General features: G+C 38.8%; 3 protein-coding genes across 4 annotated transcripts; all 3 read right to left on the bottom strand.

Annotated features, from left to right (window-relative positions):
* Positions 1–18,079: 18,079 nt before the first annotated feature.
* On the bottom strand, positions 18,080–22,791 carry LOC130742931 (solanesyl diphosphate synthase 1, chloroplastic). Its single transcript, XM_057595034.1, has 6 exons — positions 22,288–22,791; positions 22,064–22,200; positions 21,108–21,235; positions 20,884–20,987; positions 19,516–19,643; positions 18,080–18,961 (listed from the first exon to the last, which is right to left on the bottom strand). Exons 1-6 carry the CDS (start codon positions 22,499–22,501, stop codon positions 18,413–18,415), a joined length of 1,260 nt encoding a protein of 419 aa, XP_057451017.1. The 5' UTR covers positions 22,502–22,791; the 3' UTR covers positions 18,080–18,412.
* Positions 22,792–60,869: 38,078 nt separating this feature from the next.
* LOC130742932 (glucan endo-1,3-beta-glucosidase) lies at positions 60,870–62,456 on the bottom strand. Of its 2 annotated transcripts, none has more exons than XM_057595036.1 (4): positions 62,277–62,456; positions 61,705–61,730; positions 61,372–61,606; positions 60,870–61,250 (listed from the first exon to the last, which is right to left on the bottom strand). In XM_057595036.1, the coding sequence occupies exons 1-4, from the start codon at positions 62,326–62,328 to the stop codon at positions 61,225–61,227; spliced, it is 339 nt and encodes a 112-aa protein (XP_057451019.1). In that variant the 5' UTR covers positions 62,329–62,456; the 3' UTR covers positions 60,870–61,224. The 2 variants fall into 2 exon arrangements, with proteins under 2 accessions (XP_057451019.1, XP_057451018.1); XM_057595035.1 differs by having other exon boundaries at positions 61,705–61,733; positions 62,277–62,450.
* Positions 62,457–65,572: 3,116 nt separating this feature from the next.
* On the bottom strand, positions 65,573–66,791 carry LOC130744205 (glycine-rich RNA-binding protein 10-like). The gene is made up of 2 exons (XM_057596397.1): positions 66,699–66,791; positions 65,573–65,827 (listed from the first exon to the last, which is right to left on the bottom strand). The coding sequence occupies exons 1-2, from the start codon at positions 66,789–66,791 to the stop codon at positions 65,573–65,575; spliced, it is 348 nt and encodes a 115-aa protein (XP_057452380.1).
* Between the last annotated feature and the right edge of the window lie 5,298 nt (positions 66,792–72,089).

Here is a 72,089-nt window from a genome sequence, read left to right on the forward strand (position 1 = left end):
AATTTGGATTATTCTTTTGGCCTAGAGTATTTAGCTTTTATCTCTTTAATGTGATGATTAATGAACATTTGCAAGAAGTTGTATTTTCTTTTTCCAAAAAAAATGTTTTGCAACGTCTGGATTCCCCAATTTTCTGCAATCATAATGTTTATGACTGTATTTTTTTTAATCATGATGCTCAGAAGAACTCTCTTCTTTAGAGCAAAGGAAAATGAAGAGCATTTGCACCTTGAACGAATCAAGGATAAGTCAAAACTTTTTCTTTTGGAGGATGGTGCTAGCAAAGATAGAAAACACAATGTAATGTTAAAAGCTATTGAAGCTATTGCTGGAGTCAGAGAAGAGGTGGCAAACTGTTTGAGATGATGAAACATTCTTCCCATTTTATTGTTGGTAAAAAGATTGGAGAACATGTAAGGTTTTCTGCCCCTTTCATACTTTCTGATATACTTTGCACCTAAATTTTTGGTTTCAAGTGTGAAAATGAAGAGCATTCTAATGTTTCTCTCTTTTCAGAATCCTAAGTTTTGTTGTTAATCCTATTTAGAAATCCATTTACTCCATCTTGGTCTAATGCCCATGGCTGTCGTAGCCAAGCCTCAGTATTAAGATACCTTTGGTGGATGTATGAGTATTTAATTGTTGCAAATTTGAACATTGACCTACTTATCTTACCTCTTTCATACAACTCTTTACATATCTATTTGCTACTTTGATTGTTAGGAGAGATTTTTAACATCCGAACAATTTTGACAATTGGTATCTAAAGAAAGCTCTATTAGTATGACCTTTTTATCTTCTTTTTGTCTTCTTCACAAGTTAACCAGATAGAGAGGATGATGCAGAAACAATATTACACAAACAAAAAACAGTGACTTAGATAGATAAGTGGCTTAGTTAGTTTAACTTTAGTCCCTCTGTAATTAAGTGATTAGGTTAGTTATCATTTATGCTCACTATCTATCTGATTCATTTATGAGGTAGTTAGTATTATAAAAACCTGTAGCATTTCAGCAATTGAGAACCTGTGTTTTGGTTTTCTTTCATTTTTTAATCTTATTGTTTTGAAGAGTGAAACACCGAAATGGTATGGCAGTGATACTGTTAATGTGCTTAGGGAACGGCATTGAGAAAAAGTTTTATGATTCTGACTTCCATAAGCTTAGGGGATGGCAGTGGTCACTATAGATTAAATTAGCTATTGGTTATTAGCCATCATTGATTTTATTCCCTGATTATGTCTCTGATAGTAATTGAAAAGTCAAATTACTATAAATGTTTTATGACCTACATTACTCCATACTTACACCACCCCCTGATTTCTCCTTTTGGTCCTTCTCATGATCTATCCCTCTGATTTCTCCTTCTCATAATTGCACATAACCTAAGTTAACTCCTTAATACAATTTAAAAATGGCAAGGTAGATGTCCAGATAGGTTTCTCTTGGTGAACTTCTATGCCACAAGATGATGGTTTCAAGGAACTGTGATAATCTTGCTTCTGTTTTTTATAAATACTTATCTACATGTATTTGGTCAAGTCATTGGACAATGCAGAGTGTGTAAAATTGCAGCATGGTTTGTTTTTTTTGTTAGGGCAAGTGCATAATGGTTGGTGAAAGTCATGTAGAGATTACCATTTCTGTTCCGAAAACCCAAAGCTGTCGGAGCAACTTTTTATGGTTGGAGGAGCTTACTAAGGTGACTTATACTGAACAAACATGGGAGGAGAAGGATGTTTATGGTATTCCTTGAGAGAGCTTGAACATAAAAGAGGTATGAGAAGCAAGCCATTGAGAGCATGGTCCCTGCAAATTCCCACTTTTTTTGTATTTATTTGTCTGCAGACTGCTATTAATGCAAGGCAGGCCTTCCTCTTTTTACTAACCTGAATGATCTCAGTCATAGATGCTTGCAGATACTCCACCATTCCTTCTGTTTCATTCTCATTTATTTTGATCTCTAATTTGTTGTGTTTGGTCATTGAAAAGAAGTAAGAATTTTTAATTTCTTTAGTTTGTCTTTCATGAAATTACTATACATCATATCAATGACTATATTAGTTAAATTTTCTCTTTTAGAATGTTAACTCCATATGCCTTATTGCTTGATTAGTTTATATAGTTAAAGGAGCTATATAATAAAATAGGTTAAAGAAATTATAAGGTTATTTAATTTCTTAAACTTATGCTCCTCTGTTATTGATACTATGCCTTTTTACTTAATTTATTGATTGATAATTATAAGGTTAAAGGTAACATCTACGTGTTGTGGTATGATTTTTTCTTCTAAATAATGCTAATTATGTACACTGGAGTTTAGTTTCTCTTTGTTTTGCCATTTAGACTGCATTTTTGTTTATTTTTTGCTGTTGTTTTTTGTTTATTTTTTAATTTGCTTTTCTCTTTCTCTAACAATGTGGTTTAAGGCAGCAGAGCTTCATTTTTTACTTCTTTATGTCCTTTGTTTATGTAGCTATGTGTCAAGATTTTCACTTTGAGGCCAACCTTTTAACTGCAACAGTGAAGCATTTCACTTTGAGGCTAACCTTTTAGTTGCTGTTTATGTCCTGTAATAACTTTTAGAAGAATAAAATCAAATCATTGAAGCATATATTTTATGCCAATAAAATACACAGATGATTTAAACTGATTGATTATTTCTATTCCCTTTGGACTTGGGAGCAAAGCTCCAACTATATAAGTAGGGTTCAAGAATTTGACTATTGAAGTTGCGGCAAAGCTTTGCCAACCCTACCAAGTTCTTCATTGAACATTGTAGAATCAGTCCTTGGTGCATGTCGGATTAGTACTTTAAAGAGAACAAATCTCATAATTGTGAATAATGTCTCTGACATTGTTAAAGCAGGATGGTACTACAAACAGGTTATCCATAGACTGGATGGAATGAAACAACATTTAGCAATAGTTTTTTATAGGTATTTGACTATTCTATGCAGCTTTTCATTTCATAGCCCTTTTGGTTTTGGGCAGGATGACCCTTTAGGGTGGTACATAAACTTCAACTAGATATCGTGTAAATTAATGTCAATGGATGCTACAGGGGTGCTGCTCATGTTGGATGGAATGGAACAACATTTAGCAATAGTTTTTTATAGGTTATTTGAGTATTCTATGCAGCTTTTCATTTTATAGCCCTTTTGGTTTTGTGCAGGATGGCCCTTTAGGGTGGTACATATTTTTATATAGGACGAATAACATAAAGTTCAGCTAGATATCGTGTAAATTAATGTCAATGGATGCTACAGGGGTGCTGCTCATGTGTTTCATGTTCACAACAATTACTGCTTTGGAGCTTGCTTAAAATATGATTGGCCTAAAATAATCATTTTATGTTTCCCTTCCTCTTCATTTTTGCTAAGAAAAGTCCCTCTCAAGTCACAATAAAAGTGAGTGAAATTCATCAATTTTAGACTGCCTTTCATTTGCTCTTTTTGTTTCAGGGGATTTGACAGCTTATGGTAATTGATTGGAATAATTGCTCTCTCGGACTATTACTAAAAGAGAAAGGTACCATGCTCTAGCTCTTTCTGTCTGGCATCTTTTACTATATATTAATCATTCATTATCTTACCTGATATATAATGTTAACAGCGCGTCCTCTTTCAATTCTTAATTTGTTTAATAACTTCTTTTGTTCAATCCATGGAGTATGTAGACGTGTTCCCTTGCTATGTTGAATATGTATTTATATAGTGACATGCCAATCTATTGATTTATTTCAAAAACTGTCCATAGAGGTGGATGCTGAGTTAGTTTCTTTATTGCAAGAAATCAGGATTAGAATGTGCTACCAGCAGGTTACCTATTTAATCAGGATTTAGAGATCCTATATTTTCTGTTTTCTTCAAAATATCTGAATTTTTTACATATGCCTAAGTTTTGGCTTCTTTACACTATTCGTTGATATTCTGTGGTGATTTTTCAGCAAAAGTATATTCTGATTGGTTTTAAATAATCATTTTATGTTTCCCTTTCTCTTCATTTTAGATCAAATATGTAAGCGGCTCATATGATTCTGGGAATGTCTTCCTCTTATTGAATAAAGAGATTTCAGAGCATGAATATTTGAAAATAGTATAGAGTTCATCGCTGAGACTTTTCTATTGGTAACTTTGGTAACTCTTGCTTTTAAGTTTTGGTAAATTTGCCCACACTTCATATTTTCAAAATTGGATTTGTGAATATTGTTGGATTTGTCACTTATTACAGATTTCAAATTTATTTATAAATCCCGATAAATGCAGTATTTTATATGCTTTGTGTTGTACCCTTTTAAGTTTTTGTGTAAATGACGGGTTGCTTGATCTAAATCTGGTGCCAAAAGATGTCAAACTAGAAATTCTATCGAATTATATTTTTATGTCTTTAAAACCTTTTGTTTGTGCTACATCTTTTTATGCTATATGTTTTTGGTTTTTCTTGCACTGATAAAACTAAGGTTATAAAAATAGTAATTACTAATCAGGTGTGAATATTTGATTCAAGCTTTGATTGAGATTTAAGGCTTTGTTTTATAACAGCTTTTGAGAAATGATTTAATTGAGGCCATGCCCTGTGAAATGTGATATTTTACTTTTTTCAAATATCAAACTCTAGGTTTGCTTTTGGGTGATATTTAAGCTTAACTAACCACCTTATTTCAAACTCTAGGAGGTATGGCTCAATCTTTGTAGCATTGGGGAAAATTGGTCTGACAATAAGTGTTTGGTGGATTTTTCACCCAAGAGGAAGCTTTGCCAGTTTTCAAGATTGACCAAGGGAGCTTCTTTAAACGGTCTTGAAGGTCTCCTCCTTGAGCCACCAAGAGAGGCTCTTAACAATTCAAACAAGAACTTGAAGATCAAGTACCTGCAGGTACTACTGAGCGCGACATGCATATGTTGGCTTAAAAGGGCTCTTACCATAAGAGTAGTTGAGATAAACATGACTCATTTCTTTTAGATATGGCCAAGAACTTAGGATTGAGCAAGCATATATGAATATTACAATTTGAGATTTGTAGGACGAGATGTTTGAAGGTTCTATATTTTATTATATTGTTACCTGAAATCACATTAGAAGGTTTGACTTGCGTTGGGTTTCACTCGAAGTAAAGCATAGAAAAAAGAATGTCAGGTAAGCATACAGAGTAAAATGCTAGATACGAAGAGCATACTCTATGTTGTTGAATTTCGTAGTTCTTGGACATGGTGTTGGAAGGAGTAAACGTCTTCCACGAAGGGATATTTTATATGAAAATGATTGTGTTAAAATTAATAGAAAAAAAATTAATATAATTAATTTTAGTATTTTTAAAAAAATTTAAGAGGGTATATTTATATATGTATATAACTATAATAGTTTGATAGTTAAAATAGTATGAGGAATAAAAAATATGAATACATGTGTACTATAGATTTATGACCTAAATTTATTAGTGCTAACATATTCGAGTTATGAGATCTCACGGGAAGGAACATTTTACATGATAAATGAAAAATGTGTACACATAGTTTAAAAAAACATTTTTATATAACTTAAGTGTATTTTTAATAATGTAAACAATAATTATATATTTATGTATTGTTACATATCTAAAACACAAAAGCAATACCCTTTATGCAACACAAGTATACATCTTCGCAACCAAAATTCAGTTTTTTATTTATTGTAAATCATGTCAAACAAAGCATCAAAGGTTGTTGGCATCACTTCCTTGCGGATAAACTGGGGATCATGGCTTACATGAGCACAGAGCACACCAAAGTGGATTGGACACCACATTTGTCACTCAAAACCTTAAGGCAAGCAAAATTCAGTTATACCTCATATATGCAAAACTTAAATATTTTGGCCTAATAACTTTTGTGTTTTTCAAAATCTTTATATTAGTCTATTCAGTGTATGCTTACAAAATAATAGAATTGAGTGTCTAAATTTGTGCTCTTTAAATATCTACATCTTTATTATGATTGTTCTTACATTCTTAGCATTTTAAATATTTTATAATTTAAAATATTAATCGATGTATCAAATAGTATAGACAAATTTCTCGTGCAACGCGCGGGTAAAAACACTAGTGCCTAGCTTATTTAGGCACATGTCATGTCAAATAAATCAAATCGGGTAAATAGTCAATTTGGTCCCTAAATGTGTTAGCCGCCTTCAAGTTAGTCCCTAAACTTCTAAAATGCATCCCGCGGTCCTTGAATGTGGCAAAACCCCTTCACATTAGTCCCTCCGTTAAAAAGAGTTGACGGACGTTAGTAAAATTAGTTATGTGGATTTTTTTTTCTATATGGGAGAGCTGACGTGAAAATTATTTATTTTCAACCATAAAATGAAACTTCTTAAGCACGTGTCAGAGGGAGGCTGATAAGCTGAAATAGTGGTCAAATTGGTTCCTACAACCTTAATTAACTTAAAACAAAATTAAACAACCCAACCTTTATCTTCTTCTGCTTAACAAAAAAGAAAAAAAAATCTCCATCTTCTTCCTCTCAATCCAACCTTCAAAATCAAAAACCCACCATTGAAGCCCACCAAGCACCACCACCACCACCAAATCCCCCTCTCTCATACCACCACCACCACCGAATCTGACGATATGGAGCTGGACCACGCCATCTCCATCTTCTACGGTGAGGGTGAAATCATTTTCCTTTGCATGTTCCTGGGTTTGATTTCATCCTCTTCCAGGTTTCATCGAACCTCACTTAAAAACCCAAATCGAATCGCATCCCCTCTACCCTCACTGCACCATATTACCAGATCGTACGGAACCAGATCGTACGAACCCAGATCTTGAGAAACCCAAATCGTGCGAACCCAAATTGATCCAAGAGGGAGGGAGAGGAAGGAGAAGGGCGAGATTGAAGAAAATAAAAGGCAGAATGTGCGTGCGTGGGTTTGGGTACACGGATGGCGTGTGCGTGTGTGTACCTTTCTGGGCTGGCAGTGAGTGAGAAGAGTGGGAGAGTGAGTGGGTTTGGTTTTCTGTTTTCTGAAAGAATCAATGGAAGGGAATTGTGAAAGAGGGAATGGAACTCTCACTCTGTTTGTTCTGTTTCTGTTCTTGTTGGCAAAAATGGCATCTCAATGTTGTGTATGTCACCTAGCCAAATTCCGAGATGCATTAGTGTGCTCTGAGCGCTTTGTTTGCATCATGGGTCTAGAAGGGATTTGGCTTGGAGTTGCTTACATCTGGGTAGATTTCATTTGAATGTGTTTCTGGGTTTTGCTTCTCCCTCTTTTGAGTTGAAAAAAATTATGGGTTTGATTTTCAATAGAAGAAGATGAACAAAGATGAATTTAACATTAGGAAAAACTAGGGGTTCATTTAGTGTACACAAGAAAATCTTTGTGTAAGGTTGCACAAACCTAGTTTTACCTATTATAATAGGTTTCTTTGCAGGTAAATCTTTTTTAATTTTTTTAACTAATTATTACTTAATCCATTGTTATTGTTTAATCCACCACCATCTTAATTTCCTCTGTAACCCAAAAAAAAAAACCACCACCATCTGTACCAAAAAAAACCACCACCACCACCTTGGAGATTGTGGCTTCGGGGGAGACAATTGCAGGTGAAACGGCTGGCCTCGCATTTGCTTGTGAAATGAGAAGGTGGAAATCGATGTTAGAGATGAATTTCGAGGTCAAGTTCCATGGATTGTATTCTATGGTTTGAAGATTCAACAATGGAGATTGGAGACACTTTCTTCCCTAATTGTTGCGACTGTGTAGCACCCAAAATCGACATGCTCTACAACTCTACTCCCTGCTCCATCGTCAACGACATAGGTGAAGAAAACACTGGTCCTAGGTTTCAATGGGTTTAGATTTGGGGGTTTAGAGGTTTTCTTTCATCTTTCCATTTCCTGGATGTGAAATTTCTGGAATTAAGGTTTGTAGTTCTAATAACAACCAATTTTCTGTTACAGGTTACTCTTTTAACACACAGGATATGTTTCAGAAATATAGTTGGCCTCTATTCTCCACTTATTGGGACCCACTTCATATTCAGCAACAACAAATGATTAAGCCGTGTTTGCCTCATGGTTTCTACAACCAAAATCACTTATTCAGTTACGCGACATCTTCGACAACTTTGCCAGCTTCTGAAACAGAATGTGTAGTGCGCACTTCACGTGAAACATTCATTCGGACTTCTCCTCATCAAATTGTACGGCAAACCACTCCAAGCATAATCACCATTCCTCTGGTGCGTGATTGTCAGGAGAACCAGACGCCTCAGACGTCTGTGCCCCAAGCTGCGTCCGACCCAAGTGCTCCAACGCCACTCAATTCTCCGAATACAAACTCCTCAAAGAAAAGCTCGCAGCGGGGGCGTCCAAAAGGTAGTAAGAACAAACCCTTACCTCTACCTGAGGATTACTTGGAACCAGTGACAGGAGAAGACGGGGTATCTACATGAGCTCAACGTGCCTGGTTGATTGGAAAACAGTTAGGCCTGAAACCTCGCGGATCGGAAGCGTTGGTGCTGAGAGGCTTGGAAGCTCAAATCCGAGAAAACCACCCTCACCTTAATTGACATGTCGGGGAAAAAAAACCAATTCAACTGTCTTTCCCAGTTGTAAGTAGCATAGCACTATTCTGATCCTGAATTATCTTACTCGTGTGACGCTCTAATGGTCATGCCATTGTTACTGTTATGAGGATTAGTAAATTAGTTGAAGGTGGAGTATGCATATATGCCCCTGCTGATTAATTCTGGGCTACGAGATTACTGTTTTTGTTTGGTCAAAGGGATCGTGTAGGGTGCTGGTGGTTCCTAGTCTCATATGGCAGATGTGCTATGTGATTAGAGGGGAATAACATAAACTCTTAAGGACCCATAAACTGGTATATACATGTTATGTGGTTTATAGGATTTTGGTTTTTGCTGGTTGATATGATTGTGGAAGCTAATTTGCTATCTAATGAGGAATGGAGGCCTATTAAAGGGCAACCGTAATGGATACTTGGGGATGAACCTGTTCGTGCTTGGGCTTCTAGTGGACGCCTTAGTTCTTGAGTATTTGTTTTAATGCATTCAGCTAAAGGATGTAATATCATTGAACTCAGGTACAGAATGGCTATCTCAAGGTTGTAGTACTCTTTTTCCTTGCTAGGCTTTTCCCCATTGGGTTTTGCCTAGCAAGGTTTTAATGAGGCTCTATCTTAGGATTTCGTTTATGTTAGAAATTAGGGTATGATAATCATGGATAACTTCGAAGAATCGTGTTGAACACTTTCCGAACAAAGTATTTCGACCCTATTCTTGCCTGGGTTCACGAAATCCTTGTTGGAATAATTCTGAAGATCAATCTGTTTCAGGCAAATGAAGAACAGATCAAGAATGTAGAGAGTATTTTTGGTTTCTGTTTTCTCTATATCAACTGAGGGCCAAATAACTCCTTTATAAGGAATTTGTTTCAGGAATTGGAAAAACGGTTAATAAAACCGAATTCCTTTTCAAAAAATTTCGAACGGGGCGTTGGCTGAAGCCAGGGGCTCCGCCCCTTGGAACCCCGCAATCTAATCGCGGTCAATTAGGCGTTGGCTCAACAAGCGTGCACTCCGCACTACCCTAACTCGTTTCCGAGCTTAACGCATAATTGCATCGGCCTTCAATAAATCACATTACTACTAAAATCCATTGATGATACTAAAATCACCAACAGTTTATGCCATTTTGTGGGATGGTGGTGGGTTTATTTTTGTTCGGCCAACTTGTTCATAGGTCGTTCGAGTTTTCAGTTCAGATTGTACTTGGTTCTCGCTTGGTTTGCTATTGGCTCAAGCGCTTCTATTAATAATATCCATTTCGTTTTCAAAAAAAAATTTAATTAATAAAAACTCATAAAATCCTTAATTAAATAAAAATCCAAAAATTCAATAAAAAAATTAATTAATACTCTAAAAATAAACTTTTTCTTCACCTAAAATTTATTTTCATAACAAATCTTGAAACAGATTTTTAAAATAAAAGATTTGCCTTAATTTGTAGTTCTCCCCATTATTTTTACGCTAAAATTAGCCTTCTTCCTAAACCCTAATTGCTTCTTTGTAGAAGTTGCCTTGCTCTCTCCTTGATCCATTATTATATTTCTACTTTTTTTTTGTTCACTGGTGTTTTCTTTTACTTGCAAGAATAATTTCCTATAAATGGATTGGACCGGTCCTTATAAGTATTTCTTATAGCTCTACCTGCAGGAATGATTTCCTATCATCATTATGGTATGGAGAGATTACTATTGTGTTTATTTATAAATTAGTTGCAATTTTGGTATGCAAAACGTTTTGATTGTACAAATTGTGTTATGCAACGTAAAGCTTTTTGATAACCTTTTTTTGAGTCAATTGCAAAGGCTCTTTGTCCAGTAGAAGTTGTTTGTACACAGGCAGAAAGTATGTCTTTACATGGATATCATTGAGGACATTGTGGCGAAATATCATCAGATATTTAAAGGCTCTGACAACTATGTTTTTACCCAAGGTATGTTATGTCAAATTGATTTTTTGTGCTTTATGTGAAGGGATGGCACGAAATTATGATCGTCCAAGTTGATTTTGGTTTTTTTGTTCATTTTAGTGGGATGATTGGTTTTATGCTTGGATATAATTCTGATTTTACAGGGTAACAACAAGAACAATAAGGTGATGCAAATTCACCTTCTCTGAATTGGTCCATTTTCTTCCTGTTGTCAGGGCGAATGAAATAATGTTTGATTAACGTAGTTTCCTGTGATAACATAATCTATTGAATTCTGGATTTCCTTGCAGATAGATTAACGCATTTCATAAATTGTGTCTTTTAAGTTTAAAGCAAAAGATTTTGTTAACCACACAGATCTTTGCTGCAGGTTCCCTCTTCCACAATGTCCTGCAACTGGCCTTATCTGTACTTCCCATGAACTATTCTCGCAACAATATTCTATTCTGAGAGCTTCAATTACCGTTTGTGAGTATGTAGACAAGGCAAATCTTTAAACTTATGATTTAAAGCAAATGTTTTGATTCTTTATTTGTATCTAAAGATATTGCTGGTGGTTGTTGTAGGAGACATTAGCCAGGTGCTTTGATATGATACGAAAGATGGTGAGAATGGAAGTATTAATGATCCAGCCATATAGTTCTGCTCCACCTGTGATACAGAGTAGCCAAAATTAAGGATTTCTCATCACTCCAAATTCCATTCAATACTGTGCGAGGTGACTCATATATTTCTCATAATTAATTGTCTCACACAAAGTTAATCCAATGAGTACCAGCAAGTTACTAATTTTTTCCCTTTTCTTTCAGCAGTTTTAAACCCCTTTTTTATATGCAGAGCAAAAAATGTCTATAGGTTCACAAAGCAATGAAAGTCTAATTAATGTGATTCACTTTATCTTCGGACTAATTCATCACAAGGAGGATAAATAATGATTACTTTAATGATTTCCTTAGGAGGAGGTCAAGAAGAAGTTTTACTATGCTGCCACTCATACATTTTCAAAGTTTCATTGCCCTCATACTATTGGATATTGACTTGACTATACCTAATCTATATCTGCTGTTATTGGTCTTACAATTTCATATTTTTCTGTTTCTATTTGGATTGTGTACTGGCTTAAATGTTTCTCTTTCAGTTTTCAACTTTTCATCTTTATAGTTAAGAGTTCCTAATGGAGAACCTATTACTGGTGTGGAGAGGTAAGCTTTTAGGTATTTTTCTTATTTTTGGACGTTATCTTAATTAGTAAATGTTTGGAACTATTACTTGAATTCTTTTGGGAATTTTAATTCTGCTATCCCTTTTGCCCAATAGTTTTAGGATTTTATCTGGTGAGTTCTAAAACTTAAAAGGGAGGGTTCAATAATTTTTCTTATGTTTCCATGGGGGTTTTGAGATTTTGCACTAAGCATATATTTTCCAGTTGCCTTCCTTTTGATAATGCTTATTTCTTCCAGATCCTTTGACACCTTTTGATCCGTTTTGCTTGAGCCGATGCAGGTATTTATGCTGATGTTGTGGTCGAATGCAATGTGGAAATAATTACGAGTTTGAGAGAGAACAAAGCATACTTCCTTTTTCTGTTGACAACTTCTAGATGCTTTTAAAGGGGTTAGACTCTAGAGTGAATATGCTTTTGTAGCTTTTGGAGGATTAATTGCAAGTCAAGGGTTAGTGATAAATAAGGAAAATGTTCTTGATGTGTATAAGATGTGTAGTTTGGTGCATTTTACAGGGGCTGAGTGAGTGGTGGGGGGTATAGATCATACATGTTAACAACACTTGGAAACTTGAACATTCATGAGTTATTTGCTTTTTTCTATCAAAGGCCTTTTGTAGTTTTTTCTATATGTGTTTTTAAAGCGGATTCTTATTGGCTCTTTACCCGTTGGAAACTTATCCAGGATTCCTGATGGGTCCCTGATAAGTGCTGATTTTACATATATTTGAATGTCATTTTAAGCACTTATTTGACTTGTATGCTTGCATTTTTTTTATCATTTTATCCCCAAAGTAATGGATTTAGTAAGTACTTAGTTTTAACTTGGAAATAGTATAAATACTATATATTTCATGAGCTTAACTTGGACTTTTGATGCAGGGAAGAAATTCATGAAGAATCCAAGTTTAAAGTGAAAATTTGATTTTTTAGAGTTGCAGAGCGCTGAGCACCCAAAAAGGGGCGCTGAGCGCCCAAGTAGCTGAAGAAACCCAATGCTGAAGGAAGCAGGGCGCCCGACGGCCTCTGATGAGCGCCCAACACCCTGTGGCCGCCTCAAACACATATAAAAAGCCAGAAATCAGATTTTTGAAGTATCTCTCCCATTCTCTTCGATTTTCTCCCAACTTTGGCACCATAACAGAGCAAGGGAGCTGGGCTTCATGGAGGAGGGGTCCTTGGGCTAGGATTGGATGGATTGGAGCTTCAAGATGGTGATGGCAGCCATGGGAGGACGGTGACAACCTCTCGGAAGCCATGGAAAGCTTGGGAAAGCTTCCATGGTCGTGGTTACGTCGTCTTCTCTTGGGTTTCAGTTCTTTCTTCCCTTTCCCTTGTAGTTTTTGTTTTCTATTTGTGTATTTAGATTGTATAACTTGACTCTTTGATTGTTCTAAGTTTGTTCATTGATGTAAGTGGAAATCTTTCATGTATGGTGTTTCTCTTTGTACTTCATGCTTCTAACCAATCAATTGATAATCAAAAGAGCTTCACTAATTCATAAATAGATCGAGAGGTTGATATGAATTACTGCATGCTTAGTTAAGTGAAGGTAGACCGCCTATGTCTTAGGTCACAATTTGTGTGTTAAAGTTTTACTTTCTTCGCTTCAAGTATTGATTGTTTGTGTTAGATTTCTATGGACTAGCATGAGATCGGGAGATAATTGTGGGTCCGGTTTAAGAGAGAAACCACTCAGTGAACTAGTTGTCCTAAAATGAGAAAATCTTGGGGAGGAGCAATAGTGGATTTCCACGTGACAGGTGGGGTTCTGAGTTCTAACAGGAGTTTCCGGAGTGACAACGGAGATTTGCAAACCTAGGGTACCTTGTCTTAGGATGAATTGGTCATTGGGAATATCTTTGAGAGATAACTCGAGCTATATTATTCCTTTTGGATTTTCTAGATGGTAATGGATTACGTCTAGGAATTTCAACTGATAGATTCACTTAGGCTAGGGATAGGTGGATAGCTCTTGGCATCATAAATGAAATGAATCATTACAAAAGTGTTTGAGTTGAAAGCAATTAGAGGATTAGGTGACTGCATTCTAAATATGTTTTCTTCTTCGTTACCTCTGTAAACTTTCTTTTACTGTTTTCTTTTATATTGAAAATCACAAAAACAATTAATCAAACATCTTTTTATCCGCTCAGATCGATATTTAACTGGTGGAACTGATGTTCACACAATCCCTGAGGACGATAAACCCGTATCTGCTTTGCTATGATTGAATCTTAAAGGTTTAAGCCAAAAGCAGTACAAACAACGAGGAAAAAACCTTTATCAGTCCCTAGGTCCAATAATTGAATGATGACTGTGCTGATTTGGTGTACATTTCTTCGTAGTCTACTAGAGCGTTAATGGGGCACTTCCGATGGGGGACTGACAAACAAGGTTTCAATTTAAGACTTTTGACCACTTTGCTTAGCATTTCAGACGCTTTTATTTCATATGTTGTTTAACATCTTTTTAATAATCAAGTGATGGATTGACGTATCAAATACAATAGACATATTCCCCGTGCAACGCACCCGTGCAACGCACGGGTAAAAAAACACTAATTTTATTACATATAACACAAACTATTCAAAGAATAATATTTAATAATATTATTTAATTCATATGAGTGTCGTCATTGATAATTTTCTTGCTAAAGTTCCTATCAAGAAGCGCTAAATACGCCATTGGTAATGTTTTTTTATTTTAGGAAGAAAAGTCGTACCAACGTATAAGCTGTTAGTAAATCTATTATTCCTAACGATTTGGAGGTCTTCGAAAATATTTGTCGGTAAATTAATGTTTTCCTGTAGTGACTTTACTTATACATAGAAACTCAATGCATGCAAATGATACAATATTGAATCTGAAATAAAATTTGAGTTTTCTCCAATTATGCGAGCTTGCATTTGTTTCCGGGTTAAGAACTATGGAAAAATTTAACCTACACAAGTAAAAACTTGTGTATGGTTGCACATAGGCTTTTTGACCCACAATTGTGGGTTTTTTAATTTTTTTAAAAATAAAATAAAAAACATAATATATCTTAATCATTTTTAATTAATCCTTAATCTTATCATCTTCCACTCAACCACCCCAGCACCATCACCACTCCCTTCTTCTCACCACCGCACCACCACCACCACTCAACCACCCCACCACCACCTCCACACCCATCTTAACCCAGAACCACTCCCACCAGTAAACCACAACCCATCCCCACCGCAGCTGTAGCACCACCACAACAACATTCAAGATCTGACCCAAATCAACAGAGAACCTAGAAAAATCGAACAAAATTCAGAACAATTGAACAACACCCCCAACGGAACCCAGAACAATTGAACAATACCACTCCAATAACAACCTAGAACTATCGAAAGGGATTTGAGAGAGGGAGGGATTCAGAGGAGCAAAGAGAGATTAGAACGAGAACGAAAGAAAGAACGATGTTGGAGCGTTAGGCACACGGTGGTGGTTGCCGGAGATGGTCGCGCCACGGCGACGGCGGTGCTGAAGTAGTGACGTATACCCATTACTCTTCTTGGTTTCTCCTCCATGTTGGTCATGATCAGCCACCACACCTCCAATGTATTCACAGTTTTGACAGAGGCCACCACCAGATCTGGGTTAATTCGTTTCAGATCTGGTGGCAATTTTGACAGAGGAAGGAAGTGGTATAGAAGTTGAAGGATAAAGATGAAGAGATTCAGAGGGACGTGCTTCTTCCATGGGTTTTGGGGGTTGTGACAGGGATGAAGGGAGTGGGTTCTGGGTTTGAAAGTTTTTGGGTTGAGGCTTGGATGAGGGTGGGTTCTGGGTTTATGGGTGAGGGTGGGGTGGGTTGCGATTGGGTTTCTGGGGAGGGGGTGGGGGTGGGTTGCGATGGTGGTTGGAGGAGGTGAGTGGTTGCCGGAGACAGGAGGAGAAGGTGGACGGTGGCTGGGTGGGAGGGGTGGAGAAGGAGGACCTGAGGAATTGGGGAAGATGAACAACCAATTTTAATTTAACATTAATTTCCCTAATTATACCATAATATATTAAATATTTATATTTTTGAAAAATAGGAATTACCTGCAAAACCTGCTACTGCAGGTCAAAAGGCCCTTGTGCAACCTTACACAAGCATTCATATGTGTATGCTAAATTTCTCCAAGAACTATAGTATTGATCCTACTCGTAGGTCATGATTGAGGTTGCGCTTCTTTTAGTTATATTGACATGTTGTTAGGGTGGCGTTCCTTTATCTCTTTTACTGGTTTTCAATGCGTCCCAATTTTCATTACTATTATCACATGATCATGTTAGGTGGGTTTAGACAAAAAAGCTCGTCCCTTCAAGATTATGAGCTCTATTACCTGCTTAGATGGACGAATTTGGATACCCTCATGTGTTAGTTCTTTGTCATGTGAAAATCTGAGCCTTTAATTCTTTTTTAATGAAATTTGGGCCCTTAATGGATATATGGAGAGAGAAAATTAAAATTGTGCGGGAATGAATACCGACCATTAGATTTCACTTAAGAAGTAATTAAAGGTCCGGATCTTTCACATGATCATGTCACATGAGATTAACACATGAAGAGATTCAAATCCGGGAAAGAATCTCGTAACTAACTGTTAACACCAAAATTTCTAGCTTTAAAAATTTATCAGTGAGATATGGTGTAGAGATATGGTGTAAATGAATGCATGGCTTGTTGATGCAGTTTTCTACCATGTTATCTAATTAGTCGAAATATGGTGTTAGTAGAGCCAGTCAAAATATACATATATGGTGTTGGACTTGAGTCCAGATTGGTTATATATTAGAAAGTTTAGCTTCAGCCAACCTTCTCATATATACGTGTCTTGCAAGGAGTCTAGCATAATGTCAAAAAAGACTCAATTGGTATCATAAAGAAGCCATATTATTAATATGACAGTGGCTTGTAATTTGAAAGCCAAATGTTATTCGAGGCCTAAGATATCATTCGAGTTGATGATACATGCATTGTTCGAAGGTAATATAAAATTGACATGGATACTTGAGTTTTGGCTTGTTCGACTGGCATCTCTTAAAGCAGTCAATTTCGACAGAGAAAAATGTTGCAGTGTTACTCGAAGAAAATACATGAAGCAAAGTGGAGGTTATCACATGCAGCGGTTACAAGAAGTCACCGGAAGAAACAGAAGTTAGTGGGAATACTTAGTGCTTAGTGGAAGTTATTAGTGGCTATTGAAGTGGAGTAGTGAAAAATGTGGCAGTAACTTACTGAAGATGCAACATGAACGTGGCTTGGAAAGTGGAAGTGGCTGCAAGTTATTATATTAATATTTATGCCAAGTGTATGGCTCTAGTGTAGGGAGTTATTTTCTAGGATTTAATCTCTACCGTAGGATCTAGTTGCAGTTTCATTCCAAGTTCTATAAGTAGCAAATCTGATTGTAAAATTAGGCAGACTCACACAATTACTCAAAACTCTCAATGGATGCCTCCAAGTCTCATGTGACATATGGCTACAAAGAGACTAAGAGTGTGCTGCGATTCTCACCTTTAATTTTCAATGCAATGTTATTTCCTTTGCCATTTTGATTTCCTTTTACTTTTTGTTCTACTTTTTTTCCTTTCAATTTTCTACTCTTTTTTCCCTTTTGTTCATGCTGTTTTTCACAAAAACTCAACCTTGACATTTAAAACGTCTTCACTAAAGAACCCGAAGAGGACTCCGAATCCGGTCCTTAAATTGCTTTTATATTCTGTTTGTTTACCAAAAATCAGCGTAAACACTAACTGTTATATGTACTTAGTAACAAGCACTAATTTATAGAGAGGTACGAGAAATAAAATAGGAAATAAATTCATCCTAAAAATAGTACAAGATCAACACAATTTACAATACCCAAAAAATGTAAAACATATCCTAAAGTAATACAAGTATTTTATTGAATACAAAAGTTCCATCAAAAGATAGTATTCACCACATGGTATTATCATGAAGACATGAACCAATATATATAAACGTTTTTATGCTACATTTTTATATGCCCCCTCACAAAAAAGCTCATTGAGCTTGAAGTGTGGATAGTATAAAGAGTTCTTGAACCTTGTATTGAAATTCGAGTTTTTAATTTGAATAATGAGCAACAATGATCAAACTCCAAACACCTTGGTCATAGAGGTTTTGGTATCATATCATGAACCAATTATTGCTATTGAGTAAAGAGAACACTTTTATATTACATTTCTATCATACATAGTATATTTGTATTATTTTTTTAATTTTGAATATCGAAATATGAAAATTGTTCCTCGTGATAGCACACCAGCGTATGATAAGTTTACAAGCTCAATGGTTTTCTTCAGAAAATACAGAAGGAAAAAATTGACAAGTTTTATTTTCCATTCCCTTACCGTTTTCATGATTCCTGGAAAGAAAAATGGGGTAAAGAATATACTAAAAAAGTGTATAAATACAACAATCTTTGATTTGCAGGAAGCTGCAAATATATTAAATGATGAGACTCTGCACTTTCTTGATTCTTCAATATCTATATTATCACCCTGATCTAGAACAGGGAGGCAGGCAGGCATTTGATGGAAATTCTTGAAATGAAAGAAGTTCAAATGTCAAGTTTCCCCTCCTTATATTAGGACCTAAGAATGTATGTTTCTGATTTTCTTAATAATATGTCCTCAGCATGCACAAGTTTATGCAATTCGTTGAAGGTTGTATGTCACCATATCCTCAAGAGCTAAACGAAACACACTCTGAGGAAGGCATTGGAGACTCTGAATAGCAAGATCAGCTTTCTCTTTTGCCAACTCTTGTGCTCTTTCAATGCCTCCACAACTCTTGACCAAGGTGATGGCCTCATCAAGGGAACCAGTCTCACTAAACTCAGACTCAATGATATCCCTCAATTTTGGTTCTTTTTCCAATGCGAAAATTACAGGTGCAGTGAGGTTACCTTTGGCAAGGTCAGTGCCAGCAGGCTTTCCCAGTTGCTCCGCCGATTGAGTGAAATCCAAAATGTCATCCACAACTTGGAAGGAAAGACCAAGGTTCTTTCCATATTCATACATTTTCTCAGTGATGCTGTGGTCAGCACCGCTAAAAATTGCAGCCCCTTTGGTACTGGCAGCAATCAAGGAGGCTGTCTTGTAATAGCTCTTGATTAGATACTCCTCTAGTTGAACATCACAATCAAATAAGCTAGAAGCCTGCTTTATTTCCCCACTTGCAAAATCTTTAATCACCTGTCATAGCAGCACCAAATAGATATGCAAGAAATCTTTAGAAAATAGAATTACATGTCTCTTCGTATCTCCTATTAAATAACTGGCTTTGAGCGCGTCAAGCACTTTGGGCTTTGTTTGGGAGTTTTTAGGGAAGGCGACATTAAGGTTTTGAGGGGAATGAGAGGAGAGGGGATGGGGGAAGGGAGGATAAGCCCTCCTTGTTTGGAAGTTAAGAATTCCACTAAAAAAGACCCCAATTTGGGGGAACTCAGCCAGTATTGTTAATGGTGGAAAGCAGAGAGCCAAAAACCCGCCATGAGATTCTGCCATAGTGGTACACTGAACTCAAAAAAAAAAATTAAAGGAGGCTCTTATAGGGTTTTCAGAAATTCCCCAAAAACATTTCCCCATTTTAAGAAACTCTCAAGCAAGGGGAGGGCTTCTAATAGGCCTTCATTTTCCCTTCCCTCCCCTCCAAAATTTAACTCACAAATAGAGCCAAAGGAATGATAGTTTTAAGTGTGCAAGTGAAAGAAGAAGATATTTCAAACAAGTATGATGATGGAACTCACCTGGCTGATAAGTTTAATGACTTCAATATTTTCAAGGTTGGCTAGGTACCATGATGACTGTGCAAACATGAAGTCTCCAGCCAGTACTGCCACCCTTGTTCCAAACAGTTGATGAACCGTTTCTTTCCCTATTAATAAATAGGAATCACATTTAGTTCAAATAGAGGTAAACTGAAACCAGCAGAGGAGTTAGAATAGAAGAAAACCAGGAAATCAAATGTCAAGGCACGGAACTCAAAGAGGCCTTTCACAACTGTATATACAAAAACGTTTCGACACTCTTTAAGAAGGACATAAGTAGAATCATGGAAGGTGTAGCCTTGACCTATACTAAGCATGGATATGCGGTGATTCATACAAAGAGCAATCATGTTCCATTCGAAATAATGCAATCATAAGGGAGGGTCTACTTCTAGTATAGACAACAATGTTATAAAGCACAAGATGCCTATCTTCAACATGAATGTATTGGAGCCAGAGCCGAAAAGTTCAACTTCAGCACAAGAAAGATATTCTAAAATCTATTCAATTTTGGATTTTCGCTTGAATTTGATTAAAAGGCACTCTAACAATTTCATAAGCACACAAGTGTATTGAGAAACCTCTACTCATGCAGTCCTCAATTTTATTCTATAGAATGGTAGTAGTAGCAAACAGAAAGGGGCTTTCTACCAGAACTTGCACTGTACTATGTTATTTAGTCTGCTGTAATTGCTAAAGAGATACACTCCAAGCTACGAATAATGATGAATCACCAACACTCACTTTTGGTACTCATAGTGCAGTTTTATTCTTTTAATCACTTTATTTAACTTCTCTTAGGTGGTGGATTGACTCTAGCAGGTATTAGCTCATCAGATGACAGAATACTAAACTGAAAAAGACTAAATCTTTTATTCTTCATTAGCATGTATAGCTAGCAAATCCTGTCCAAGACATCACAAAAGAATTGAAGCAGCTTCTAATAGTACAATATTTCCTCTTTCCAGTATCAGACTCTAGTTTATTTCTCTCTCTTATTCTTACTTTTTCACTGTCTCTCCTTTAAAGAGATATTTGGTGAGTTTAAATGCATGCATGCTCTTATCACATGCATAACAAATCATAACAGAGTTCTGGACCAGTTCAATGACTTTCCTGAACCAAATTCCAAATACAACATAAAACCCAAGTATCATCACTGCGTTGACACAAATGTGAGGAGTAAAGGAAATGTTTGATCAGATAAATGGTAACATGATTATCCAAGGATACTAAAACAGCCTTACTGTATGAGCAAAAATGCTTTAAGATCTCTCCAAATAAAACAAATAATCAGAAATTTCAAGTGATGTTAGAAAATTAAATGGGTAAGGATCACATGGCTACCTCTTCTTAGGTCGCTCTCATCCAATACGTCATCATGTATCAAACTTGCAGTATGAATCATTTCAATTATTTCTGCCAAACGTCGATGCTTTAGAGTAAGTTCCCTGGAGTCATCCATTTCAAGATGAAACTTTCTACAGTTATTCTCATACAAATAAGCATTTCAACAGGCAAAACACTTGTGTGCATGTCTTTGTGTGAGAGTGAGGCAGAACTACACTTACTTCAATCCAAGTAGCTCCGCTGTCGCCCTAGACACCAAGAACACTAGAGCTGGCCTCATCCTCTTCCCACCAGCACTAAAGATTTGCTCAGCTGCAGACATTAAGACTGGATTTTCTGCACCTACAATCTACCAGCGCATCTTCATCAGATATATTAGAATTTCGGCAAAAGAAATCTAATAATGACTGTTTGCAAAGTAAAAGAAGCAACGAGGAAAGAATGCACAGCATGCAGTAAGAGTGATAAGGAGTCGGCACCAATCGCCTGGATCAAATTTCTATACAAAAATTGGTTTACAGTACCAAACTAGAAACGGAGGGTACAAACAAGCATACAAAGCAATGAGGCCTAATAAGTGGGTAGTGACTTCAGACTTCAGTCTTTAGTTACAATAAGAACAAACTGAAATGACAGTCAAAAAATTATCCAATCTCAGTAAAAATCAAAGTAAATATTATTTGATGCAGAAACTTTGAAATTCGTAAATATGCATCAAGAGACAAAGAATCATAATTTTATCAAACAGTTAATAACAAATACCAGCAAAGAAAATCATCAGACTAGTCACTGAATATAACTAATTATCCCAAAAGCTTAAGTACTTGGGGCCACATGGATGCTTTTTTATTATTATTTCTAACACGTCCCCTCACGCAAGAGCCAGTTTGGACCTGAAGCGTGGAGCCGTGGACAATGCACAGACCCACCTACCATGAGCTAATATTCAACTTTTTATTGAAAGAATTATGGGCAGCAAGTATCGAACTCTAGACCGTCGTATAACCAATTATCCCAAAAGCTTAAGCTGCTGGATAAGGGCTACATGAATGGTTTTAATATATTATTATTTGTAACACTTCTAAAGGCAATATCAATCATGGAAGAAAAGCACAAGAATTCAATCACATTAGATAGTAGAACAGGACACTGCATGCATCTCAAAAGTACTGCTTACCGATTGAAGATTTTTATTGAGCGTTAACAAATCATCAGCAACAACTTCAAACAACCTAGCTGGTGAAATGGGGGTTTCTGAAGAAGAACTCTTCAAGTCCAATCTTCCTGTAAGGCCTTTAATTGCTTGAGTTCCCCCTAAACAAAAAAAACCAGAACTCTTAGTACCTATAGTTCCACAGCTATAACAATTACACATTCATTCAAATTAGTAACATTCTATACCATTCAACGCAGGCTCTGCAGTCTTCATAGAAGAAACTTTACATTGGGTGCTCTTTCTCTTACAGCAAATCGATTTACGAGCTCCACAGCCTTTAGAATTCAGCTTCTGATAGTTCCTCACAGTGTACCTGTCAAACGATGCATTGGAAGAACAGCCACAATAAACCAAGTTTTTCCCAGCAAAATCAATGCTGCTACTTGTCACAGTCATCATTCGGAAGAACCAGTAATTGCCAATCAGAATTTACAAAATCTAGATGGAAAACCAGCTCAATTTCTCCTTAAGCAGCAAGTTGTAGACATTGGAGGAACAATGGGTAGAAAAGAAAAGAAGAAGAAGAGGAGAATAGAGAGAAGAAAGAAAAGGTGAGTTTTCTTTTCTGGGTCACAAGTAAGAAGAGAAAAAGGAAGGAACCAACACAAGTTAAGAGAGTTGAGTGAGTGGATCCTAGGAACCCACATAGGACTGGTTTATCAGTTGGAGAGAGAAAGTGATGGGAATGAAATATGTGATTCGTGCTTCTTGCTCCGGACAGCTGATTAGGATTTATGATGGGTAATTCTTATACTTTTAAAACACAAACGGTGGGATTTATGATGCCACTTTCATAGTAAGGTCCGTGTTTTTCTTTTATTTGTTTAATTAAATATAGGGTAAAACATTTTTAGTGATACCTAAATTAATTCTTATACTTTTAAAACTTTTTTTTGGGCTTGGCTTTGGTCATCAATATGGATCAACATATCTTCAAGATCATATGTCACTTATGGAGATACTTACTGATCGATCGGCTGTTAACTCATTTAGGGCTAGTTTGGGTGAGTGTTGGGGAGACTCCGACGCGCAATTTGGCACAAACATTGCACTTGGCCATTGAGAAAAAAAAACGCGCGATGTGGGTGGTGTAAAGCTAATACAAACGAGCACTTAATCATTAAGGTCACGGTCAGGGTGGTTGTCAGTTTTTAGTTTTTAGTTTTTACCTTTCAAATGTAAATTTGATAACAAAACATGTTCACTAAAAATAAAACCGAAATGGTTTTTATTCAATTTCAAAACGGATTTAGACTAATTTTCAACACCCCAAAACATATTTTTGTAATTATGGTTTTTTGTTTTAATAACATGTAACACAATCACCACCACACCCCTCGCACCTACCCTCCACCATCTTCATTGTCGTTGCCTCCACCGCTATCGCCACCACCGCTGCCGCCACCCCACCACTGCCACCACCCTCCTCCAATATCACTATCACCACCACTGTCAATGACACTGGTATGAGGTTACCCTCTTACCTGGCATGAAAGCAGAAAAAAAAACTAAAGAGAAGAAGGAGAAGACAAAATCAATATTCTTGTTGTTATTCTCAGCAGCTATAACGTGCTACTTATAAGGTCTAGTCAATAAAATAAATAAGGAAACCCTAAGTAAATAAGGAGGCTGCGCCTCTATAGTGTGTTGGTGCACCAATTAACCTAATTATAAAATACTTGGCAAAACTTGGGCTAATAGAATTAATGGCCCATTTATTTAGGAATAACAGAAATAAAAATACTACTAGTCCCTGAACCTTATTGGCTTAATGATGGTTCTCTTGGGCCTTGTGGAGGTGGGCTCCGTACCAATCCCTTTCCCCTTGAGAACGGGCTTGTCCGCAAGACCGGATAGAGCAGCTGTCGGGTCGGTAGAGCGGGTCGGGCACGGGGCGGTGCAGGACGAACCGGGCGTGCCACTGCTGTCAGGATAGAGAACCGGTGGTGCGTTGGCAGGAACAGAAAACGCGTGGGTACTCAGTGGGGGAGAGGACAAAGGCTTTGATGAACCAGTATGCTGCTTGATGGCAGAGAAATCAACATTAGTAGCCTTCTTGGGAGTGACCATAGCATTGTGATGCTGAGGAAAAGAGCCAAACACCAAACCAGGGGTATGAGCGTGTTCCTCATCCGCTGTTGCATGCGTGGAGAGCACCATCGTAGGGGAGATGGCAGAGGCAGCTGGTGACGGCGGTAACGCCGCTGGTGCAGGTGAAGTGTTGCCATCCGAGGGTGTGGCGCCGGCGCTAGTAGGGACCGATGGCGGTGCGTGAGGCGACGGAGCGGTCGTAGACGACGGCGGAGGAGACGGGAGCACGGCGGCTGGCGTGGGGTAAATGAGATCGTGAGCCAGAACTGGAAGGGGAACAAATTCCAATGCAGGGTCACCATGGAATCGGCGCAACAGTGAGACATGGAACACCGGATGAAGGCGGCTTTCTGGTGGCAGAGCCAGCTCGTAGGCGACGGCGCCGACGCGGCGGACGATTTTGAACGGGCCAAAGAAGCGTCGAGCCAGTTTCTGAGAAGAGCGGCGGACCAGCGTCTGCTGGCGAAACGGCTGTAGTTTCAACAAAACCCATTCGTCGACGTCGAACGTAACACCCAGACGACCTTTGTCTTTGGAATTCTTCATGCGCTGCTGAGCCTTTTGGGGATTAGCCTTCAAGGAGCGCATAATCTGGGTTCTGTTTTGCAGGGAGGAGTCCAGAGACGCCTCAGACGCACTACCGGTGACATAATCGAGGAAGCAAGGGGGATCTCGACCATAGAAGGCTTGGAAAGGGGACATTCCGGCAGATGAATGGAAGGACGTATTATACCATAATTCAGCTAAGTGCAGAAATCGGAACCAAGACTTTGGTTGCTCACTGGAGAAACACCGCAAGTAAGTTTCCAAACTTTTATTAACCACCTCAGTCTGGCCATCGCTCTCCGGATGGTAGGCAGTGCTAAAATGAAGTTTGGTGCCTTGCACGCGGAACAGCTCACGCCAAAAATGGCTCAAAAATAGTTTGTCCCGATCGGAAATAATTGACCGAGGAAGCCCGTGGAGGCGGAAAATCTCTGTGGAGAACCGGGCAGCCAGGGACTCAGCCGTGAACTTGGCTGGCAATCCAATAAAATGACTGTATTTGGAAAGGCGATCCACCACCACCCAAATTACCGAATGGCCTTGAGATGGGGGAAGACCTGTGATAAAATCCATAGAAATATCCTCCCAAACCTGTGAAGGGGTGGGGAGGGGTTGCAACAGCCCTTGTTTTTTTGTTGTTCTATGTTTGTTGAACTGGCAAGTGGGGCAATGTCTGATAAAGTCCTTGATATCTGTATACATTCCAGGCCAATTGAAGGAGGCGGCGAGCCGGGACAGCGATGGGTGAATACCAGAATGACCGGTTGTGGGCGAGGAGTGATACTCAGACATGAGAGATTTGCGCAGATTTGGAATGTCAGGTACAAACAAGCTCCCTTTATAGTGCAACAAGTTATTATGGTGTGTAAAATCCCTTTCAGTAAGGGACTTAGCCCAAAGTTCTGTTCCTGCAGAAGAAGAATAAAATTGGCGTAACTGATCCAGCAAGGTGGGGACAACAGAAGTCAGGACAACCAACAATGGAGTGTCAGAATGGCAGCGGGACAACGCATTAGCTACTGTATTTGTATTGCCAGGTTTGTAATGTATCTCAAAATCGAAACCAAGTAGTTTAGAAGCCCACTTTTGCTGCTCCGGGGTTTGAATTTGCTGTGTCAAAAGATGACGTAAACTCTGCTGATCAGTATAAATGTGAAATTTTGACCCCAAAAGATATTGGCGCCATTTTTTAACAGCATCAGTGATTGCATACATTTCGCGGACATAGGTAGATTGGTTCCGCATTTGCTGGCACATTTTCTTACTAAAATATGCGATAGGATGCTTTTGTTGTGCTAGAACCGCACCAATGGCCACACCGGAGGCATCAGTTTCAATATCAAAAGGAATGGTGAAATTGGCCAACGCCAGGACCGGGGCGGAAGACAAAATGGATTTCATTTTGGAGAATGCTTGTTCAGCTGTAGCAGTCCATTTAAAGTTATCTGTCTGTAGTAGATCCGTGAGTGGAGCGGCGTGAGTGGCGTAATGTTGCACAAAGCGACGATAAAGCCAATAAGACCCAGAAAACCGCAGAGAGCAGTGAGTGAGCGCGGTGTGGGCCAATCCAGGATGGCCTGCACCTTTGAGGCGTTAGGTTTGATGCCGGTAGGAGTGATGACATGGCCCAAGTAGTCGATAGTATCAACGCCAAATGCACACTTAGACAACTTAGCATAAAAATGATGAGCTAGGAGGCTGTCTAACACAATGCGTAAGTGCTCCAAGTGGGAAAGCAAATCAGGACTATAAATGAGAATATCATCGAAGAAAACTAAAACGAACTTACGCAAATGAGGGCGCAGTAGGTCATTCATCGCGGCCTGAAAGGTGGATGGCACATTAGTTAATCCGAACGGCATAACTAGGAATTCATAATGGCCATCAACTGTGCGAAAAGCTGTTTTATGAGTATCCTCCGGTACCACCCGAATTTGATGAAAACCGGAACGCAAATCTATTTTAGAATAGATAGTAGATCCGCCGAGTTCATCAATAAGCTCATCAATAGTAGGCATAGGGAAGCGATCCTTTACTGTCATAGAGTTCAAACTGCGATAATCCACACAGAAACGCCAAGAACCATCTTTTTTTTAATCAACAAAACCGGGGAGCTGAATGGACTAGTACTAGGCACAACAATACCGTCCTGAACCATATCGCTTAAGAGAGTGGACATGGCTTCTTTCTGGGAGTGGGGGTACCTGTACGGGCGAACATTGACGGGTGCAGATCCCGGCAAGAGAGTGATATGGTGATCCTGGGGTCGGACCGGAGGTGTAACACCCCGATTTCGGTGGCGTCACTTCAGTAACAAAAAATCAAGTAAAGCGGAAAAACAGGTATTTTTTTCGTTTTCTTTTTAAATAAAAAAGGCTTGGCGAATTAAAGACTCAACCCAATCGCGATTAACAGCGACTAACATACAATATAAGTACAGCCCTCGCTGCAACTAAAAACATCGTCACGAGTGTCCTCAAGTGACAGAAAGTAACTGAAAGTCGTGCCCGCAGGCAAATAAGTGCGACCCATAGTCAGAGTCATAACCTTTATAAATACAGTCCTCCAAGAAAGTAAGTCAGCCTAGAACGGCCTCCAAAAGACTTCCTACGTCCGACAAACTCCCTGTGATCCTCATGGAAGGGAATCACACAAAAAAGCTAATAGTCGGGGACCTACCCTGCCCCAAAATAAGAAATGAAAATCAGAGCTATGACAACGAAACCCGATATACTACACCCCTAACATCGACCCTCATCCGATCCTGCATGAAGTCCGGGTCCACGTCGAAGGCTTAGTAATAATCATTTCGCTCCGGGTCTTCCCCGAACGACGAAGCATCACGAAACAATCCGTCAACGACATCTGACAAAAAGGGCATACATAGCCCCCCAAACACAGGTAGCACGCGCAAGGGTCAACTTACGGAATATAGTATAGAGAATACAAGCAACATGTGAAGTATAAGGGGTATATATATTAATATATATATGTTGTATATATACATATAAGTTATGCATTGTCTTCCCTAAGGTTTATACATAGCATGTTATCAAATCTCTAATACAGTTCAATCATCAAAACACATAACGATGTTTATCAACATCAAATCATCAAAACACATAACGATGTTTATCTACATCAAATCATCAAGATCTCAACAAATATAGTTAGAGTGCATGATATGTCAATGCAACGTCAATTCAAAAGGTTCCTGAAGAAGTAGGCTGGGCACGATCGAGTCGGTCCTAACACAGGCATTGTGTCGACCATAACCCTCGGGTGTCACTTACAACCTTGACATAGCCGGATCAGTCCAAACCCTGTGGGTCGACTTTTCCCTCCGCTATGCCTGACATCAACAGGTCAATCCTAACCATACGGTCGATCATATCCCCCATCGAATGCCCGAGTTACCCGAAGGTATATACTGTACCCGAAGGCATATACTGTACCCGAAGGTATATACTGTACCCAAAGGCATATACTCTACCCGAAGACATATACTATACCCGAAGGCATATACTGTACCCGAAGGTATATATCGATTCTGCGACAAAAGGCAGATAACTATAAAAAGAGTGCAATCACTCATGATAACTTCTCGAGTCATCCGACTCATCTAATTCGATGGTCAAAACTGCTCAGCGAGCGAAGAGTAACAATGTACTTGGAAACTTATAGTTCCCTGACTTATCCTTTAGATAGGCAAATAAATAAACTGCTCATCGAGCGGAAAAGTATAAGCATACTCAGAAACTTTTGAGCTTCCCCAAAACTTCGATTCGGCGACACTTCTCATTTTCCAAAACTAATATCCAAATCCTAGAAGTTCATTTGAGATCCTTAACATTTAATTAAAAGAGTTTGAATGTTGTTTAAAGCATTATGGAATTTCTCATGAAAATATTTTCTTTCCAAAACTATAAGTTCAAAAGATCCCAATATCCCCAAAATTCCATGAGAAGGTCTTGAAACCACAAAAGAAGACAAGAGTCTGAACCTCAGTTCGTCTTGTCGAGATAAACCCTTAAGAATTCGCCACCAACGGGGCATAACTAACCGTTATTCCTCACATTTTGGTAGTCCACGAATAAACGATATAAATTGCACCATATGGTCAGCAGATTCCAATAATAATTGCATGTTCCAAAATAATGCGCACAAGTATTCACATAGCCGAAGATTAACCATTTAGCACATAGCAAGTATGGCATGTGAATCAAGTAATTGCGGTAAAACATAACCCTGTCCTATCCACTAGGAAGCAGTAAGACGGAAACCAGTAAACGGCCGAAGTCTCTCAGAAAACGGAGACACACGTCTCATATTAGTTTCACACGGCCGAAGCCTCAAAACATTTTCTCCAGTCAAAGCGATAAAGAAACATAAATAAGCAAGTCGAAGTTATCGACGCCTAAAGCATTAGCTAGCAGTGTAAGTTGCCCTTACTTGTAGCTCTTCCAGCGTGTTCCTCAAACTTTCCTTCACAATCTTCGTCCTCGTTTCCACAGAATTCCTCAAACGAACCTTAGAGCAAAATCACAGAATTCAATCACAGTGAGTCAGAAACTCAGCAAACAATAAGTACTAGGGTTACACGAAGCATTATAAACTCTGAAGTACGATAATCTAACGAGTTAAGACAAGTTTTCGAAAAACGAATTTTCTCCCCCCCTTGGAGGTGCTCTCGGCCACACACACTAATTGTGTGCGCCGATTTTTCTTCGATTAAACTTGGTTCCTAGGCTATCATTAGTCGTAACTAAGGCGAATCAAAGCTCGGAAAAATTATCGGATCGAAAACTGTCGCAGGGGTATTTTGGTCAATATTTTTAGCTCAGAATTTCAAAATTGGAATTTCAAAAAACAAATTTGATGGGGACATCCCCAACGACGTTTATGACAACTAATCCTACTGACACTAAGCTAAGTCGAGAGTTTTAAACCGAAAGAACGAAACTTTGGCTAAAAATGGGTTTTTCAAGCAGAATTGGAATTCGGCGGCATTTCGGCGACATTCGGCAAAATGTAATCCGCTAAACATGCTCTTGGGCACGCAGGGAATAAGTTTAGACAGAGAAATCGAGTTATTTGGACAGTTTTACAAAAAGCTCAAAACTTTGAGCACAGAAAGACATAGATAAAAGCGACAGAATTGACGATCAGAAGTAAGGAATAGCATCTATACCTCGAGGTCTACGCGTAGCAACGAACGGTGCAACGATCAGGCAAGAAACGGTGAAAAATTTTTCTTCCTCTTCCTCCTATGGTGCTCGCGGGTTTGGGTTGAAATGGGTGAAGGGTTTTGAAAATTTTTCATTTTCTTACTATTTATAGGTTTTGGAAAATGCGGAAAAATGAAAATTTCGTGATTCAGATTTTTCCTGCGCATTCCTCTGTGAATTCTAAGAAAGGTTCTGGCGACAGAATTCCAGAACTCAAAACATGTTTCTTGGAATTAAAGCAAACGATCCAAAGTCGGTGTAAATCGATTTTACCCGAAAAACTACTTTTTGCAGTTGATGTCGGATGAGAAAACTTCGTTCTGAAGAAAGATTCAAAGCATCGACAGAATTAGGTGTAGGCGTGTGGAATCTTCGTTTAAAGCTCCGAATAGAAAAAGTCTTCATCGTCCGTTGATTTTAGGTTTCTTGAACTATCAGTGATTTAGTTTCGGCAAACTTCCGAGTATTGGAATTTGACCTTCGTACATTCCAGGGTTTCGTATCGAAACGCTTGCCATGGAAGAATTTAAGAGAAGTTCTAACATTTCTGTGAAGATTTTTGGAATTAGTTCCTATAGTGCTTTAGGAGTAAATTAATCGTTTACTAACGCTTTTTCCCTGGGCGTAAGCGAATAAGACTCGCGTTATAACTTATATCGATTTTAATACTATTCTTAGTTTTTTCCTGAACTTTCTCCTTCATAAATTTAGTCCATTTGGTAAACACTTGTTCAGGTTTCCTTCACGATACATCGAAACCTAATCGTGAATATGAATCTAATTAATTTATTCTAAGCTTAAAAACTTGGGTCTCACATTACTACCCTCCAAAAAGAAAGTTTCGTCCTCGAAACTTAGGGCTCTGTAAAAAGCTCCGGATATTATTCCTTGATCTTTTCCTCGAACTCCCATATAGCATCGTCCGTGTCTTTGTTCCAAATAACTTTCACTAAAGCACTCTGCTTTCTCCTCGATTGTTTCACTCTTCTAGCCCTAGTGCTGACCGACGGCGTCTCAAAAGACATATCCTCTTTCAGCTCTAAATTGTCCGGTTCGACCACTTGCGTCGGGTCTCCGCTTGAAATAATACTAGTTGGCATTCTGTGCAATCGCACAACCTTAACCACTTGTTCCTTTACTTTCGTTCGTCCGAAATTCTGCTTAAACTCGGTATACCTCTGCCATTCCAGAGTGAATGTTCAACTTGTCCTCGTATTCTTCACTCATGATCCAAAACTCAACTCGATCGCTTGATAACCCCTAGACGAACTATTCCCTTGGAATCTACTATTCCATTAACGTCACTTCCAACTTCGTAACTATCCTCATTCGCACCATGAAATCAATCTTCTACTTAGTCACCATTCGAATTAAAACCCGACTTGAGTCTTTATACCTTGTGCATCACTAGACTCATTCTCTTTAACATCAATTCATAAACAACCGATAAGCTAATCATCATCTTAATATCTAACAATCCATTATTGTCATTTCCTTCCTTAAAACTTTCCTCACTCAAACCAATTTACACTTACTGAAATCCTTAACACTTCACACAAATAAGGAATCATCCCCTAGAAGATCAAATCATAACTATACCTCAAGGGACTTAACTAGTCATTTTATCATCCGATCCTCCAACCTTCTGAGATTTAACTGTTATCGTAACCGCTAACACCACTAAATCTCTTAAGTGTACATGAATCTCAGCTCACTAGGTCAACCTTAGCCCTAGGATTCTTATTCAACTTAGTAAAATTCACTAGCTAACCCTAGCATGCATCATCGAAATCCATAACAAAGTTCCATTCACTCTTAGACTCTAAGCAACTTGTCCAAATATGATAACTTCAAGTATTCATCTTAATACTAACACTTTCCTTTTTGTAACTTGATCACCATCTCGTCGATAAACTTCTTAATCTCCCAATCAAATTATGACAAACTTCGAGTCCTACACACTTATGACAAGAATTAATAGACTTAAAACCTAAACCTTTTCCAAGTTTGGACCTCTAATGGCCTTTAATTCTTCAATACTTCTTAAATGAATATCCATTTCTTAAAACTATAACTCCTTCGCAAGAAAACTAATACTTAATGCGAACTTTTCCTTCCAAACTCGACTAATCCTCGATCCAATCAAGTTAATCTTACCAATCCTTCTATCAAAGTCCATAGCCAGCTGTGATTCCAAATATCACCCCCTCGGTATTAAGTTGATCAGGCATAATACATCGAAGGTGGAAATTTAGAAAAAAAACCCACTGGAACAGTCAATGAGTTCCTATCATCCAGTAGTCACAAATACCCTGATATTAAATCCTCAACGATTCCGCTACGGAACTACACACCCTCAATATCATATGTATACTACCCATAAGGAATCTCTCTAAGATTCACTATTTAACTTCTAGCTTCCTTATAAACGCATCGGTGCAAGACTACTTTTCTAGGCTTAGTGTGTCATCCTAAACCTCGTGTACCTCTATAATTTAAACACGAGCAACAGTCAAATAAAGTCTTAATAGGTGTAATAACTATAAAGTCAAAACTCAGACAGTAAAAGCAAGTTAGGCGTGTTGCACATTATACTAGAGTAATGAAGAGCATGTTGTACTAGAATGAGAAAGAATAGTTAGAAGGTTACCATCGTTCTTGCGCTCTCCTCTGGTTAACCCCTCAGCTCCTTCACCGTCCATGATATAAACCCTTCCTCTAGCAGCAGGGCGCTTTCCCCTTGCAGTGTTAACGGATGGCTCCCTCTTGGGCGCCTTACAGTCCACGGCTAGATGCCCCACTCGGTTGCAATTAAAGCATCTTGGTCCAGTCGCTGAGCACTTGTCAGCAAAATGTCCAGTCTTCCCACACCTGAAACATGTCACACCCTTGTTGCCAGTTTGATTCCCTGCACCTCCAGTGGCAATGGTCATCGGTTTATACTGTCCCGGGGTAAAACCTTCCCCTATAGGACGCTGATAGGGCTTCTTCATCTGAAACCTTCCTTTTCCCTTGTTGTCTTGGGAGCTCGACCTCATCGGTCCCCCAATTCCTGCTCTATTCATCCTTCTATTTTTCATCAGCTCCACCTCGGTGGCCTTCTCAACCAAAGTTTGAAACCGCATAATTCCCAACGGCCTCACTGAATCTTCGATGTCTGCTCTCAGTCCATTCAGAAACCGCTTACACATGTAGCGTTCATCAACATGGTTGTTGAAAAACTGGAAGTGCTTAGCCAATGATTCCAGTTTGGAAGCATACTCAGGTATGGTCATGCTCCCTTGACAAAGGGTCAGAAATTGTGCCTCCCGCTCGTCTCGAGCGCTAGTTGGAAAGTACTTCTCTAGAAATGCATCACGGAAAGAGTTCCAATTCACCTCTTCGTTGTTAGCTTCCATAATTCCTCTGGTGCCCCTCCACCAGTACTCGGCATCGCCCAGCAACAGATAAGTTGCCAGGCCCACCTTGGCCCCTTCACTAGTCTGTAGTACTTCGAAAATCTTCTCAATCTCTTGGATCCATAGATCCGCATTGTCCGGGTCAGTCCCACTCGTGAACTTGGGTGGATCCTGCCTTCGAAAATCATTCAGTCCCCTGTTCTGGTCCAGGGTCGCTTCTCTCCGAAGCCGGTGTAGCTCGCGTGCATCCTCAGTAGCACGCCTGTGTGCATTGTCATTCGTCTGTACAGTCATTGCTTGGACCAAAGTGGCCACCATCTCAACAAGTTGGTTCGCGTTCACCATGTTCTGTATTCGTTTAGCAAACAGTCAGTACCAATCATAAGATAGTATTATGCATAGCTATACAATATGATTGGGTAGCAACTTCAATCAATTAAAGCGAAAATCACTTGGCAGACAATCAATTTTTTACTCTTTGCAGAGTCACACAACCTAGCACAGAAGACCTATTCCCCAAAGATTCCCGAAAGACTCGACAAGCTCTGATACCACAATGTAACACCCCGATTTTGGTAGCGTCACTTTAGTAACCAAAAATCAAGTAAAGCGGAAAAAAAAGTATTTTTTTCGTTTTCATTTTAAATAAAAAAGACTTGGCGAATTAAAGACTCAACTCAATCGCGATTAACAGCGACTAACATACAACATAAGTACAGCCCTCGCTGCAACTAAAAACATCGTCACGAGTGCCCTCAAGTGACGGAAAGTAACTGAAAGTGGTGCCCGCAGGCAAATAAGTGCGACCCATAGTCAGAGTCATAATCTTTATAAATACAGTCCTCCAAGAAAGTAAGTCAGCCCAGAACGGCCTCCAAAAGACTTCCTACGTCCGACAAACTCTCTGTGATCCTCATGGAAGGGAATCACACAAAAAGCTAATAGTCGGGGACCTACCCTGCCCCAAAATAAGAAATGAAAATCAGAGTTATGACAACGAAACCCGATATACTACACCCCTAACATCGACCCTCATCCGATCCTACATGAAGTCCGGGTCCACGTCGAAGGCTCAGTAATAATCATTTCGCTCCGGGTCTTCCCCGAACGACGAAGCATCACGAAACAATCCGTCAACGGCATCTGAAAAAAATGGCATACATAGCCCCCCAAACACAGGTAGCACGCGCAAGGGTCAACTTACGGAATATAGTATAGAGAATACAAGCAACATGTGAAGTATAAGGTGTATATATATAAATATATATATGTTGTATATATACATATAAGTTATGCATTGTCTACCCTAAGGTTTATACATAGCATGTTATCAAATCTCTAATACAATTCAATCATCAAAACAGATAATGATGTTTATCAACATCAAATCATCAAAACACATAACGATGTTTATCTACATCAAATCATCAAGATCTCAACAAATATAGTTAGAGTGCATGATATGTCAATGCAACGTCAATTCAAAAGGTTCCGGAAGAAGTAGGCTGGGCACAATCGAGTCGGTCCTAACACTGGCATTATGTCGACCATAACCCTCGGGTGTCACTTACAACCTTGACATAGCCGGATCAGTCCTAACCCTGTGGGTCGACTTTTCCCTCCGCTATGCCTGACATCAACAGGTCGATCCTAACCATACGGTCGATCATATCCCCCATCGAATGCCCGAGTTACCCGAAGGCATGCTGTACCCGAAGGCATATACTGTACCCGAAGGCATATACTGTACCCGAAGGCATATACTGTACCCAAAGGTATATATCGATTTTGCGACAAAAGGCAGATAACTATAAAAAGAGTGCAATCACTCATGAAAACTTCTCGAGTCATCCGACTCATCTAATTCGATGGTCAAAACTGCTCAGCGAGCGAAGAGTAACAATGTACTTGGAAACTTATTGTTCCCTGACTTATCCTTTAGATAGGCAAATAAATAAACTGCTCATCGAGCGGAAAAGTATAAGCATACTCAGAAACTTTTGAGCTTCCCCAAAACTTCGATTCGGCGACACTTCTCATTTTCCAAAACTAATATCCAAATCCTAGAAGTTCATTTGAGATCCTTAACATTTAATTAAAAGAGTTTGAATGTTGTTTAAAGCATTATGGAATTTCTCATGAAAATATTTTCTTTCCAAAACTATAAGTTCAAAAGATCCCGATATCCCCAAAATTCCATGAGAAGGTCTTGAAACCACAAAAGAAGACAAGAGTCTGAACCTCAGTTCGTCTTGTCGAGATAAACCCTTAAGAATTCGCCACCAACGGGGCATAACTAACCGTTATTCCTCACATTTTGGTAGTCCACGAATAAACGATATAAATTGCACCATATGGTCAGTAGATTCCAATAATAATTGCATGTTCCAAAATAATGCGCACAAGTATTCACATAGCCTAAGATTAACCATTTAGCACATAGCAAGTATGGCATGTGAATCAAGTAATTGCGGTAAAACATAACCCTGTCCTATCCACTAGGAAGCAGTAAGACGGAAACCAGTAAACGGCCGAAGTCTCTCAGAAAACGGAGACACACGTCTCATATTAGTTTCACACGGCCGAAGCCTCAAAACATTTTCTCCAGTCAAAGCGATAAAGAAACATAAATAAGCAAGTCGAAGTTATCGACGCCTAAAGCATTAGCTAGCAGTGTAAGTTGCCCTTACTTGTAGCTCTTCCAGCGTGTTCCTCAAACTTTCCTTCACAATCTTCCTCCTCGTTTCCACAGAATTCCTCAAACGAACCTTAGAGCAAAATCACAGAATTCAATCACAGTGAGTCAGAAACTCAGCAAACAATAAGTACTAGGGTTACACGAAGCATTATAAACTCTGAAGTACGATAATCTAACGAGTTAAGACAAGTTTTCGAAAAACGAATTTTCTCCCCCCCTTGGAGGTGCTCTCGGCCACACACACTAATTGTGTGCGCCGATTTTTCTTCGATCAAACTTGGTTCCTAGGCTATCATTAGTCGTAACTAAGGCGAATCAAAGCTCGGAAAAATTATCGGATCGAAAACTGTCGCAGGGGTATTTTGGTCAATATTTTTAGCTCAGAATTTCAAAATTGGAATTTCGAAAAACAAATTTGATGGGGACATCCCCAACGACGTTTATGACAACTAATCCTACTGACACTAAGCTAAGTCGAGAGTTTTAAACCGAAAGAACGAAACTTTGGCTAAAAATGGGTTTTTCAAGCAGAATTGGAATTCGGCGGCATTTCGGCGACATTCGGCAAAATGTAATCCGCTAAACATGCTCTTGGGCACGCAGGGAATAAGTTTAGACAGAGAAATCGAGTTATTTGGACAGTTTTACAAAAAGCTCAAAACTTTGAGCACAGAAAGACATAGATAAAAGCGACAGAATTGACGATCAGAAGTAAGGAATAGCATCTATACCTCGAGGTCTACGCGTAGCAACGAACGGTGCAACGATCAGGCAAGAAACGACGAAAAATTTTTCTTCCTCTTCCTCCTATGGTGCTCGCGGGTTTGGGTTGAAATGGGTGAAGGGTTTTGAAAATTTTTCATTTTCTTACTATTTATAGGTTTTGGAAAATGCGGAAAAATGAAAATTTCGTGATTCAGATTTTTCCTGCGCATTCCTCTGTAAATTCTAAGAAAGGTTATGGCGACAGAATTCCAGAACTCAAAACATGTTTCTTGGAATTAAAGCAAACGATCCAAAGTCGGTGTAAATCGATTTTACCCGAAAAACTACTTTTTGCAGTTGATGTCGGATCAGAAAACTTCGTTCTGAAGAAAGATTCAAAACATCGACAAAAATAGGTGTACGCGTGTGGAATCTTCGTTTAAAGCTCCGAATAGAAAAAGTCTTCATCGTCCGTTGATTTTAGGTTTCTTGAACTATCAGTGATTTAGTTTCGGCAAACTTCCGAGTATTGGAATTTGACCTTCGTACATTCCAGGGTTTCGTATCGAAACGCTTGTCATGAAAGAATTTAAGAGAAGTTCTAACATTTCTCTGAAGATTTTTGGAATTAGTTCCTATAGTGCTTTAGGAGTAAATTAATCGTTTACTAACGCTCTTGCCCTAGGCGTAAGCGAATAAGACTCGTGTTATAACTTATATCGATTTTAATACTATTCTTAGTCTTTTCCTGAACTTTCTCCTTCATAAATTTAGTCCATTTGGTAAACACTTGTTCAGGTTTCCTTCACGATACATCGAAACCTAATCGTGAATATGAATCTAATTAATTTATTCTAAGCTTAAAAACTTGGGTCTCACAAGAGGAATGCCCTGTGGAGTCGCAAATACGGCTGAATATTGCTGTAATAAGTGCTAGAGAGCTACATTAAAGTCTGCTGGGCACGAAACCAAATCTGCAAGCTGAAAAAAAAAATATCAGTGGAGTGTGGAAAACATGCGATAGTATGGCACTCCGCAATAGCATCGTGTTGCCAGAAACGATGCAATTGTTGAAATGATGCTTGAAGTGGGGCCTGCAGAGGACGACCAATGAGGGTGCGTTGTGTATCTCCAACCATGAAGGACATCGATGGAACAGAGAAGTCAGAGGTAACTTTGCCAAGAGTCCGCAACCACTCCATACCTAACACCAAATCAGCCCCTTGAATATCAAGTAAATAAAAAGAAACATGAAAGAGTGTACCCTCCAAGGTAAATGCAATGTTTGGGCAATAACTGGTGCAATCAATATGATTGCCGTTGCCCACCATGACGTGAAAACGAGGAACAGGCTTCATGGGTAAGCGGAGAAAACGAGCCAGCCGAGGGGGCATCACATTGTGAGTGCTACCGGTGTCAACAAGCACGGAAACGGCATGTCCAAGGACAACACCCTGAAAAGTCAGTGTTTTGGGGCTCGGAAGGCCTTGGAACGCATGAGCAGACAAGTGCAAGAATGTAGGGGGCGACGGATCAGCAGGAAGGTCCTCACGAAGTGTATCATCGTCCTCCGGGTCATCGCACATTAGCAAGAAAAGTCGGGGTTGACAACGGTGGCCGACCACAAACTTCTCATCACAGTTGTAACACAACCCCAACGCACGTCGTTCTTGCATTTGGGCACCGGTTAGCCGCTTGATTGGGAGTGAAGGGGATGGCAGCAAGGGCGGGTTTGCCTTCGCGGTGGAGGTTGCACCAGTTTGTGGCTGAGATTGCGGACGAACACCAGGATGGAATGTGTGGGGTCCCGACGCCGGTCGAGAGATTTCTCCTCCAACATTTTGGCCAAGCCGATAGCATCAGAGACGGAGTACGGGCATAAAGGCTTCAAATTATTTTTGATATCATCCCGCAGACCTGAAATAAAACAGTTAAGTAACATCTCAGGAGAGAGACCGACTACCTGATTGCAAAGCTTTTCAAAACGGGTTTCGTAGTCAGCGACGGTGGTAGTTTGCTGCAACTTGAATAGTGATTGTTGGGGATTTTCAAAATCCGAGGGGCCAAAACGAAGCGTGAGAGTGCGAACAAACTCATCCCAGGAAAGCAGTTGGCGGGTTGTATGCATCCAGCGATACCAAACCAGAGCCTCTCCTTTCATGTAAAAAGCCGCCAAATGCAAACGTTGATCGCCGGGAATTTGGAGAAACTGAAAGTATTGCTCAGCCTGAAAAACCCAAGACACCGGGTCGTTGCCCTCAAACGGAGTGAGTTGGAGCTTCAAGGCTTTGGAAGGATCCGCGCGGTTGGGGAAACCGGGACGTGTGGGATTATGCGCCATGGTCGCGGGGTGCTCAGAAGACAGTTGGGCAACCTGTGAAGATAACTGGTGGACAGTTGTATCGTTCTAGTCGAGGCGAAGGAGCATCGATGAGAGTTGCTCCGTGATGGTAGCAAACATCCCAGCGACTTCTTCTGGGGAGGGAGCCATCAAAAGAATGAAAGCACCAGATGGTATGAGGTTACCCTCTTACATGGCATGAAAGCAGAAAAAAAAACTAAAGAGAAGAAGGAGAAGACAAAATCAATATTCTTGTTGTTATTCTCAGCAGCTATAACGTGCTACTTATAAGGTCTAGTCAATAAAATAAATAAGGAAACCCTAAGTAAATAAGGAGGCTGCGCCTCTATAGTGTGCTGGTGCACCAATTAACCTAATTATAAAATACTTGGCAAAACTTGGGCTAATAGAATTAATGGCCCATTTATTTAGGAATAACAGAAATAAAAATACTACTAGTCCCTGAACCTTATTGGCTTAATGATGGTCCTCTTGGGCCTTGTGGAGGTGGGCTCCGTACCAGACACCACCTCCATTATCGCCTCCACTACCACCATCCTTCAGTCGTTCACCTCCTCCACTTCTACTGCCACGACCACCATTGTTACCTCCATAACCACCATCACTGCCGACACCACTTTCCACCATTGTCACCGCCGACGCCACCACTATTGTCGCCACCTCCACCACCATCTTCCAACACCATAACTTCCACCACCGCCTCCACTATTGTCGATGTTGCCACCATCATTGTCATTGTCGCCACCTCACCACCAATACCACCACCTCTACTGCCATCACCATCGTCGTCGTTGCTACCGTGACCATCGTCCACACCACCAAGTAATATCCACTAGACCACCACCACATTCACCACAATTATCTCCATCGTCGCCACACTACCAACGCTACTCGCACCACCACTCTTCACACTGCCACCGTCGCCACCTCCTCCTCCTTTACCACTGCCAACACCATAGTAGACCGGCGTGAATTTCAAAAATTGATAATTGTGTCCATTGTGCATTTATAAAGTCAACAATAATTTTTAACTAAAAATATAATTATAAAACTGGAACTAGTTTTAATTTTTAGAAAATTTAAAACATGAAACCAAAACCACCTCATGCATCACATGTCATGTAAGTTATGTTGATACATTGTTCCTGACATGACAAGTGAATTAATTTCGCTTTTTTACATAAATTATTTTTAGTGATTTGTAGATTATAATTTTTTATGTTTTTCTTTCGTTTAAAATTTTAATAAATTTCACCTTTTATTTTCTTGAAACTCTATATAGAATATAAAATAAAAATATACTAAACATTTATTTTAAACATACACTTTTTGTGTGACCTTTTCATATAAGTTATTTAATTTTTTACCAATAATTTAAAATCAGTTAATTTTTTTTAGCATCTGGAAACCGAACAAGATGGATCATAGAAAAAGGAGTGAACATAATATAATGGAATAAGACAATAATAATGTGCATTATATTTGGTAAATACAAACGAACAGAAAAGAACAGTAAAGTTAATTATATATATACAACATTCGAGTTTAATGCTTGATTAAACATAAAAATTAGATTGATTATAATAAGTTTTTCATGTACATTATTTTATACAAATTAAGATATAAATTTAAAGTTATTATTATTATTATTATTATTACAAATTAAGATATTTTAATTTTAAATTTAAATGTTCAATTATATTTTTTAATCTATGTGTATTTTAAAAAAAATAGAAAAGCCACGTGGAATAAATGACTAATAAAAAATTGAGTCACATGGGCCGGAAACACGAGTAGGGACTTATTCTGATTTAAAAAAAAATTCTAGGGATTCGGAATCGGAAAAAAAATTTCCAAGGACTTATTTTCGTACGGCATACAATTTCAGGGACCTCTAGAGTATTTAAGCCTTCACTTAGTTCTTCTCTTCTACCTACCAGCTTCATACCTCTTACTTGAGTGTTAGAATGTCTGTACGGATACTTCTAACGTTGTTCAATGACAGAGCCACACAATTCTACCACAAAAACAACCACCTCCTCAGAAGCCTGTTATTCTCCCCTCAATTAACACCCCTCAAATAATTTGACCGGATGCCTCATCACCTATTAGATTATTAGATTGAGTTAGTTGTGTGAGTGCATATATAGTTATATACGGTTCTTTAGTAAAGATCACAATGATGAAATAAATTTTTACATTTTACATTCTCTTAGACCCCTCTTCTCCTATCTCACTTAGGAAATGTGCTTTTCTTCCTCAACCTAACATACAAATCTGAAAAGATATACACCAAATATAGGAGGCCTTTAATATACACAAGTAAAAACTTGTGTATAGTTACACAAGCCCCTTTTTATCTGTTATAGGAGGTTTTCCGGTTTTTTAATAAAAAAAAATTCAAAATACTTATTTTCTTAATCAAACATTAATCCTTTAATCTTCAGAAAATTCCAAAAACATCTCTCTCACCATTCCCAGATCCCCAATTCACCTCACACTCTCAAATCACCTCACACTCCCAAAACCATTCCCAGATCTGATTCCACAACCCTTACCCTACCACATTTGTTCTTCAACAGAAACCACAACCGCCACCGCAAGGTCCATTTTAACCACCAGCATCATCATTCAAAAACTTCAACATCCCACGCATCAAAACATCACCGATTGAGAAGCAAGGGTTCAAGCTCAACCTCAAGAAAAATCTCATCTCAACACCATGATGCCCAATTTCTCTTCCGCCGCGTTCTCTCCACGCAAGGCTGCGTCGCTGCCGGAGAGGGTAAGGATCAAGGGTTTGGGCTCAACGGTGGAGGGCGGGTGTTTGTGGAGGTTGCGGTGGGGATGGGTTGTGGTTTGCTGGTGTTGGTTGCGGTGGGGATGGGGTGAGGTTGGGTGTGGGTTCGGTGGGGTTGGGTGGCTCTGGGTTGTTGGGAGGAGGGAAGTACGGCGCCGCCGCGACAGTTGGCCGGAGTTGATGAAGGCTCGATGGTTGGGGTTGCTGGGACGAGGACCTGGCTCAGACGGGAATCGGCTTCCGATTTCGGAGCGAGATGCAGGCGATTTTCTGCTACGATCTTGATGCCATGGAGTTGTGAGAATGAGTTGGTGAAACTCCGCGGGGTGGTTCAACAATGGCGGCGAGGTGACTCGGTGAGTCGGGGGAAGCGAGTGAGAGTGTGAGTAAAGGTTCTTTGGTGTGGGATCTGAATCGCGGGGAAGGTTACTGGCTCTTTCTGAGTCTTGAAATGGCACTTTTTGGCTGTTGGTTCTGGTAGCTTCTGGAAATGAGAAAGAGAGAACCAAGCCATCGTTGTGTCGCCGGAAATGATGGAGGTGCTACCGTGCTAGTGGTTGTTGGTTCTGGTAGATAGCTTTGTGAAGATTGAGAGGGAGGAGTTGGGGATGAGGATGAACCCATATCTGATTAACCTAAACCCTTCATTAACTAATTCACTAATAAATGTTTTTGAATTATTTTTTAAAAAAAATCTGGTTAACCCACAATAATAGGTCAAAAGTAGTTTGTGTATTACTTGTGCATATTAAAGATTTCCCCAAATATATCGTTGGTTTATCAATATTATGTAGTAGGAGAAGTGGTGGCCTGATGTGCTCAAACAAGAGCCAGAGAAAAGCGTCAACATGGTTTTAAACTATCCATGTCAGAACCACACAATTTGAGTTTGAAGAACAGGCCACGTAGGGACGTATTTTAAAGGACAAGAACAAATATTATTCAAGAATATTCTGAAGTTCGGATCCCCTTTCGTTTGAAGCCTGAACTACACATTCTTCTTTTATTTTTTTTGTCAATGAACTACGCATTCTTGTAATTAGGTTCACATTATTTTTTGTGCCAAAATGAAAGAAAAAAATTAATTAGAGGTGGAGGCTTGAGATCGTAGGAAGTTTTCAAAAATTTGTAACAATCTCAATCCTGTAATGTGTCCAAATGCCATTGTTTGCAACCAGAGCTATAGCCAATCACGGAAGTGCCTCTTTTGGGTCCACATCTGTTTTTGTTTGTATGCGTCAAACTTGTTGTTTAGACTTTAGAAGTACATTTGTTTGTCCAAATCTTAGAACTGGATGGATAAAAGGCCAACAATTATCAAGATCCAAATTATTTTCCCAACAATTATCAAGCTTCAAATCAATATTTCAACCAACGTCCTCAACTTCCCAACAATTATCAAGATCCAAATCAATTTTCGTGATTGAAGATGATTTGTATCGTACTAATTACGTTATTTGTGTGTTGTGTGCTTAGTTTATTGTCTTGCATTTTAAGTTAAGAAAATAAAATAAATTATTGTGTGCTTAGTTTGTTGTGTTCCATTTTTAAGTTAAGGAAATAAAATAAATTATTGTCTATATTTAAAAAAAATTAAATTGTTAAGTGTTTATTGTTTAATTTAATTTAAAACAATAATTGTAATTTTATGTAAATAATAAAAACACAAATATAAAATTAAATAAAAATATGAAATAAAAAAGTGGTGGGGTAGGGTGAGTGGTGGGGTAGGGTGTTGAGAGAAAACCATTGGAGTGGGTAATTGTTGAGAGAGTGTTGAATTGGAGAGAGAAGATGATGTGGAGTGTTGGGAAAAGAAAAAATGGTGTTGAGAGGGGGTAAACCAAACAAACCATTGTAAATGGTCTAAGGTTGCATTTATACTCTTATGACCAAAATCTAAAGGTGTATTTGGTTCAAGCGAGATGAAAAATTTTAATCGGTAAGGGACTAAGATTAGGGTTCGGGTTCATTTAGGGTACACAAGATTGCAAGGTTGTATAAATTTCGATTTACCTATTATAGCAGGTTACTTTTCAGGTAATATTTGTTTTAAACTAAATATTTAACCCTTATTTAACCTACCACCACCATCTTCTTGCGGATGGCTCAAGAGGGAGGAGAAGAGGAGAAGAAAGTGGTGGTGCCAGCGATGGGAGGAGAGGTTGCATGTGATGGCAGCTGGAGAAAGGATGTGATAACAGCACCACCACCACCCATAAACTCACCCACCACCGAAAAATCAGAGGCAAAGAACATCCCAAGCCCAACCTTCACAATCGATCGGGATCCTCCACAGTCAAGATCTTGGAAAGAGAAGGGGAAGAAGTAGGGGAAAGGAAAGGATTGGTGTGATTTTGTTTTGGTTTGAGTTGTTGGTAGAAAAGAAGAAGGTTGAGTTTATGGGTGGTGGTGTTGTTGTTGGGTGGAGGTCTTGGTGGTGTTGTTGTTGGGTTCTAGGGGAAGGAGGAAGAAGAGGAAGAGAAAGAAGGGGGTGGAGCCGATGGTGGAAGAAGGGAGGGGTTGTGGTTGGTGGGGGAGGGAGGAGAAGATTTGATTGTGATGGTGGCAGCGAATGACATGGAGGTTGAGGGGAGGATGGTGGTGGAGAGAAGAAGGAAATAAACATAAAAATTAAAAATATGGACGACCTGAAACATACAAATGCAAGTAAACATTAGGTTTGTGCAAGTGTGCAACCTTGCACAAGGAAAAACTTGTATGCGGTAAATGAACCCCTAAGATTAGTTTTAACTTTTATCATGTTTGATTAATAGAAGGAGATAGGAGCGGAAATAACCCTTATTTTTTTTCATAATAGGAGGAAATTTTAAAATAAATTTACTTTCATTACGCTTACTTTTAAAATACAATTGAGTTTTTTTCTTCTTTTGATAGGAAAATGTTAGTTGTTAGTAAATTAGTCCCCTAGCATGAGTTATGTTTCCATTTAATGAGGTCGTGTGGTATTTTAATCCAGTTTTATGTAATTAAATAAAACGAGTTACGGCAATTTTATTATATGAATAATCTCTCGTTCCTCGTGGCAATAACTTAATTTTATCTTCTAAAGTAGCACCTTCCTTTCCTCGAGGTCGTTAGCGTCCTAAGAAAATCAAGAGAGATTGTAAACCTCGAGAGGTGCCTCAAGTTTTGGGTGAGGGGCAGGTCCCTCTGGAGGGGGGGGGAGGGGGCGGGGTTCGTCAATGATGGGCCATCATTTGAGAATTTAGGGTGATTTTTCTTCTTCTTTCTCGACTGGTGCCTTTTCTAGTGGTTACAATACTAGATTTAAGAAGGCATGACTTCTAGCTAAGTTTTTGGGGCAGAAATTTCTTGGAAGCGACGAAGAAGCTACTCGGGGTCTCGGGGAGGAAATGATAGAGGTGCGATCGTCTTTAGTTGTGTTGATATATCTTGTTTTTTGGGTGGCTTTTGCTTGGGGGTTGCAAGTGGGTTTTAAAATTGAAGCTCTATCCTGATGACACGAAGTGCACGATTGATAAACATAAAGCAAGACTGGTAACTAAAGGCTACGCTCAACAGAATGATATCAATTACTTAGATACTTTTTCTCCTATGGCTAAAATAACCACAATGAGGTTATTGTAATCTTTGGTAGCACAAAATCATTGACATCTTAATCAGTTGGACATTAATATTGCCTTTTTCAATGGGAAGCTTTTTGAGGAAGTCTATATGGAGGTATCTCAAGGTTATTTGGTGATGGGGGAGAATTTAGCTTGCAAATTGAGCAAATCAATTTATTCCTTGTTCATAAAAGGCACATTTCCGACTTTGATTGCCTTGTTGGTACACGTAGACGAGATTATAATAGCAGGAGCAAATGAAGATGATGTGGCTCATGTCAAACAAATTTTGCAGCAAGGCTTTAAATTGAAGGATTTAGGCAAGCTAAAGTACTTTCTCAGGCTCAAAATAGCTCAAGGAATCTCATTGTCACAGCGGGCTTATGCTCTTTTTTTGTTGCAAGACTGCCTAGTACCACAGGTATTGGAGATCCCTTGGCTGATAATGCCTAGTACCAGTGATGGATTGGTTGCCTCTTGTATCTTACAATTTCAAGACCTGACATTGCATTTATAGTAAATATTAAATAAGATGAGTCAGTTCAAAAGAAGAAGAAAAACTGAGTCAGTTTATGGCACACCGTACAACTGTACACCTTGATGCCTTACATCATCTTCTTCAGTTTCTTAAGTCAACACCTGACCAAGGGATTGTTTATTTACGGACTACCAGACCTGTCTTCACAGCTTAAATAGATGCCGACTGGAGAAATTGTGTTGATACTAGAAGATCGGCAACGGCCAACGGGTTTGTGCATCTTCTTTGGAGACTCATTGGTCTCAGGCTACGGTCTCACATTCTTCTGCAGAAGCGGAATTTCGCGCTTTTGCGGCTGTAACTAGTGAGATAAAATGGCTTACTGGTATGTTACAAGATCTATATGTTGACTGTCACTCGGCAATGGTTTTGTGTGACGGTCCCTATCTATCATGAACGCACAAAACATATTGACAATGATTGTCATTATGTCCGTGAACAGGTCCATCAAGGCTTGCAAAGTTAATTCATGTGCGCTCAAAACAGCAACTTGCTTACATTTTGATAAAGTCAGTTTCTACTTTAGCTTTCCAAGAACTTATCTCCAAGATTGGCCTGATCAACATCTTTGCTCCATCTTGAGGGGGAGTATTGGGGGATTAAACGTACAAAATGTAATTATATAACGCACACTAGCTCAGGGTAGTTAGTATTGTTAGATTGGTTAGGATTCTATTACAACTGCTTAGAAGATAGCTCAGTTACTTTACCTTCTCTGACTCAATGTATATATAGATGTACTCATGTAACACTAAATGAGAGACTCATTTTTCTCTTCCATTTACTTAGTTTCATCTCCAATAGAAGATAAGTATCACATCTAGGGGAGTTATTAATCCAACATGCAGAAATCAAGACTAGATAGAAATATCATATTGAGTGGAGCATAAGAGATATAAAGAGGATAGCATAATAGAGGAGTCAATAATTTTTTGGTAGCGAAGTACAAATTGAAACACAAGATGTGGGATAATAAACCATATCCGTTTTGTCCCCGAGTGTAAACTCAAGTGCTAAGAGACATGGGGACTGGGGAGGGGGCAGGTTAAGTGAAATGAAGAAGAAAATAACGACAATTTGATTGCAAACTTAATCATGCTCCCGGAGTTGCAAAGAGGCACACCTACGCAACGAACCTGGAAAGGTACGGGTCGCCCGTAAATATGCAGCTAAGGTCGTCCCCAAGAAAATGAAGGCGGGAGACCTGGTGCTGCGTGAAAGAACCCTGACTTCAGGGAAAAACAAGTTGACACCAAATTGGGAAGGACCTTTCAGGGTTAAAGCTGAAGTAGGTGCAAGGACGTACAAACTTGAACAACTTGATGGCGGTACAGTGCGTCGCACGTGGAACACCTCCAGTTTGAGACAATATTATAGTTAAGTAAAAGAAAGTCGCACTCTTTTTCCCTTGAAAAAGGTTTTTAATGAGGCGACCTATGTAAATGAACGGAGGAAACTCTCATGTAAGGATCTATAGATCCTAGTTTTTATTTGAAGAAATGAGAAACGTTTTACAGTTTGATGTTCGTCACAACTGACAAGATCTAACTTATAAACTTTCCTAACCAACTTTTCTATGGCAATGATCTAGTATGACTAAAACTTTCACAATCAGAAAGTGTCATCACTGAGCAAACATAGCCTTGGCAATTCTAGTGGCCACTAGAATCCAAGCCCCGTCTGTAAAACGACTAAGGCCAATAAAATGTGCCTAAGCCTTGGCCATCGTACCAAGCACAAAAAAGCCTCGCCAATGGCGAGCAAAGCCTCAGTAAAAAGCCAACAGAATTATATTAATCACAACGCAAATTGTAATTAAAAATAGAAAAGGGGCAAGGCCCCAATATTATTCATTACACAAAAAGGGCGAGGCCCATGGTCTAAACGACAACAAAATAAGCAGAAAAATTTTAAACTTAATTGTTCTTTGCTTGATTGTTTGCATTGGCATCGGAGGCAGCTTTTTCCACGCCCTCGCCCTGGGTCTCTCCATTGGTGTTGACGGCAGCTTTCTTCACGCCCTCGCCCGCGGTCTCCTCATCTTCTTCATCATCAGATTCTTGCATGAAAGGAAGGTTGCGAACGTCAGGATCAGCAGGACCAACAATTTCTCCATCCACGATTTTCTTCATGAAGCCAAATTGGGAGAAATCCACTTAGGATAGAGAATCTGCAGTTGAGCCTTGGCGCTCAGATGACCGAGGACATATTGGCGAGAACTCTTTTCCAAAAGAGTCTCGTCAGCTTGCTTCAGCTCGACCTCAAGCTCTTTGATCTTTTTCTCTGCAGCATCAAGTTTGGTCTCAACACCCACTTTGGCAGCCCTCTCCATGGCGAGATCCTCCATTGCCCCTTGTAACTGTCGGCGGACGCCGGCCAAAGCATCTTCAGTTTGCTTCTTGGCAGTATCAGCGCGCTTAGCGGCGGTCTCTGCCTCAGCTTTCAGGTGGGAGTAGGTCGACGTTGCCTCTTCAAGCTTCAGTTGGGCGCGGGCCTTCTCAGATTCAATGCTCTTCAGATGGGGGAGAAGACCGGCGGCACAGCTGGCAGCGGCGAGGGCTTGGTTCACAGCAAGGGTCATTGCACCTCGTACACCTTGATGAGCCACTTCATGAGGAATTTGGATATTGAAATTCCTCTCCATAAAGTGGAGACCGTTGAACTTAGTGTCAAAGACGCTGTGTAGAGCACCAGTTGCACTACCGGGCACTGTGTCCCTCGATGATTGAGGAACAGGGCTGGCGGCGACCACCAAGTTGGAAAATGCACCAGGAGTTTGATGCTTGGGCGGGGGAATGTTGCTGTGAGACTTCTTCTCCTTGTGAACCTTAGACAAGGACTCGTTCAAATTCGTTTGCTTAGGATCACTCCTAGAGGAGCTAGATTTTTGACGTTTGGGGTCTCGGTCATCAACCAACGATGATTTCTTTCTGTCGCCCTTGGCTTCCTTCTTCACATTTTTCCTTTGTCCCTTAGCAGTCTCGACCTGGCTAGAGATGAAGGCCGCCATGCTATCAGGATTGACGCCGCCCTTGTTCTTGCCCATCTCAACTGCACATAATATAAAGAATATGCAAGTCAATAACAGGCGATTCGAGAAAATAATACTTCAACATGCGCATTTGATAAATCGAAAACTTACTAAAAAATTCTTCAAGTTTCCCATCTTTGGCGGGTTGGAGAAGGTCACAACAAGAAATTTGAGGAAGAGTAAGGATGTATAAGGCGACATGTTGTTCTTCTGCGGTCAATGCCTCAAGCTCAACAGTAATATCGCGGCGGGGATTGACAGTCCAGTGTAAAGGGAACAAAGAGCGATCTTTCGAGTCAAGGATAAGGTTAGGAATTTCAGGGGAATGGGCAATCTTAAAAAACTTCTTTTGCCAATGTTTGAAGTTACTCTTCAAAGGCTTAAAGACAGCCATGTTGGGGCGGGCCGACAAGGGGACAAAAGACACACAGGAGGGTTTGGCGATACACGTTTTGTAGAAAAAAGAAAAACAAAGGATAAGTAGGGATGACGCTTAGCTGATCACATAACAACTCAAAGAATCGAATGAAGCCCTTGGCGTTTGGTAAGAGTTGGCAAGGGGCGACGTTTAAAAAAGTAAGGATGTCACAAATGAATGAAGAAAAGGGGAGCTTCATGAAAAGCTCGGTAAAAATATAGCCATGGATATAAACGGGCGCCCCATCAGCTCCTGAGGGTTTGAGTGTAACAACGTCGTTGTCATCACAGGGGGAGACGTTTAAAGACAAATCGTCGTTATGGCCGGTTTTAGGGTTCACTTTGGTGAAACCCTGAGCGGTAAGGCGGTTATTATTCAGAGACTGGACGCTATTCCAAATGGAATGGAAAAGGCATTTATCATCCATACACTTTTCACTAGTGCGCCAATCGGCCGAGGTGGATGGGTTATCAGAAGAAAGGTGAGAGGTTATGGAACGGGTTATTTTGTTGGCGAGATCGGAAGTGGAGGGCGAGTTATTAGACTCAGAATCAGAGTCAACTACGATGACCTTTTCTTGGCTAATGGTAGTTCTATCGTCGTCGGACATGGAATCAAGAGAGAGGGAGGAATAGGTCTGACTTCGTGAAGACATTTTAGGAAGCCTCATGGGAAGAAGATGAACAGAAAAATAAAAAGTAAAGAGAAGAAAAAGAAAAGAGAGAACTGACCGAAAGCAAGAGAGGTAACGGGAAAGCAACGAGCTATGGTGGTCGGAACAACGAAGGGTCACCGGAGTAGCAAGGGTTGTCGGGAACGAAAAGCTTCAGATACTCAGAGGAAAACAAAGGTTTAAAGTGAGTTGAAGTAAAAGAAAATAAAATGTGTGACTTTGGGGTTTTATAGGAAAACTGAATGAAGAAAGAGAAAGCAAGGGGAAGCGACACGATCGTTTTTGAATGCTTTCGCGAAACGAGGCAATCCCTTGAATCCCGCGTGAAAAGACAGTGGCAGTTGAAAGCTAATGATGGCAATTTCTTGGTAACGGTGCAACATGTGTCATACGAAACGGTGTAAGTTACATAATTGGGGCGGCTGAAGATGAAGGGCGGTTGCACGTTTAAGTTTTGTAAGACATTTCAGCTTCTACATAAGTGAAGCTAGGGCTGAGCAAGAAAACCATATCGACCCGGGCCCGAACAACCCGAGGCCTTTTTTGGTCTCACGGGTCGGTTTCTACGGGTTTGCGGGTTTAACAGTGAGTGACTTCAGTTAGACACGGATTGAAACGGGCGGGTGCGGGTTTGATAAAAAAAATTCGTCGGGACCCGCACCCGACCGTAAAAGTAAGTAAAATAATGCTAAAACCACCTAATAGTAGCCCTCTTTACTTAGTTGTTCAGTACCTCAGTCACTCACGTGACTCATGACAGAGCCTATTGCAAGCTAGCTGTCAAAAAGTCTCTCATCAAATCCAGAAGCTTCATTGCTTCAAAGCCTTCAACCTCTCTCCTTGTCCCTTTCCCATTCAATCAACAAGAACACACAATTCCTTTCCCTTGCAAGACCCTTCCTTTACAGCTCTGTCATCTTTCTTTGCAAGTCCCACACCAACCAAGCATAGGAATGCTTTGTGAAATAGGCATCCAGCTGAGAAATTCAATTATATATCTCTGCAAGTTAACTTTGGCGTTTTCAAGCTGCAGTAAAAGGGGCTTACTAGTGAACCAAGGAAAGGCTGGAAATATGAATCTTTTGTTGTATTTTTTCCATGCTTCAGTGATTAGAGCAACTGGATCTTTCTCTGTAATTTTTTGTTAAACTTCTGTGTATTTTTCTTCATGTATTCTTCGCATTCTCTCTGTTTTTAGGTGATTTTTTCTTTGATCTTGCTATCTTCTATATTGGTTTTCCTTCTTAATTTTCTCTCCTTTTTTTTTTCTGAGCTCAAACCGCCGCAACCCACCGAAGCCACCCGCTAACCCGTTTTACCCAAACCGACAGACCCGTAATACCATGGGCGGAATCGGTGGTGAATATGCTTGATTGAAGCCCGTTCAAACCCGGTATATTTCACCCGAACCCACCCGAACCCGACCCATGCTCAGCCCTAAGTGAAGCTTCATGTCTTGTGGGCTAGGTCAGGCGAGGCGAGTTGTTCGTATGGAGGCAGTGTGGTTTCTTTACTCTTATCATAAGACATTTCAACTTCTAAAGAAGCGAAGCTTCATGTCTTGTGGGCTTGTGGACTGGGCGGGTCAGAACAAGCCCATGGACCCGCCCAGTAAGACCGACACCCTCTGGATAAGGACATGGGTCCCAACGCAAAGAAGTGGGCCCGAGTTGCTTTGTATTAATCATATTGATGATGTATGTATTTGTCTTATTCCACATTGGGATTTGGGCCTTGCATGTAAGGCCCAAATCCATGAATATTCTAGATAAGGACCACTCCCACTATAAAAAGGGGTGTCCTCACCTAGTGCTAGGTACATTTTTGATCATTAATGAGATAATTTCCTTATTCTTACATCACATATATTCTTTTAGCTCTACTAGGGTTTATCAATGGTACTTACTTCATATCCATTATTAGACCTTAGACCGGAACAGAATCAATCCGAGAATCATTTTCTCAAGGATGTAATTGATCTTTTATGTAAAAAAAAACCATGTTCTTTTCAAATGATTAAGTTTTGTTGTCATAAAAAAGGGTATAATTTAATGTTAACTTAATTGGAAAATTCCTTTTGATTTTAATATCTCCAAAACTTAATATATGCTTCACAAGGATCGTTAATTGTTTCTGGCTACAAGCATTTTAAGAAACAGGTACAAATTAAATATCAAAGCAGCCACAGCGAAGGCAAGAAGAAAAGAAGAATGAGATGAAGGAATCAAGTTCAAGAAGAAGGCTAAAAGAGAGAAGAGGAATTCAGATAAGAATAAGTGACTAACATCTTTGGAAAAGAGAAAAAGGAGATAAAATCATAAAGGCTATGGGCATATGCTTCAATTAGATGAAGACCAGAAGAAAGAAGAGTCTAAAGAAGAGATGGTCATACATGAGCCTAAAGAGCATGGACAAACATAAGAGGATAATGATAAAAAAGGGGAACACAATGAAAATAAGGAAGAATAAAAAGAAGAGAGGATCAAAAGAATAAGAAGAATATAAATAAGAAAGAAGAAGACGCAGAAGAAGAACATGGTCATATGAAGTAGAATAAATATGTATATCCGCATTGACTGAAACTAAGTGTCTTCTATATTGATCAAGATCAAGATGTCTACTGTATTGATCAACACTGATGATCCGGGATTTAATGTTATTTTTCTATATAATTTTCATGCATTTTAATATATTATTTAGGATATTTTAGTCATTTTAGGTCACTTAGGATTATTTCATGCATTTTATTATTTTTATATGTTTTTAGTATTTTTCTATATTTTTTAGGATTTTTATTTGAATTTTATTAGGATTTTCGGAATAATAAAGAGGAGCTGATCAGGTGCTGATGGTTCATGAAAATTACGGTGCACCCGCAAGGAATCAACGGCTGCAGCTTCCAGCCCTGCCATGTGGCGCGATCTAGCTAGGGGTCTGCCATAAGACAGAGGTGCGCGAAGCACTGGATTCCGCCCCTCTTGAAACTTGGTCCAGTGGAGAGGTGACACGTGGCAGGGGCATTAAATCAACTTCTCCATTAGTCAGAAAGAAATACCGCAGGGGACAGAAAAGTAATATTATTATATTAGGTTTCTTTGATTATTGGGGGATATATAACGTGATTGAGAATTGAATTGGGGGAAGGAGGTGGAGAACGGCTGCAACGTGAACAGAGTGGAGGAAAAGTTTTGGTTCATCATTTGATTATCATATGTTTTTCCTCTTTCTCTTTGATGACTATGTCAGGCTAAACCTCCTTAGTGTTAGGGTGATTGATCTAGTTTTATTTTAAACTATGTTTTGAACCAAGTTTCAGTTATGATTATAATTTCTATTTTTGTTCAAGTTTTTGGCGCCGTTGCCGGGGATTGTGTTTAGTTTATTTTCTATTTTATCTGAATCTAACTGTTAGGACTTTTATTTTTTAATTTTATTACTCTTGTGCGGGTGCTACTGACTATTGTTTGCTAGTGCATGCAAGGTACAATCAAGCGAACACCATGACTGAAACACAAGAGGAGTTTGAAGCAAGAATCCGGGCTAAGTATGAAGCGGAGCTGCAATCTAAGATTGAAGCTATGAATGCCCAGGAGGAGTTTGAGAGAAAAGTCCGAGTTAAACTTGAAGCAGAATATGCTGAAAAAAGGCGTGTTATATTGCAGTTGGAGAAAGAATTTTATGCTAATTGGAAGTGTATTCGTGAAAGTGTATCTCATGTACAAGAACACGAATGGATAGCCCAATCCAATGTCCTACGAGAAAAAGTATCCTGCATTCTGCGGACACGAGCAGGTCATCAAAGTCATGATGAATCACCTATTGGTCATGAATGTGATTCCTTGGAGCAATGTGAGGAAGCACCAATTGAAGAAAATGAGAATTGCGAGTTAGTTGAAAAAAATATCTCTCGTCAAGCCATTGAGGAAGAAGAGAAAGAATTTCCTGAAGAAGAACTCACAGTTTGTCAAGAACTAGAAAAAGACATGACAATGGGTGAAGCGAAAGAAGCATTGATTGACTCCGGACCAAAAGAAACCTTCAATGTGGATTTTGTGTATGGAGATGAATTGATGATGAATTCAGGTAAGCCTCAAAGTCTAAGCCTATATTTTAATGACCTATGGATCAAAGGTGAATATGGCAAGGGAAAGAAGCACTCATGGAAATACATTGATAAGAATTTCCTTAGCCCCCTTATTTTTAAGTTGCTTTATTTGGCCATGATTTTTGAGAGTGAATGCACTGTGATGATGAACTTATGTGAAAATTTGCATGATCGAAATGATTTAATCGAATTTGCAATAGATCCTGGATAGTTTTCTGAGTCCAGGAAAGTCTAACAAAGACTATAAAATTGTGCTTCTTGGGAGACAACCCAAGTGTGTCTTGTTTAATTGTGTTCTTTTACATTTGAGTTTAGTTTTAATCTTAGTAATATTAATAGAGTTGTTAGTATTTCCGTTTTTGTTTTAGTTCCAATAAAAAAGAGGATTCAAGAGTTTGAAAACTTTGCTTCTGGAATTCATAGCATGGAAATGGCATGAACATGTGCCATAATACCATGCTGCAACATGACCATCATTGTTCTGGAATTAATAGCATGAGAATGATGCTAATCTTGTGCCAAATTTCTTGCGGCAACATGACATTGATCAATTCTGTAATTTTTTGCATGAAAATGGTGCGGATCTTGTGCCAAATTGCAAGGGCCACACGCTGGTTCAATTTTTTTTTTATAAAAAAAAATACAAAAAGATTTTCCTTTTTAATTTTGAGTTTCTATTTTATTTTGAGTCATATTATCTCATTGAATTATTTGAGTTATATTGTGGTATTTTAATTTGTGTGCTCATTTTTGTAAGGACTAAGTGATTTACAGGAATTAATATGAGCTGGAGAGGCCAGCTGATAGAGTCTTGGCTATCACTTTTTGCACCCATATTGAGTACATGGAGTTTTACTGAACCACTCGTTTCTCATTTAATTGTTTGATTATACATTTGACATTTAGTTTTTTAGTTTTGCACATGTTTTTACCCCGAGTTATCTGCCTTCGTATTTGACTACTCAAGTGGTTTCAATTCTGAATTTATGTCTTATTTTTATGGAAATTGTGATACACATGCGCAGTCAATGTATTGGACATGACATATTATTGAGAGAAGTAAGTGAATTTTAGGAATGAGTGGTGTTTTCAATGGATATTGTGATAGGAGTTCACTGGGGTTCATCTCTTTACCCCTTGTTTTTGTTGAGTGATGAGTGATCTCTGATGATTCCTGACTTGCTTGCACTTGCTTGGTTCGGCTTTGAAATGCATGTCGGTTTGATAGTGTTATGCTTGTGATTTGTTAAGAGATTACTAGGCATTCTTGATGGCCTTCAGACTTTGTTTCAGTTATTCCTTAGTTGCCCAAGTTGAGCCTAAATGTGAATTTTCTTGGTCCCCAACTTTGAAAATATTCGTGAACTGTTAAGTGATATGAATTGTGAATTGAGCAAAGAGAAAAAAATATTAGCGTATCGGTTCCCTCTCTCTCCTAGTGTGCATGAAAAGGAAGCAAACTGCTTGAAAAAAATGATGAAAAAAAAAGCAAAGTTTGCAAATAAAAAGATGACAGTAGAGAGAAAGAACCTTGAGTGCTTTAAATAAATACTCTGAATTTAAAAGAAGAAATAGATCACTTAACTATCTGTTTGTGTAGCCTTGCTTTATCCTTTTCTTATCCTACCTAAAGTTACACCTTGGCCAAGTTACAACCTGTGAGAATCTCTTTCTTGTTGCATAGCATGACACTGTCTGATCTTGATTTGATTGATTATCAGAACCGAAGCATAGTGTTTGTACTGTCAGATGCACTAAATAATTGATGATTGATGATTAAAATTGTGAGTTTTGATGTGAACTCTAGGTCTCATTATCCTATTGATTTCACTTTCTGTGAACTGAATTCCTTGTTTTTCTTAGCCAGTATGCGCATGAACTAATCTTTCTTTGTTGGATGTGTATCTCGTGTTTTAAAAGTGTTGGCAATTGATTTGGAATTGATTTATTCTGTGCTTGAGGACAAGCTTTCTTAAGTTTCCGCTTGAGGACAAGCTGCCGTTGAGTATAGGGGTGTGATGACCCGGGATTTAATGTTATATTTCTATATAATTTTCATGCATTTTAATATATTATTTAGGATATTTTAGTCATTTTAGGTTACTTAGGATTATTTCATGCATTTTATTATTTTTATATGTTTTTAGTATTTTTCTATATTTTTTAGGATTTTTATTTGAATTTTATTAGGATTTTCGGAATAATAAAGAGGAGCTGATCAGGTGCTGATGGTTCATGAAAATTACAGTGCACCCGCAAGGAATCAACGGCTGCAGCTTCCAGCCCTGCCATGTGGCGCGATCTAGCTAGGGGTCTGCCATAAGACAGAGGTGCGCGAAGCACTGGATTCCGCCCCTCTTGAAACTTGGTCCAGTGGAGAGGTGACACGTGGCAGGGGCATTAAATCAACTTCTCCATTAGTCAGAAAGAAATACCGCAGGGGACAGAAAAGTAATATTATTATATTAGGTTTCTTTGATTATTGGGGGATATATAACGTGATTGGGAATTGAATTGGGGGAAGGAGGTGGAGAACGGCTGCAACGTGAACAGAGTGGAGGAAAAGTTTTGGTTCATCATTTGATTATCATAGGTTTTTCCTCTTTTTCTTTGATGACTATGTCAGGCTAAACCTCCTTAGTGTTAGGGTGATTGATCTAGTTTTCTTTTAAACTATGTTTTGAACCAAGTTTCAGTTATGATTATGATTTCTATTTTAGTTCTTGAATTTCTCCTCTATTTTAATTGATAATAGTTTGTCGTACTATTTTCTATGCAATTGGAAAATTGGTAGAATTTAGGGATTTGAGGAGGAATTGAGCAAGGGTCCGTGCACCTTAGGAATAAGGGTAACGAATTGCTTGTGTTTGCCTGAAATTGAATTGAACTTCATCTCTAATTAATTAGGATTAGGTACTAAGGAATTAGCTATCACTAATTAATTGGAAGGGACACTTATGCAAGGAATTGATAAGTGGACAATTAGGCTTAGCACCTAGATAATTAATTGAATTCATAATTATAACTGTTTGGGGAGATACATAGGGAAAGGGTTAACGAAATCAGGATCTCTAGCGCGCTTTTAAATTGAATTCACTTCAACCGTGTTATTCGCTTTCTTTAATTTTATTGCATTGAGCATAAACTACGCAATCCTTGTGGTTCGATCTTTTTATTACTTCGAGCAATCTGTACACTTGCAGATTCGCTATCAAACACCAAGACAAAAGTCTTCAAGTCAAAATGAGTAAAGAATGAAACATCTAAACTAGAGTGTTTGGAGCAATAATTCTAATGGGCAGAGCACAAGTAAGAGTCTGGAGCAAGGAATAAGCGTCTGGTGAATGAAGAGTCTGAAGCTTGAAGCAAAGTGCCTGGATCTTAGGTAATGCAACTAGAGCATACTAAGGTGTCTTTAACAAACATGACCAATATGTACATTAAAACAACTAAATCCATCAACCGAGCTAACCTAATCATCCGACGTGTCATAAATATATGAAGAAGCAAGTTCAAATTGAAATGATCTTTTGCTACTGCAGGGTCTTTGGCCCAGTGATTCATAAATAAAAATGGATTGAAATATAACTAAATTTAATTTAGGCTAAAAAGCATTTTTGGCCCCTGATGTTTCAAGTTTGTGCAAATTCTGCCCCTACTCTATTTTTGTCGATGTTTCTACCCCTCATGTTTTCAAACAGTGCATCGTCTACCCCTCATATTTTCAAACAGTGCATCGTCTACCCCTGACGGAGGGGTAGACGGTGCACTGTTTGAAAACATGAGGGGTAGAAACATCGACAAAAATAGATAGGGGCAGAATATGCACAAACTTGAAACATCAGGGGCCAAAAATGCTTTTTAGCCTTTAATTTAAAGGAAGTTTTTCCTTTCCTTTTTCAGCTTATGCCTTTATTCACAGGTTGAAATTTGCAACCTAATCAGATACATTACACACATCAAAAGATTACAGTAACACAAATGCAACATATTTGTCATTGCAACAAGTTATTCACGTCGTAACAGCCGCAATGCTTGCAACTGCAGTACCTACAACCGCAATTTAAAACCTAGGTCAGACATTAAGTGTGGGCAGTTAAGCTTAGTATTAACCTTGTCCATGCTCCATGAAAATCCTGGCTCCGCCACTACTGGTAACCAAAGACTAAGCTCAACAGAATGATATCAATTACGTAGATACTTTTTCTCCTATGGCTAAAATAACCACAATGAGGTCATTGTAATCTTTGTTAGCACAGAATCATTGACATCTTAATCAGTTGGACATTAATAATGCCTTTTTCAATGGGGAGCTTTTTGAGGAAGTCTATATGGAGGTATCTCAAGGTTATTTGGTGAAGGGGGAGAATTCAGCTTGCAAATTGAACAGATCAATTTATACTCTCAAGCAAGCTGCAAGCATTCGGTAGCGGTTCCATAAATGCTCAACAACATTGGTTAGCCATGGTTTTGTCCAATCTCCTCGTGATTACTCCTTGTTCATGAAAGGCACATTATCATCTTTTATTGCCTTGTTGGTATATGTAGACGATATTATAATAGTTGGAGAAAATGCAGATATGTGGCTCATGTCAAACAAATTCTGCAGCAAGCCTTTAAATCGAAGGAGTTAGGCAAGTTAAAGTACTTTCTCAGGCTTGAAATAGCTCGTTCAGCTCAAGGAATCTCATTGTCACAGCGGCTTATGCACTCTTTTTTTTGCAAGACACAGGATTTACAGTTGCATTCCTGCCACTCTTCCTATGGATCAAAACCTCAAGTTGTCCTGTGTATTGGAGATCCCTTGGCTGATAATGCACAATACCAGTGATTGATTGGTTGCCTCTTGTATCTTATAATTTCAAGACCTCATGACATTGTATTTACACTTTACAGTAAATAAGCTGATGAGTCAGTTTATGGCACACCTTGATGCCTTACATCATCTTCTTCAGATTCTATGATTTGGAATGCTTGCAATAATTGGGTGGGGTTATCTACTGTATTGCCTCAAGATGGCAGGTGTCATTTCCTACAGCATGGGTTATTGGGCAGAAATATGAAAGTGAATTATTGGTGGAAAGCTGTGTGGTTTGCTGCGGTTTGGAGTATTTGATTGCTGAGGAATTCTGTCATTTTTAATGGAGCTGTCCCTTGTGTTGATTCTACAGGAGACTTGATTAAAATGAGATGGGGACCCATGTTATTGTCTCAACTGGGTGCTATGCAGCGGAATACATAGTTGCTGGTATGGGTGGGGTCCTATTTGTTAGGTGCTGGTCATGTAAAATTGTTATATTTTGTGCTATCATGATCAGTGTTGTGGGTTGGTAATTTTGTTTTGCTGATTTTTGTTGGGGTTGGGGGTGTTAGGTTGAATCCTTTCATGTATCTAAATCTACACCTTTAATATCTCTTTGTATAAGGGTTGAAGCATCCCTTGTGCTTTCTTTTAATTTATCAGTTCTTTTGGCTTTTAAAAAAAAATCTTCAGAAGAAGACCAATAATGGGGAAATTGTGTTGATACTAGAAGACCAATAACGGGGTTCTGCATCTTCTTTGGAGACTCATTGGTCTCACGGAAGTCCAAGAAGCAGGCTATGGAGAACGTTCTTCTGCAGAAGCGGAATTTCGGCTGTAACTAGTGAGATAAAATGGCTTACTGGTCTGTTACAAGATCTATATGTTGACTGTCACTCGGCAATGGTTTTGTGTGACAGTCAATCTGCAATTTACATTGGTACCTACCCTATCTACCATGAACGCACAAAACATATTGACATTGATTGTCATTTTGTCGGTGAACAGGTCCATCAAGGCTTAAAAAGTTAATTCATGTGCGCTCAAAACAGCAAATTGCTTACATTTTGATAAAGTCAATTTCTACTTTAGCTTTGCCAGAACTTATCTCCAAGATTGGCTTGATCAACATCTTTGCTCCAAGATTAAATGTACAGATTGTAATTATAAACTGCACACTAGCTCAGGGTAGTTAGGGTTAGGATTCTGTTATAACTGCATAGAAGATAGCTAAGTTACATTACCTTCTCTGACTCAATGTATACATGTACTCCTGAAAACACTAAATGAGAGATCATTTTTCTCTTCCATTTACTTGGTTTCATCTCCAATAAAAGATAAGTATCAAATCTAGGGGAGTTATTAATCCAACGGCAGAAATCAAGACTAGATAGAAATATCATATTGAGTGGAGCATGAGATATAAAGAGGAGAGCAGAACAGTGGAGCCAATAATTTTTTGCATAGCGAAGTACAAATTGAAACACTAGAAGCAGGATAATAAACCTTGTTCTTTTTTAATGATTTAAGTTTTGTCGTCATAAAAAAAGGGTATAATTTTAATGTTAAAGTAATTGGAAAATTCCTTTTGATTTTAATGTCTCCAAAACTTAAGATATTGCTTCACAAGGGTCGTTAATTAATTCAGGCTACCAGCATTTTAAGAAACAGGTATAAATTAAATATCAAGCAGCCATAGTGAATGCCAGAAGAAGAGAAGAATGAGATGAAGGAATCAAGGAAGAAGTCTAAAAGGGAGAAGAGGAATTCAGAGGTAAAACGATTGGAGCATACTAAGGTGTCTTTAATAAACATGTTCAATAGGTACATATATGAAGAAGCAAGTTCAACTTTGGGTCTTTGAAGAAGCAAGTTCAAATTGAAATGATCTTTCGTAACTGCAGGGTCTTTGGCCCAGTGATTCATAAATAAAAATGGGTTGAAATATAGCTAAATTTAATTTAAAGAAATTTTTCCTTTTCTTTTTTATGCCTTTATTCACAGGTTGAAATTTGCAACCTGATCAGATACATTACACACATCAAAAGATTACAGTAACACAAATGCAACGCCACATTTTGCCTTACATAGAAGCAGATATACTATTTAGTGTATTTATGCTCTCCACTTTTCCACTTCTAAGCATAAATGCAGTTACCATAACCTGCAAATTGCAATTCAGGATGAGAAAAAGGCAAATTTAGCACTTCATTCAGATAACAGGAATACAAGCAGATTAAATCTTTAAACAACACAATGAGTAATTAATTAATATAACTACTTACTGGGATCGGTGACAACAACAAGGCCAGAGGCTCTGAAATCACAGTTCCAGTGGTTTCTTCCCTTGGACTGATAATAGATATTCATGGCTATGGAGGCACGGTTGATGAGACTGTCAGGGCTAGAACAGGGGCATCCTCTCTGCATAATCTGGCAATCCACGTGAGCGCAAGCATAGTTGATGTTGGACAAAAGGGTAGCTTGGTCTGATGAAGGTTTTGCAACACACCATGTTTTCTGTGATTCCAAAACACAAAATTAAACATCCCAATTTCATAATAAGGAAGTTTACATAACTTTTTTAAAGGAATTTTTAGAATTTTGGTTTAATTTACCTGCCCATTCACCATCATCAGATTCCCTGCTGCACATGTCAAAGGAGGAAAAGAAAAACAAAGTGATGTTAGTATGTAATTTGTACACTTAATTGAATGAAGGGTAGCTTGCTTTGCTTTCTCATCCGACTAACTAGTGCTACTCACGGATGACGGTGATTTAAAATGACAATTATAAACATAAAATTAATTTATGTGATTTAAAATGACAATTATAAACATGAAATTAATTTCTATAGATTTGAATTGTCTGATCAAGATCAAAGCCATAAGTGCAGTTACTTTAGAGATTTTTTACACTAGCAAATCCAATGCCGGGTTTACTAATACTTTTCATAAATTTGGCCACTGAAAATGTTAAAATTAGTAAAACCCAGGACAGATCTCAATTTCAAAAGCTACATTGTGGAACCCTTCAAAGTGAAAGATTTTCATCATTTGAAGCTCCCATTGACTAAACAAAAGCAGATTCTGGCTTCTGGGGACCAATGTTGATGACACACTGAACAAGAGATGAAATTTTGGAATAGAAAATCCATGCTGGAGCCAAAACTAAATAAACTGACACATACCTGCAGTGAGAGACAAGAACACAAGGAAAAGAAGAGCACCCAATTTAGCCATTGTTGTTATGCTGATACTAGCAGTACTGTCAGAACTCAGAACTACTGCTACTGACTGTAATGAATAATGAAGAGAGAGAGAGAGAGGGTTTGAGAATTTGGATGGGTGTGTGTGGAGTGGAAAGATAGGACCTTTTTTAAAGGAAAACATACATGGAATGTGAAAGAAAGCAGCCAAAGTTACACTACTAACGGCTACATTAACAGCAAATTATAGAAATTACAGAGACGTTGGGAATTGAGAGGTGTGGACTTTCATGGGAAAAGGTTACAGTTCTAAAGGTAGATGCACGTGATGTGAGTTGTACTTTTGTGACCAATAGCTCATTCTAGATTTGGCGTCTTTTGGCTTCTATCTTTCTGATTATTGGAGAGCGAGAACCGTTGAGATGAAAAAATGACCCCACTGTTTATTTACCATTTATGGGTCCTATTTTATATTTTATTTTTATTTAGAATTCGTTTGCTATATGATGTATTAGAGCATCTCCAATCGGGGTTGCTTAAATCCAATTGACAACTTAAGCAACGTTGCTTATTTTGGAGCACCACTGGAGCAACATGACGTGGCAGTTGGGTCGCTTAAATTTAAGCAACGGTTGCTTATTTAAGCAACGGTTGCTTATTTTCTCTCATTTTTGACTAAAAAATCATATTTTTTCTTTCATTCATGTACTTGTATAGTGTCATTACCTTGAAATAATATAAATATAAGAGGTATAATGAGATCCAACTAAAAGTAAACTAAGCAACCGTGGTTGGAGCGAATTCTGCTTGGGTTGCTTAAGTCCTATGTGTCAGTCTGGACCTACCGAAATAGTTTTTAAGCAACCTAACTAGCAACTATGCATTGGAGATGCTCTTAGGTGTCGGTGCATCGCATACCTGATAAACTTAATGAAAAATGCGGGTTGGATTGGACAAACAGGTCAATCAGATAAATTTTATTATAACTCAATCATTTTCAGATTGGATATCAATTTTAATAATAATCCCCTTAAACACAACCTGAAATTCAAAATGTTAAATAGTTTAATATATGTTTTTATTAATTTTATCTAACCTACATGTAAATTTCAAAACACTAAATTTTATTACACAGTTTTACTTTTCACTATCTTTACTCTCTGTTCAGTTACGATCTTCATTCTTCTCCAAGTCCAACAGCGTCGCCCCTCAATCACATTGTCGTACTTGTATTTCATGGTATTTGACTATTTGTCATTTATGTGGTACTATTTAGGTAGTGTTTGACCCGAATTTTTTTTTAGGCTTATTTCCAGTTTGGGTCTCTGATGTTTCACAAATGTGCGGTCTGCATCCCCTGTGTTTAAAATGTGCGGTCAAGCTCCCTCATGTCTCTAAAACTTGCGATCCAGGCCCTTCCGTCTGCTTCCGTTTGTTGACCAAACGGAGCTCACCGCAACGTCATTCATTAAATGGCGTGGCCTGTACAATGTTTAGTAAAAGTTTTTTTAAACATTTATTTTAACCAAAAAAAGTTATAAGATGGCTTGAGACTTGAGAGAGAAAGAGAGGTGACACACTAGCAGTGACTCACCAACGAACCAAGCTGTGAAATTGGAAGATGGCTTATCTTCCTCTTCTCCGCCCCTCCCTCCTCTACACCCGTAGTACCGCACCACCGCCACCGCCACCGCCCTAACCCTCAAACCCAAACCCACTCTCCTTTGCTTCTCACCTCTCCACCCCTCATCAAAATCAAAATTTTCCTCCACCACCGCTGCATCGGAACAACATTGCTACCGCACGTCGGAATCCTTGTTCATGTAGGCAGATCCGTCGCCGTCCCACTTTTGTTAAATCTGCACTTTGAATCGATTTTCATCAATTTGAACACCTAGAGGAGGTGCCATTTCTAGATCTGGCTTCATCTTCATTGATTTGAAGTTGCGATGCATCAGTTGAAGCAAAGTTGTCATTTCTTTTTGTTCTTCAATCCCTCATCAGGAAATAAGGGGGTGGCGGCGGCAAGGAATAGGAGGAGAGGAAGTGGTCGCGGCGGCGCTGGATTAGGTAGAGAGGTCTTAGGGTTTTTCTTGGAGAGGAAAGAGAAGGGTTTTTGGAAGGATGAATGTGATGATGATGGTGGTTACTGGGTTTTTGTTGCTGCAGGATGAAAAGATTCTTTTCTTTGTCTGGGTTTGGGTGTTTGAGGATGAAGGTGATAATGAAAAAAAGTAACTATTTGATTTTTCATTTACTATAATTAATTTCTAAAAAAAATTTAAAAATCTGGTAAAACCAAAAAACCTGCCTTGCACAAAGTTATTTTTGTGGATAGACTTTTTGTCCTTGGGGAGCAATTAGGGTTAAATTGGGGGACATTTGGTGGGGATTTTTTTTTTTGGTGAAAATAAATGTTTAACCGAACTTTTATTAAACATTGGACATCATGGCGTGGCGGTGAGCTCCATTTGGTCAATAGACAGAAATAGACGGAAGAGCCTGAATCGCAAGTTTTAGAGATATCAGGAATCTTGACCGCACATTTTAAACACAAGGGATGTAGACCGCATATTTGTGAAACATCAGGGGCACAAACTGGAATTAAGCTTTTTTTTTTTACTTTTAAGTTACTTTTAAAAAGAGTTGGGTCAAACACACTTGATAATAAGCTCTTAAAAAGTTACAAAGAAAATATAAAAAATGACTTTTAAGTAAAAAGTTAAATGAGGGAGCTTTTTTCAAATAAGCTGTATAGACATCACCTCTACCCTCCACCACCACTTCTACCATCACCTCTACCACAACCGTCCACCACCACCATCGTTGCCACCGCCACGACCACCACCTCCATTGTCACCACCACCACTATCACCACCTTCATTTTCACCCACACCATCACATCCACAACTACCGCCACCTTCCACTACCGCCACCTTCCACCACCACCACCTCCACCATAACTGTTCACCACCACCATCGTTCCACCTCCACGACTACTGTCCCCACCACCGCCACCACCTCCATTGCCACCACCACCACCACCAACTTCATCGCCACCACCCCCACTATTACCGCCACAACCATCACCCCCATTGTTACGACCACCCTCCACCACTATCACCTACACCACAACCGTAAACCACCACCATTGCCACCACCACAACTACTATCACCACCACCACCACCGCTACCACCTCCATTGCCACCAACACCACCACTTTCATTGCCACCCCTATCACCTCCATTCCTACCACCACCTTCCACCACCACCACCATCACCACCACCTCCACCACAATCGTTCACCGCCACCATCGTTGCTACCGCCACGACCACCGTTACCACCACCACCACCAATGTCGCCTCCGGAACCACCACCACTGTCATTGTCGCCAACTCTTCCTTCATAACCCTCAGTTCCATCGCCTCCACCATTACCACCATCGGTAACAACCACCACCACCGCGACCACTGCCAATAGGTAACACCGACCTCCAGTACCAGTGCTACCTGACCCTCCACCATCATGTCGCTTCAACAACCCAGTGTTGTAAATTTACTAACTAAAAAATAGCTTTTAAGTTACAAAAAATAAAAAAACTGACAAACAACTTCTACTTTTTTCTAAAAAAACTGACAAAAAGCTCTTATTTTTCACTTTTATTTAAAAGTAACTTTTAAGGCAAAAGAAAGTCGGGGCAAACACTACCTTAATACAACCTTTTGTGTCCTTTTAATACTATTCGGTACAATAAAAAATTTATAAATTTGTTCGAATTTTTTACATTTTGTTTTCAATATTCCATATTTATTATTGTTTTAATCTACCGATCCAGTCAACCCGTTCGAACAAATCCGAACATCATCAGGTTGGGTTAGTTCGGGTGCGAAAGTGAAAATTCGCAAAATTTTACTCAACTCAAACATTTTTAATTAGTTCAGATCCTAATTAGACTGAAAATCCAACCAACCCAACCCGCGTGTAGTTCTAGTATTAGGCTTGATAGTATAAGTTTATACAACACATTATGAGTTTATCTATTATTTGATGTCAATTTATTGTATAAGTATCAATCAATCCACTCTTATACGTTAAAATGATGGATTATTAATCCACCACATAGATGATAGATAAGGTCGTATATGAATATGACGTATAAATTATTTGAAATTATTTAATCCATTACCAAAATTACCACCACCATCACCACCCTCCACCGCTGCCACAACCACAATTGTCATCACCACTATTGCCACCGGCACCGCTGTCGCCATCATCATCACCACCACCACCACCAAAACCACTCCCACCGTCATCGCCACCACTACCATCAACTCCACTAACATCATCACCACCACCACAACCAATTCGACCCTCACCATCGCCTCCACCATCACCATACAGCCATCGCCAATAGCACCACCATCATTCTATCGCCACCATCCACCACCACCTCCACTACATCTACAACACCACCCTTCACCACTACGACCATTGTTGTCGCCACCACTGCCCTTCTCCACCGCCATTGCCGCTACCACTACCCTGCTACATTGTCACCATCGCCGCCTCACTATCTCCTCACCATACTCCACCACCACCACTGCCACTAACGCCATCACCACTGCTTCCACAACTACCACCCTCCACCGCCGCAATCATCATCACCATTTCTACCACCACCACAACCGTCTACCAAATATATGATTACATCAGTTTAAACGATATGATAAGTTATACATTTATGCCCAAACATTGTATAGTATTAAACTTTTATCATACTTTATCCTATTAGGTCTAATATCATCAGGGCTAATACTCGCAGATCTAATACTACACAACATAACATACCCTTACATACTTTTTTTAAAGCTCATTATGATTTTTTTGATAATTCATAATGATTTGTTTATTTTTTTTAAATATACTTCAATTAACTAAAAAAGATAACATTGAAGCCAAGATATATGTTTTTATAAGAGAAAAAGTTTCCGGCGAACTATCCAAAATGAGTTAGGGAAAGAGGGGGCTGTCCGGGCAAGAAAATCAGCAACCTTATGACGACTCATACAAATAAAAGATAATTAACATAATCAATCAAAGCAAAAAAAGAGTGACATTTGGCGAATCACAAATGCCAAGTACGAGTCACTCACAAGACAATTCTTCCACCACCAAAGAGCTGTAAACAATCGATCTCAAAATAAACATTACGAAAACCATGTGCAAAGGCTAAAAGCATTGCCCACCAAAGCCCAAGCTCTTCCTCCAACGATGGAGAAAGGACTTGGGTTGGGTACATCGTTTCTACTGCCATAATCTCGTTAGAGCAATTTCGGGCCACCATTACAAAGCCATCCAAGTACCCCTCTTTGATGGAAACATCCACGTTAACTTTAATTGTGCTAGTCGTTGGTCTCTTCCACATTATAGCAAGCTCCAAAGTTGGATAAAGAAATACTGGAGCACTCATAGGGAGGTAATGCAACGCCGAAACACATTGGTGAGCAGCCTTGCACGAGAATCTCCTCCCTTGAACGCAGCCATATTTCTAGCTTCATGTAACAACCCGATCTGACGACTGGTCTCACGGTAACAACAGCACGAGTATTTTTCAGCACGCTTTTTCCTCATTGACATGTTTCCCAGGAAAACTTCCCAGCAGGTCACCCATCTCAATATTGCTGCAAGGTCAGCACACTTAATCTTGAAGTTTTTATGAGTTGGGCTCTTAAAAAGAAGATGCATCTTGATGTTATGAGTAGTTTAAATCAAATCTTATATGCCCTCCTCCACTGTATAATCTCATACATATACAGTTTTTGTGCGGCATCGGTTCAATCATGTTTCTCTTCACATAGGCAGCCACTCCCCGCCCTCGTCTACCTTGGATGTAACATGCCCGCCAGCTTCCGCTTGATTCGTCCATGAACCACACCGTATTAGGAGATGATGACTCTGATACCGTTTGTAACATCCCGACTTGACGAGTGGCCTCACGATAGCAACACGGGTCTTTTCTAGCGCAATTTGTCCTCACTCGCGCAGTTCTTGGGAAAACTTCCCAGAAGGTCACCCATTCCAATATGGCTCCAAGGCAAGCACACTTAACTTTGGAATTTTTATGAGTTGGACTCCCGAAAAGAAGACGCAAGAGGTTTAGTTGAGAGTTGTGAAAAGAGCTTATGCCTAACTTAAAAATTTCTAGAAAAATATAAAGACACAATCAACTATTTTCTTGTGACCATAGTCTTTTAGAGAGAGAGAAAGAGAGTGGTAGGAAGAGAAAAAGAGAGTGATACATGGGGGAGAATTTAAATTTTTATTATATCAAGAAAATAAGCTACTAATTTAATCCATATTTTTTTTGTCCATTTGAGTTTAATATATTTTGGATGAATAATTATCCATTTAAAAAATTAAGCGGTCCATCTAAGTCAATTAATTTAATTTTACAATTGAATGGATAAGATCAATTTAATTGTGGGTGCAGATGGACTAAAAATTATAAAAAGGATTTATAGAGGTTAAATTTGATGAATAAGTGCTCATGGAAATCCTTCACTTGACTAGACCTAAGTGGATGACTAGATAAAAGGAATCACGTATGTAAAAGAATTTAGGACATCAGAAAAATAAACTACAGTCCTCTAGGGGTTATCCATGGACCTCTAAGTCTCTGGTCTATATGTCCACCAACTCTGACCATTTAAGCTATCTTTCTAAGACATCATGTATGCAAAATGATATTATTTTATATTTATTTAAAATGTGGTACTAAAAATGTTGCTTAAATAGTGATTTCCTACATTTTTTTTGAATAAAGATTATAATATTAAAGACTTTATTTGTATAAATATTTTTTTTGAAATAGTTTTTCATTAGGGCATTTAAGTCCTTTTGTAGAAATATCTCTTTCTTTTCTTCCACTTGCTGCTCAACTAAACGAAAGTAAAGAAAAGTTTTCACATTCTTTTCTTTCATTTTTTCTCCAACCAAACAATCTAATAAATCCTCTCACTCTCACTTTTCTTTCTCTTACTTTCCTTCAATTTCTCTCTTTATCGGCAAGATACCCTAAAATCGACTCGAAACCCAAAAAATCGACCTGAAACCCTCAAAATTGGCTGAAACCTTCAAATCAACTTAAAACCCTAAAATTAACATGAAACCCTAAAAATCGGCAAGAGCTCCTAAAACCGACCCGAAACCCAAAAAATAACAAGAAACCCAAAAACCAACCTGAACCTAAAACCGTCTTGAAACCCAAAAATCAACCCAAAATCCTATCAACTTATTTACAGTTTCAGAGTATTCTGCCGATTATAAGCTTTCGAGCTGATTTTAAGATTTTGGGCCGATTTTTTGGGGTTTCAGACCGATTTTAGGGTTTTGTCCCAATTTTAAGATTTTGGGCCGATTTCACGATGTAGGATTGATTTATAGGATTTCACACCGATTTTAGTGTTTTAGACTGATTTTAAGTTTTATTATTGCCGATTTAAGGATTCAAGCGAATTTTAGGGGTGTTCTAGCCGATTTTAGGGTTTTGTTTTTTGCTAATTTTATGGTTTTGAGTTGATTTTAAGCTTTTGGATCGATTTTAGTGTTTTGGACCAATTTGAAGCTTTTGGGCCGTTTTCAAGGTGTAGTGCCATTTTTAGGATTTCTGGCTGACTTTAGTATTTCAGACCAATTTTAGGGTTTCGTGCGGCTTTGAAGGTTTTCAGGTCGATATTAGGCCTTATTTTTCGATTTTTGACTAATTTTAGGGTCTTGCGCTGCTTTTTAGAGTTTAAGGTCAGTTTAGGATTTTATGCCGATTCTAAGGTTTTAGGCCAATTTTAGAGTTTATGGTTGTTTTTGGAGGTTTCATGCCAATTTTAGTGCTTGAGACCTATTTTAAGGTTTGTTGTCAATTTTAGAGTTTATTATCGATTTTGTGTTTTAGTGTCAGTTGTTGACCCAAATACAATTTTATATATGTTTCTTGTATTAAATCCACTTTTAAAAATAATTTTTGAATGAAATCCAGTTGTAAACTAGTTTTGAAAATATCTAGTTTAAAACCAGTTGTTAAGTATATCCAGATTTTAAAATCGATTTTTAAGCATATTCATATTTTTAAAACTGTTTTGAATAATAAACCAAACCATATGAATAGATTATTTTTTGGTAAGTAGGAAAAATTATATATAAATGGATTTAAAGTGAATATGTTTTAGATTTTAAAAAAAAGGGAATATGTTTTATTTTCCGATATCGAAGAAAATAAGTGAATATGTTTTGGTTTGGGTAAATAGCCAAGTTGGTCTCTGAATGTGTAAGCCGCCTTCAAGTTGGTCCCTAAACTTCTAAAATGCCTCCCGTGGTCCCTAAATGTGGCAAAACACATTCATGTTAGTCCCCGACGTTAAAAAAATGAGACTGCCGTTAACAGAAGACTGACCTGGAATTTTATTTTCCATCAATGAGTGCTGATGTGGAAATTATTTAGTTTTCCCCAAAAATGTAACTCCCAGGACACGTGTCAGAGACTGATAGGCAGAAATGGTGGTCAAATTGGTCTCTGCTACCTTAATTAACTTAAGACAAAATTAAACAACCAACCTTCATCTTGCTTATAAAAAAAAAAATCAACCTTCATCTTCCTCCTCCTCCCTCAACCTTCATCTTCTTCCTCCCAACCCCTTCAAAATTAGAAACCCAACACCATTGAAGCCCCACCAAACACCACCACTACCACCACCAAATCCCCTCTCTCACCCAACACCACCACCACCACCGAAACCCTCTTCCACCAACACCAACCTCCCTCAACCTTCATCTTCTTCCACCAAATCAAATCTCAGATTCGGAGGCTCCAAATCCAGCTACTCCACCAGATGCGAGATTTCGACAAAGGTGGAGACTTTGCATCTGCATCTGAGTTGTCCAGTTTCGCATCTAGTTGAGAACTGAGAGGGATTTTGCAAGGAGAAGTGGGTGGGGTGGAGAAAGGTTTTGGATTGAGTGAGAGGAAAGAGTTTATGGGAAGTAGGAAAGTTGAGAACTTTGAGATTGCAATAAGAAGAAGATGGGGGTTTGAAGAGAAAAAATATGAACACAAAATCTGAAAATCTGAACAAGATGGGTTGAAAACTCTCATTGTGAAAATTACCTCATTGTTGAAGTTTACTGGGTTCAATTTGTCATGAAGTTCAAAGCTTTTTGGATCTGAATGCTATTATTACCACTTTTTCTTTCAGAGTGTTGTGCAAGGATGCTCTGGATGCATTTAGGTTGACGTTTAATAGAGGAATGACACCAAACTCTGTTACCCTTTCCAGTATGTTACCAGTATTAGGAGAATTTGGATTTTTTAAGTCGGGAATGGAAGTCCGTGCATTTACTTTGAGGATGGGTATTGAGTCTGATATTTTTATTGTTAATTCTATGATAGATACATTCAAATTGTGGATGCTTAAACCTTACTCAGAATGTCTTTAATATTTCTGTCAGCCAGGGATGAAGTTTCCTACAATATACTAATAATGGGCTCTTCTGAAACAAGTGAATGTTTTGAGTCTCTAAGTTTGTTTTCAGAAATGATACTCTCGGGCATGAGTCTCTCGGTTTGATTTTCAATAGAAGAAGGTGAACAAAAATAAATTTAACATTAGAAAAAATTAGGGGTTTTAATTTTTTTTTTCTTGAATTAGAAATTTTTCTGGGTTTCTGAGTTTCAAATTTAAACTTTAAGATGAAGAAGATAATAGAGGTTGAAAATGATTAGGGATGAAGATGACAAAAT

This window comes from Lotus japonicus, chromosome 3 (genome assembly GCF_012489685.1).
Source record: "Lotus japonicus ecotype B-129 chromosome 3, LjGifu_v1.2".
In the NCBI taxonomy this organism is placed as follows: domain Eukaryota; kingdom Viridiplantae; phylum Streptophyta; class Magnoliopsida; order Fabales; family Fabaceae; genus Lotus; species Lotus japonicus.

What these genes read in the sequence shown, in the direction of transcription:
- LOC130744205 (XM_057596397.1), bottom strand. Translation starts at nt 66,791, where the DNA reads ATGGTCGTAGTGGTGAAGGGTGGTGTTGTAGATGTAGTGGAGGTGGTG. An exon ending in TGGTGCTATTGGCGATGGCT is followed by an intron (nt 65,828 to 66,698) that starts GTATGGTGATGG and finishes GGGTTGTTGAAG; the next exon opens with CGACATGATGGTGGAGGGTC.
- LOC130742932 (XM_057595035.1), bottom strand. Translation starts at nt 62,328, where the DNA reads ATGGCTAAATTGGGTGCTCTTCTTTTCCTTGTGTTCTTGTCTCTCACT. An exon ending in GTTCTTGTCTCTCACTGCAG is followed by an intron (nt 61,734 to 62,276) that starts GTATGTGTCAGT and finishes TGACATGTGCAG; the next exon opens with CAGGGAATCTGATGATGGTG. An exon ending in TGATGATGGTGAATGGGCAG is followed by an intron (nt 61,607 to 61,704) that starts GTAAATTAAACC and finishes TTGGAATCACAG; the next exon opens with AAAACATGGTGTGTTGCAAA.
- LOC130742931 (XM_057595034.1), bottom strand. Translation starts at nt 22,501, where the DNA reads ATGATGACTGTGACAAGTAGCAGCATTGATTTTGCTGGGAAAAACTTG. An exon ending in TCAATAAAAATCTTCAATCG is followed by an intron (nt 21,236 to 22,063) that starts GTAAGCAGTACT and finishes ATGCGCTGGTAG; the next exon opens with ATTGTAGGTGCAGAAAATCC. An exon ending in TCATTAAACTTATCAGCCAG is followed by an intron (nt 18,962 to 19,515) that starts GTGAGTTCCATC and finishes CTGCTATGACAG; the next exon opens with GTGATTAAAGATTTTGCAAG.